Source organism: Mixophyes fleayi, chromosome 3 (assembly GCF_038048845.1).
Source record: "Mixophyes fleayi isolate aMixFle1 chromosome 3, aMixFle1.hap1, whole genome shotgun sequence".
Lineage (NCBI taxonomy): Eukaryota > Metazoa > Chordata > Amphibia > Anura > Limnodynastidae > Mixophyes > Mixophyes fleayi.
The window spans coordinates 33,494,385-33,555,332 of NC_134404.1; the positions used below are offsets into that span (position 1 = coordinate 33,494,385).

Below are 60,948 nucleotides of genomic sequence, written 5' to 3' on the forward strand. Positions count from 1 at the left end.
TTCTGGCTGTCAAAAGTCATATCTGTCAGCAGTATCTACTCAATAAATTTTAGCACTCCTCTGTGTTTTTGGGGTGTCCTCCCTAATTGTGCATTAATATTTCTGGCTGTCAAAAGTCATATCTGTCAGCAGTATCTACTCAATAAATGTTAGCACTCCTCAGTGTTTTTGGGGTGTCCTCTCTAATTGTGCATTAATATTTCTGGCTGTCAAAAGTCATATCTGTCAGCAGTATCTACTCAATAAATGTTAGCACTCCTCAGTGTTTTTGGGGTGTCCTCTCTAATTGTGCATTAATATTTCTGGCTGTCAAAAGTCATATCTGTCAGCAGTATCTACTCAATAATTTTAAGCACTCCTCAGTGTTTTTGGGGTGTCCTCTCTAATTGTGCATTAATATTTCTGGCTGTCAAAAGTCATATCTGTCAGCAGTATCTACTCAATAAATTTTAGCACTCCTCAGTGTTTTTGGGGTGTCCTCCCTAATTGTGCATTAATATTTCTGGCTGTCAAAAGTCATATCTGTCAGCAGTATCTACTCAATAAATGTTAGCACTCCTCAGTGTTTTTGGGGTGTCCTCTCTAATTGTGCATTAATATTTCTGGCTGTCAAAAGTCATATCTGTCAGCAGTATCTACTCAATAAATGTTAGCACTCCTCAGTGTTTTTGGGGTGTCCTCTCTAATTGTGCATTAATATTTCTGGCTGTCAAAAGTCATATCTGTCAGCAGTATCTACTCAATAATTTTAAGCACTCCTCAGTGTTTTTGGGGTGTCCTCTCTAATTGTGCATTAATATTTCTGGCTGTCAAAAGTCATATCTGTCAGCAGTATCTACTCAATAAATTTTAGCACTCCTCAGTGTTTTTGGGGTGTCCTCCCTAATTGTGCATTAATATTTCTGGCTGTCAAAAGTCATATCTGTCAGCAGTATCTACGCAATGGATTCAAAGCAGTCCACATATGATCTAAATGAGCAACCAGGTTCTGTCACCAGTCCTGATGTTAGTGTTCCCAGTACGTCATCTGGCCAAGGCGATGTCAAACAACAGAGTGTTTTCAAATTAGTGCAAAAAACAAAAACCAAAAAAAAATTTACTGTATTGAAGCGAAAAAGAAGTGTAACTGAGCAAAAGTTAAGTGACGATAAAAAAAAAATTGCAAGCATGCCATTCTACACACGCAGTGGCAAAGAGAGAATGAGGCCTTCACCTTTGGCTATTAGTGGCAGATCCCAAAAAGTTACCCAGCCTACAATTGGTGCACAACTACTGTTACGCGTCAAAGCTGAGCTGCAAGATACCAGTGAGGCATTACAGGAGAATATTTGCTCTGATTCACAAATGACAACAATCCCTGTGGAGAGTCCATCCAACAGTGGGATGTCTAATCGTGAGCATTCTGCTGATGTGTGCCTTAATAGCCCGAGTGTAGCCGGTGATACCCAAATTGAGGATGCCACTTTGGAATTAGAAGAGGATGAGGGGGAGATTTGTGTAGGCGACGAGGGCGCTAATGAGGATGTTGATGAGGATGAGGTTGTTTGTGTAAGTCCTGCACCAGTGGCAGCAGTTCTGGCACGTGACAAGAAAAAGGCCATTGTCATGCCTGGGCATAAAACAAAAAAATCCACTTCTTATGTGTGGAATTATTTCTACCCAAATCCAGACAACAATTGTATAGCCATTTGTAGTGTATGTGAAGCCACAGTCAGTCGAGGGAGGGACCTTAACCATCTTGGAACCTCGTCTATGTTACGCCATTTAACGAGAGTTCATGGCAAAGTGTTGGGAAAAGCTGAAAGTTCTTCCCAAAAGAATACAAGCACTCCCTCATCAGCTAAGACCCTCCGCTCACCGACATACCGACGGCCACAAAATACACCCACCACACCATCCTCATCAATATCCTCAGTAGCGCTCGGAGTTAGCCCGGCATCCCACTTAAGGCTGGATGACTCCGGCACTATTATTGATTCCTCTGAAGAAAGCGTTAGTCCTGCTGCTGCTGTTGCTGCTGCTGGGGGTGAATCGTCATCCCAGAGGCAGGTGAATAAAATGAGCAGTCCTACATTTCAGCAATTAACTGTGAAACAATCCTTTGCGAGGGGAAGCAAATATGACAGCAGTCACCCAGTCGCCAAGCGAATCACAGACGCCATGGCTGCAATGTTAGTGTTAGATCTGCGTCCAATCTCCACCATAAACGCAGCTGGTTTTTCACAGTTAATTGAGGTTTTGTGTCCGCGTTACAGAATTCCATCGCGACACCATTTCTCCCGTAAAGCTATTCCACAACTATACCAAAAAGTGTGTAAAAATGTAGAGATTGCGCTGAAAAATGCCATTCTGCCCACTGTTCACTTAACCACAGATATGTGGACAAGTGGAAGTGGCCAAACCAAAGACTATATGACTGTGACAGCCCACTGGGTTGGTCATTCACCTTCACCAGCAGGAACAGCAGCAGCATGTACACCACTACGTAACATTTGTCACAGGCAGGCCACTCTTTGTATCACTGGCTTCACTAACAGGCATACGGCTGACAATTTGTTACGCAAACTGAGAGATGTGATTGATGCATGGCTTATACCACTCGGACTCTCCCCAGGGTATGTCATTTCAGATAACGCCAACAATATAGTGCGAGCATTACAGCTGGGTGATTTCCAACATATTCCCTGTTTTGCTCACACCATCAACTTGGTGGTGCAGAGCTTCCTACGAAATAACCGTGAGGTGCAGGAGATGCTTTCGGTGGCCCGTAAAATTTCAGGCCATTTCAGGCATTCAGCCACAGCATGTAGGAGATTACAGCAGCTCCAAGAGCAGTTTAACTTGCCCTGCCACCAACTTAAGCAAGAGGTGGTAACTCGGTGGAATTCCACCCTGTACATGCTTCAGAGGATGGAGGAACAGCGCAAAGCCATCCAAGCATATTGCACAAGTCATGACATTGGGAAAGGAGGGGGGATGTATTTCACTCTTGCACAGTGGGGAATCCTTTCAGTGCTGTGCAAGGTGCTGAAACCATTTGAAGTTGTGACATGTGAGGTCAGTGCAGACTCTGCTAGTTTGAGCCAAGTCATTCCTTTAATTAGACTATTGGAAAAGCAGCTTGAGAAAATGAAGGAGGAGCTGAAAGCAAGCAATTCAGCAAAGTATGTTGGCCTTGTCGATCAAGTACTTAATTCGCTTCACAATGATCCTCGAGTTATTAAGATCTTGAACTCGGATCAGTACGTTTTGGCCACTGTGCTTGATCCAAGGTTTAAAACCTACATTGAGTCTTTACTTGTAAATGAGCGAGATGTGAACTTTTGCAAGGAGCTATTGCTCAGCAAGTTGGCCGCTGAACTGGGCCTCGGCTTGACGACGTGTCCTCCTTCACTTTCTCAAGCTGTTGCTCGTAAAAAATTAAATTTCCAAAAAAGAAGCAGGGAAGACACAGGGGGCAGACGAGAACAATTTAACATCTGGGCTGGTTTGAAGGATTTTTCAAAAAAAAGTGTCACTTTGCCCATAAGTACATCCAATATGAGTATAAACATGCAAAGGATGGTGGAGGATTACTTTCAAGAGGTAGTTGATATGGAAATGTCAGACAGTCCCTTTCCTTACTGGGAAGAAAAGCAAGCTATTTGGAAACCCATGTACAAACTTGCTTTGCAATACCTAAGCTGCCCACCCTCCAGTGTGTACTCTGAACGAGTGTTCAGCACAGCAGGGAACTTAGTCAGTGATCGCCGTAGAAGGTTACTTCCCAAAAATGTGGAGAAAATGATGTTTATAAAAATGAACTACATCTTCCACGAGGAAGGCCTTCACCATCCAAGACATGCAAGCACTGACTGTTCTCTAATGGCGGATTCAAGCGGCGATGAATTGATAGTCTGTGATGATGACGATAACACTGATGAGGGTGAGGATGAAGCTGAAGATGATGCCGATAACATCTTTTTAAAACTTTCTATGTAAGTGTAGGGTGCAATCTACCCCCAAAGAGGAAAGGGACTTGTGGCATTTCCATATCACATACCATCTTGAAAGGCTGCTGTTAGGGCAATTTATCCTTAAGGGTAGGGTGTCATAGACAGAGTGACCCTAAACTGGCTTTGTCCATTTTTCATAATATTGTACAGTCTATAATGGCTGAATTTTTTAGTATTTTATACAAGTGGAGGGGGGCCTAGAGAGACAGAAACCAAACTGGCTTTCTCCATGTCAATTAATATTGTACAGTCTATAATGGCTGAATTTTTTAGTATTTTATACAAGTGGAGGGGGGCCTAGAGAGACAGAAACCAAACTGGCTTTCTCCATGTCAATTAATATTGTACAGTCTATAATGGCTGAATTTTTTAGTATTTTATACAAGTGGAGGGGGGCCTAGAGAGACAGAAACCAAACTGGCTTTCTCCATGTCAATTAATATTGTACAGTCTATAATGGCTGAATTTTTGGGTATTTTATACAAGTGGAGGGGGGCCTTGAGAGACAGAAACCAAACTGGCTTTTTCCATTTCTTTACATATTTAACTATAAGTGTAGGGTGTAATATACATTCAAAGACGATGGCTGCATTGCCAATATGCATAGATGGAGAGGAAGACAATCTGTTTTGTGTGTAGAATAGGCCTACCAACGAAGAATTAAACTGTTTTTTGGGATGATTTATTACCTCAACAATTAGATTACTTGTCTCTAAAACAGTTGGAGCACTAAATTGGGTTAATTTAGGCCCAAAAACATGGATTTTCCCAAAAAATAGCAAAACAAAACCAAACAAAACCAAAACCAAAACCAAAACACGCATTGGAGGTTTTGCAAAACCAAAACCAAAACCAAAACACGACGGTAATCCAGATCCAAAACCGAATCCAAAACCAAAACACGGGGGTCAGTGACCATCTCTAATTAATTGTGAATACCAATTATATAATATTGGAGTAATTCATGGGGAAATAGGTTTATTAAATGGGTATATTAATTATTTAATATTGGAGCTTGAGTGTGATATGTGTATTTATTAATTGTGAGTTCCATTCATTTAATGTCAATGCATGTTGGAGGTAAGTAAGTTTATCTAATAATTCTGAATGCAATTGATTTAATGTTGGTCCTAATGGGGGGGATAGGTGTATTTATTAAATGTAAATGCTACTTAATGTCAGAGCTGATAGGGGGGCAATAGGTCAATTTATGAGATATGAATGCTATTAATTTAATGTCAACACTGGTTTTAGGTAGGGAGGCTTAATTATTAAACGTAGATGCTATTTATTGTTGGGGATGGTTGGTGGGGAAAGAGGTTTAAATGGTTCACTCACTGCTAGACTTTCCATATTTTATGTACCTTTCCCTTTTTTCCTTTTGTCCCACTGAGTCAGGATGTTGGGAGGTATTTCCAGCTTCCCACTGTACTGCTTGTTATGGGCCAGCTGTCTGTACTATTGTCAGATTCAAGCAGCTCACCCTTACTAATCAATACAGTGTAAAGTGGGACATTCCTCCCAACAAAGTTCTAACTGAGCGGGACAGTCACACAAAATAGGGACTGCCCCACCAGAATCAGGACAGTTGGCTATCATTGCCAATATATTTGAAAGGTATGGGAAGAGTTGGAGAGTAGCCTAGCACTGTCTTAAATAATAGCCATGTCCCTTGCATACACACCGGTAGCATGACATATGAGCCCCCCTCTATAAAGCCTGCATTTGCAGTTGGGAGTGGCTACTGGTTGTTTTAATAGTATATCATAGTATATATAGTATAGACATCTGAACTAATTAATGTAGAAAAAACAGGGTGCTGTATGACTCTGAGCAGCACACCTCAAAAAGCAAATAGATTTCTTGCTTTTAAAATCCCAAGTGCTTCAATCTGCAAGCAATTGTGTGAGGCGCAGAATGAGTGACCTCTGAAGTATTTAGTGGAACAAAACCATGTTATCCTACCCTTTTCTTTTATGCATTACCAGGGTGCTGATCGGATGGTAAGCTGTGCATACTGACCCGCTTACTAACCCTCCCAGAATCTGCCTGACTCTAAAGGTAATAGAAGTGGAGGGGAAACAAGACCCAGAACTTTTACTAATTGACCGGCATTATTATTGCGGTCAATACGGAGTTGAAGGTTTCGCTTACTAAGAAAATAGCTTATGCCCTATTTGTAATCAATCGGGTTGTGGTACACTTATATATCTAATCAGTTTGTTTTTCTGGACTCTGATATTTCTTTGACATGTTAAGAGGAAACACACTGGGCCTGAGTCATTAAGAAGAGCAAGGCAAAAAAAAGAGTACATTTGATCCTGAACAAACCATGCTGCAATGCAAGGGGTGCAAATTAGTTTACTATCTTGCATATAAAGGAAATACTGGCTTTTTTTTGTAATGTAGCACACAAATATATGATAACTTTACTTTTACAATGAAATTTAAAGTTGATCTAGGACAGGCTCTACCCCAACTATAAATCTGTCCCCACATTTTAAATTTACCTCCCCCTCCAATGCAACATGGTTTTGCCAAGGTGCAAAGTTACTCCTTTTTTAGCTTTAGTTTCTTACTTTCCTTAATGACTCAGGCCCACTGTATCAGTTAGAGTTAGATAGATTTTTATCAGACCGCAATTTGTCTCTCTGATTAGTGAGATCAGCCTGTTGTCTTATCATTATTTTATTGGTGTATTTTACATACAATTAACTAAATGTTTTATTCTCGTTATTCTTCCTATATTGGTATGTTGTCTGAATGATTTAAAATATGTTATCATATGTAAGTAAATTTGCGAGTTTGATATATTCAATTGCCCTTTCTTTCCCTGTATTTATATCCCTTATCTTGAGCGCTGGCTTCCTAGTTTATCAGCTGTACTCTGCAAACGGTTTAGACACCCGTATTTTAGGTTTTCTGTCTGCTTTCAAATTTTGTTTCCCTTAGTGTGTTGGCAATAGCGCTGTTTTCCCTACTCTAAGGCTTTTTTTTTTTTTGCTTTATTTTTAATAGGGTGCTCTTTGACTCTGAGCAGCACACACCAAAAATATATATTTATTTTTTTGGGTTTTAAAATGCAAAGTGTTTCAATTTGAAAGCAATTGTATGAGGAGCAGTATCAGTGACATCTGAACTATTTAGTGGACAAAAAACAGGGTGCAATGACAAGGTACTATGTGCAAGGTCTACTATGCTGCAGGGATGAGGAAGATGATGCTTCAGGCACTGCTGCTGCTGAAGGCGATACACCTACCAAATCAGCTGTCACGGGCATGTAGTCTTTTGCTTGACCAGTACCGCTTGTCTACATATTAATAGTTAAGTGGATAGACGATACAATGGCATTTTCTAGGGACTGAATTACTTTTTGCTTAACCCATCAATACAGCTGAGGAATTGCTGTTTGGGAGAATGGAATCGAGATGAAATTTGATTGCGTGGATACATGACCTCCGCTATTCGGCTAAAACCTGATGCATTGATGGCAGACGCACAGCCAATGCTGACACAGCTCTCATGATTTTAGTGATATGTTGTGCAACAGGATGCTGGCTGTCATACTTACAAACACTTGCTTCACAGACAATTGCTAAGTGGTTAGCACTTCTGCCTCACAGCACTGGGGTCATGACTTCAATACCATGGCCTTATCTGTGTGGAGTTTGTATGCTCTCCACGTGTTTGCGTGGGTTTCCTCCGGGTGCTCCGGTTTCCTCCCACACTCCAAAAACATACTTTTAGGTTAATTGGCTGCTAACAAATTGACCCTAGTCTGTGTGTATGTTAGGGAATTTAGACTGTAAGCTCCAATGGGGCAGGGACTGATGTGAATGAGTTCTCTGTACAGCGCTGCAGAATTAGTGGTGCTATATAAATAAATGGTGATGATGATGATGATGATGAATTGTTGTTTAAAACTATGTTTACTCTTCTTGGTCCCCTTCTGTATAGAAATTTTACCCCCAACAGCATTAGGGGAGTCAGTTTCATGCCCATTTCCTAGTGGGCCATTTGCCGTGAATCATGTAATTTTTGCCCTGCAACTGCGCCAAAATCATGCGATTGAGGCAATGCATAATGGGGTGTGTCCTAAATGAGGAGATTTGGAGTTCCACAACCCCAATGCACTGAAACTAGAGATGCTCGGGCCGAGCCCACCCGAACATATGAGATCCGAGTACCGAGCAGAGGCAGCTCAGTAATTTGGCACGTCCTTGGAACTGAAGACGAGACAAAACGTCATTGTTGCATCATTGGATGTCGCGAGTTTTGGATACTATAAATACCACCCTCCACAGAGTTCCGACGCCATTTCAAAAAGAGACACAGAAGGGGTAACAGGGTTCTTGGCAGTCTCCAGTGCAGTTCGGCAGCATCATTAATGAAAGAGAAAGAGGAGGGGTGGCAGTGTTCTTAAAAGTCTCCAGAAACATTGTACTGTACCATATATCACATAGAGGTGACATTATTCAGTGCTGAAACAGAAATAATAGGAGTGGAAGTTTTCTTAAAAGTCTGTAGGCACATTGCTCTGTGCCAGAGCTCACACAGAAACAGGAGAGGTGGCAGTGTTCTTATAAATCTCCAAATGACATTGCTCTGTGCCATTATTCATACAGAAACAGGAGGGGTGGCAGTGTTCTTGACACTCTCCAGTCACATTGTTCTTGTCACTCTCAAGTCTCAGTGCTGTTGGTCACACAGAAAATGAGGTAGCAGTGTTCTTGTCACTCTTCAGTCTCTAGTCACATTGTTCTTGTCACTTTCCAGTCTCCAGTCACATTGCTCCGTGCCATCAATATGGATTCACATCCAAGTCATGATGGCACAAGTCATGATGATACTAATCCCTCTGTGTCATATGCTAAAGCCAATGTTCAAGTGAAAAGTGATTTTAAGTCAGGTAAAACAAAAATGTAAAAAAAAAGCTTTTACCCCAGCACCTGCCATCTACATTGTCATCATTAGCACCCTCATCCTCACCCTCATTAGTGTGTACTACATCCTCACACAATACTAATTCATCCCCGCTGGAATCTACCATTACCAAAGTCTCAGAACTTTGATGTAATTACCGATAATGGAGTTAATATGTAGCTAATTTTACGACAGAGCTGTCATGATTTTTGGACAATTCTTTTAGACCAGACCAAATGTCAAAATGTTGTGCTGACTCATCTGCATCACCACTGGGTGTCTTGGGAAAGCTAAGTTTTTTGATAGCAGCAGTTGCTAAAGAACCTCTGGGAGGAGACATCATTGTGTCATGTATCACTTGAGCTGTCAGCTTACTGACCAGGAGCTCATTGCATCTCTTGTGATCTGGATCAGTTGGAAAGAAAGAGAAGACATAGGTCTTAAACCTAGGATCATGCAGAGTTGCCAAAATGTAGTGATTCAATTTAAGATGTTGATAACTCTTGGATCCTGGCGAAGCAAAAAAAGTACTTGATCTACAAGTCTTACATAGCTAGCGAAATTGCTTAGTTTCATCTACTCCTTCAATTTCACTAGCTGCTTTTCCAAAAGTCTAGTTAGTGTAATCACTTGACTCAAGCTAACAGTGTCTGAATTCACTTCACAGGTGACTACTTAAAGTGGTTTCAGCACCTTGCACAATGCAGAAAGTATTCTCCACTGTGCTGGACAAAACTACATTCCCCCTCAAATTCTATTTTTCATGCAGTTGCTCCAATCTCCAACATGCTGTAGCAGAATGCTGAAAATTACCTAAATTATTTCAGGACACAGACAGCATCTCTTGTATGTCACTGTCATGTTTTTTAAAAAGCTCTGTACCACCAAGTTGATTGTGTGAGCAAAACAGGGATTGTACAAAAAGAATAATACCACTAAGGATGCACAAAAAATAAGTAAATCTGCAAAATACCAAGAAAATACAACACACAGATGCAGTGCTGACAAGGTAATGTGATGAAAAAATAGTCCCAAACAAACACAATCAGGGATGATGACTCATGCAACACCATTGGTAAAAATAGGTATGATTTAATATGACACAAACAGAAACATAAGAATACCAAAAATATAATAAAAAATAAAAAGTAAAAATTATCATGAACAAGAAAAACCTTAAAACAATGTATCCAGCATATGTCCTATCTAAAAGGATAAAATATAATGTAGGACATCAGGAATATACCAATAACCTGAGTGGAAAATGTGTGGGCCCACAAAAATTAAATAACTTGCCAGGGAAATAAACAGTATAGTCCTAGTTTGGACGTTAATAAAGCAATTCTGATTAGTATATCTGATTCATTAGATGCATACTTAGATATAAAAGGACTTCTTTTTTACAAGAATTATTACAAGAATTATGATACACTCCACATTAAAATTGTGCACATTTCGGTATCAAAAATAAGTTAGATCTTTCAATCAACAACTGTGAACTGGAATTGACAAATATAATAGTTCAATAATATTGCCAATGTTCCTAAGCACATATATCCTTCAAGTAACTGATTTATTTTTCCAAAGAATAAACAACTGAGGCCACTTGGGAGAGCCATCCGGAAGCTCTTACCTTCATTTTCTCAGGCTATTGCTGCTAGGAAAAAACTAAGCTTTCCCAAGACACCCAGTGGTGATGCAGATGAGTCAGCACAACATTTTGACATTTGGGGGTAAATGTATCAAGCTTGAGTTTTCTGGCGGGTTTGAAAAACTAATCAGATTCTAGCTATCATTTATTTAGTGCATACTACAAAATGACAGCTAGAATCTGATTGGTTGCTATAGGCAACATCTCCACTTTTCAAACCCGCCGGCAAACTCTCAGATTGATACATTTACCCCTTGGTCTGGTCTAAAAGAATTGCTCAAAAACCGTGGCACATATGCCGTAACTCCACCTGATCCTACTATCAACATTCAAAGGATGATGGAGGATTATTTTAATTACAGCGTACAAATATACATGTCAGACAGTCCCTTTACATACTGGGAGGAAAAAAAGGCAATTTGTAGACCCATGTAAAACCTCACTTTGCAATACCTAAGTTGCCCAACCCCAGTGTGTACTCGGAAAAGTTTTTAGCACAGCCGGGAATCTTATCAGCGATCAGCGTAGGAGGCTACTTCCTAAAAATGAGGAAAAAATTATGTCCAATTGTAAAGCGCTACGGAATTTGCTGGCGCTATATAAATAAATGCTGATGATGTTGATGATGATAATCTTTAAAATGAACTACAAATTCCATGAGGAAGGGCTTTACCGGCAGTTACATCAAAGTACAAAGACTTCTATAATGGTGGATGCCAGCGGGGATGAATTAGTATTGTGTGAGGATGATGTACACACCGATGAGGGTGAGGATGATAACAGTGTAGATTGCAGGTGCTTATTTCTAGCAGAAAGAAGGAAGTTAGCTAATGCTGGAATGCTTCTTAATATTTTGGGCATAATGGCATGTTGGCAACTTTATGTTTTTCTACAGTAAAGTTTCACCTTTATTAAAGAGGTGCTTTTTTCTTTAAAAAGGTAAAAGCATTTTTTTTACATTTATGTTTCAGAGACTTCTGTAATAGTGGATTCCTGCAGGGATAAATTAATATTGTGTTAGGATGATGTACACACTGATGAGGGTTAGGATGAGGTTGAAAATCATGACAAAACATCTTGCCACTGCAGAGTTCATTGACAGCACTGTTAGCTTAGCTGCCTTAAGCCTATTATTAGCTTGTTTTGTGTGGGGCCCAAACAAACCAAGCACTTCAGACACAAAAGTGACACTCCTTGTCGCTGAACTGCTTGGTTTGTTAAACTGTGCATGTCCTTTTTAAGATCCAACATAAGAGTGGGTGGCAGGGCCCAAGGACAATTCCATCTTGCACCCCTTTTTTTTCCTGACACTTCTGTGTGGCACTGGCAATGTTTCCGGGATGTGATATAAACTGCTCTGTGTTTGTGTTATTGCTCTAACCAGCCTCTTGCGATGGTCTTACAGTTCATTGGCAGCACTGTTAGCTTAGCTGTCTTAAGCCCATTGCTTGTTTTGTGGGGCCCAAACAAACCAAGCACTTTAGACACAAAACCTGCACCCCTTTTCGCTGAAGTGCTTGCTTTGTTACACTGTACCTACTATCGTTTCTGTTTCTGTGTGATTTTATTAAAACTTTTTAACATATGGGTGGGTGGGAGGTTCCAAGGACAATTCCATCTTGCACCACTTTTCATTTCTGCCACTGAAATGTGGCAATGTGTCCTAGATGTGCTAGGAACTGCCGTGTGTTTGTGTCGTTGATCCGTCGCTTACCATCCAGCCAGCTTGCTGCAGTCTTTGTCCGAAAGTGTATGAAAATAATATTATGACCTGTGAGGTGGTCAAAATTGACTGGAAATTACTGGAAATTGGTGTTATTCAGGTTAAAAATAATGTAGGAACAAGAAAAGAGCAAAATTATGTGATTTTAGCATATTTTAGCAATTTTTCTAAAAAATACAAATCCAAAACCAAAACATGTGTGGGCAGTTTTGTCAAAACCAAAATCAAAACACAATCTTAATATAGATCCAAAACCAGAACTAAAACACGGGGGTCAGTGAACATCTCTAACATATACCTTTCCTCACGTCCAGGATCTCCCTGAGGGAGCTGAGAAAAAGTTTGCCAAGTATAATTTAATTTATATGTATTGTCATTGTTTCTATCAGATAGAACTGGTAGTTCTCAAGTAAATTGCCCAATATATTATTTACTTTTCATTTTGATTCTTTATTGAATTAATTAATTTATGTGTTATTCTTTACAACAATGCTGAATGCTACTTATCTATACAGACTGTTTGGAAAATTTATAGGTACACGAAATATAGAAAGCAGAGGATTAAGTGACCACAGAAAATATAGAGAATAAGGAGAGCACCCTTGTGACTGTCAAACAATACACAGCACCCTTGTGACCACCACGCAATACAGAGGGAACCCTTGTGTCCACCACGCAATACAGAGGACACCCTTGTGTCCACCACGCAATACAGAGGACACCTGTAACAGATTCTGGATACTATATTACTAATCTTGATTAGCGCTGGCTTACCTGAGGTGCGGAGTCTAACGATCTCCCCGGTGTTCACCAAGAACCGCCGCAAAGCGGGGTGGGCTTCGCTGCCAGGAGTCGCAGGTCGCGGTCCCCAGGTTCGCCTCAAGATGTAGTACAGCGGAGTGAAGCGGTGGTAGCGGAGTCAACGAGCCGGTTCGGTACACAGGAATGGAGTCAGGCAGAATCAGAAGGCAACTCGGAGTCAACAAGCCAGGTTCGGTACACGGGTCACAAGAATAGGAGAATGGTCAGCAAGCCGGGTCGGTACACAGGGAATAGAGAGCCAGGGAAGTCAAACAGGCAGAGATCAGCACACAGGAGACACAGGAACAGGAAGACACTGCAATCCACGAAGAGCAGGAGCCAGGAACAGGTAAGTGTTGCTCTGACACTCAGCGAGTGTCAGAGTGAGGTTTTTATACAGAAGGGGATTCAAAATCCCCGCCTCTAGGTTGTGGTCATGTGACCGCCTCCGGGTGCGGTCACATGGTCCTGAATGCGGAAGTGCGGCTGGACGGAGCGGCGGGGATAAGGTAAGTCCGTAACAGTACCCCCTGCCATAAAGGTGGACTCCGAACACCTAATAGGGTTTCAAAGGAAATTTTTTATGGAAGGATTTAAGTAGACGGGGAGCATGTAGGTCAATGGCTCTTACCCATGAGCGCTCCTCAGGGCCGTAACCCTTCCAATCCACCAAGAACTGTATGGCACCTTGAACTTTACGAGAATCTAGGATAGTTTTAATCTCGTATTCCACTTGATCCCGATCCACAGCAGGAGGAGGAGTTCTGGATGAGGTGGAGAATCTGTTGGTTACCATCGGTTTTAACAAGGAGACATGGAAGACATTGGGTATGCGTAAGGAGGGAGGCAGACTCAATCTAAAGGCTACGGGATTAATAATCTCAGATATAGCAAATGGGCCAATAAACTTGGGAGCAAATTTTTTACTGGGAACCTTTAAACGAATGTTCTGGGTGGATAGCCATACCCTGTCACCAACTGCAAAACTTGGAGTCATTCTTCTCCTTTTATCGTAGAATTTTTTGGAACGAGTAGTTGCTTGTTTTAAGTTTGTCTTGGTTTGTTCCCAAATATCAGAGAAGTTACGAACCAGAGAGTCCACTGCTGGAACTTCAGAAGAAGAGACTTGAGAGAAGGTGGGTAGTCTAGGATGGCAGCCATACAGAACAAAAAAGGGGGAGTTAGAGATGGCCTCATGAAAATGGTTGTTATGGGCGAACTCGGCCCAAGGGAGAAGGTCCACCCAGTTGTCTTGGTTACTAGAGATAAATATTCTGAGAAACTTCTCTAATTCTTGGTTGGTTCTCTCAGTAGCCCCATTGGACTGGGGATGATATGCGGAAGAGAAGTCAAGCTTGATCCCGGATTTATTGCAAAAAGACCGCCAAAATTTTGATATGAATTGTGATCCCCTATCGGAGACAATATGTTGAGGACAGCCATGGAGGCGAAATATTTCTTTAATAAAAATATCGGCTAAGGAGGAGGAAGAAGGAAGGCCTTTGAGAGCAATAAAGTGGGCTGTTTTAGAGAAGCGATCCGTGACCACAAGCACTACAGTACAGGATTTGGAAGGGGGAAGGTCCGTGATAAAATCCATGGAGATCTGTGACCAAGGGTAATCAGGAATGGGTAATGGGAGCAAGCATCCATAAGGCTTCTTCCTAGAGGTCTTGTGTTGAGCACATTTGGAACAAGCAGCAACAAATCTCTTCACATCCTCCAGCAAGGAAGGCCACCAGTAGCTTCGGGACAATAAGTCCCAGGTCTTGCGAATGCCAGCATGCCCAGAGAAGAGTGAGTGATGAGCCCAGTGAAGGAGCCGGGTGCGTAGATGTGGCAAGATGAATGTTTTGCCTGGAGGACAACCCTTTTTCAGGTGTGTAGCTGCCAATACTTGACATGGATTTACAATGAATTTCTTATCTTCCGAGGATTCCATGTCAGCTGGATCAAAAGAGCGAGATAAGGCGTCTGCCTTCGTGTTCTTAGATCCTGAGTGAAAAGTGATGTTGAAATCAAAGCGTGAGAAGAATAAGGACCACCTTGCTTGACGAGGATTTAGACATCGGGCAGTGCGTAAGTAAAGCAAATTCTTATGGTCGGTATATATGGTGATAGGGAATTGCGCTCCTTCTAGTAAATGTCTCCATTCGGAGAGAGCCAATTTGATGGCCAGGAGCTCTTTGTCGCCAATCCCATAATTCCTCTCAGCAGGTAAAAAGCGACGGGAAAAGAATCCGCAGGGATGAAGTTTTCCAGAAGGACCTCGCTGTGATAGTACGGCTCCTGTGCCAACAGAAGAGGCGTCTACCTCCAGGACAAAGGGACGAGAACAATCTGGCTGTTGAAGAATGGGTGCGGATGAAAAGAGAGACTTTAATAATAAAAAGGCTTGGATAGCCTCAGAGGACCAAATACCAGCATCAGCAGATTTGCGGGTCAATGCTGTGATGGGAGCCACGAGAGAGGAGTACCCCTTGATAAATTGACGATAATAGTTGGAGAATCCTAGGAAGCGTTGAGTGGCTTTAAGGCCTGAAGGTTGGGGCCAGTCAAGTATGGCTTTCAATTTTGTGGGATCCATCTGTAGACCGGTGCCCGAAATAATATATCCCAGGAAGGGAATTTGTCTCTGCTCGAAGGTGCATTTCTCCAATTTGCAAAATAACTGATTTCTTCGGATACGAGAGAGGACCTCCAATACATGAGTACGATGAGATGCTAGATCTTGAGAAAAGATGAGAATGTCGTCCAAGTAGATGACTACAGATTGGTACAAGAGGTCTTGAAACAGCTCATTCATAAAGCTCTGAAATATGGCTGGGGCATTGCATAGCCCGAAAGGCATGACCAGATATTCAAAGTGGCCGTCTCGGGTGTTAAACGCCGTCTTCCATTCATCCCCCTCCTTAATGCGTATAAGGTTATACGCTCCTCTGAGGTCAAGTTTAGAAAAGATGGTGGCACCCTTGATCCGGTCGAATAGTTCAGAAATCAGTGGCAGTGGATACCGATTTTTAACGGTAATGGCATTCAGGCCTCTGTAATCAATGCAAGGGCGGAGGCCCCCATCTTTCTTTTTTACGAAGAAGAAGCCAGCCCCAGCTGGGGAGGCAGACTTGCGGATGAAGCCTCTGTTTAGATTTTCTTGGATGTAGCCTAGATTCTGGGAGGGAAAGGGGGTAAACACGGCCCCTGGGAATGGGTTTACCAGGTATCAGATCATTGCCACAGTCCCAGATTCTGTGAGGGGGAAGTCTAGTGGCCTCTTGTTGACAGAAAACATCAGAGAAGGTTTGGTATGGCTCAGGCAGGAGAGTCACAGGAAATTCTTGGGTACGTCTGGGACTATTCGGGGGAACCACTCTCTGTAGGCAGCGAGAGAAGCAGGACTGTCCCCAGGACAATATGTGACCAGATTTCCAGTCCAAGGTGGGAGAGTGGGCACGAAACCAAGGAAGTCCTAGGATGACTGGGTTGGTAGATCTTTGTATTACTAAAAAAGAAATCTTCTCCCGATGAAGTGCTCCTATCTGAAGTAGAAGAGGAATAGTTCGTACCAGGATGGACCCCTCAGGGATTCTTCCCCCATCAATGGCCATCAGAGAGATGGGTTGTTCCAAGGCTTGTGTGGGAATAGCGAATTGTTTAACTACTGTGGCGGAAATGAAATTTCCTGCGGCTCCGGAATCTAGAAGAGCCGACGGAAGGTCTTTTGTCCTAACTGAAGGGAAATGGGGATAGACAGGCAATCATTACTATTGGGAACTGACTGACACTGAGAAAAGAGGCCCAACGACACAGCTCCAGAACTCGTTAGGCCCTGTCGTTTCCCGAGCGTTTGGGACAAGAACTCAGAAGATGGCCACTCTCTCCACAATATAAACACAGCTTGTTCCGAAATCTCCTCTCCCTCTCTTCGGCTGATAAGCGGGTCCTCCCAAGTTGCATGGGCTCTTCAGGGGGAAGAACAGGGGTTTGGAAGTTGGGGGCCAAGCGAATCATGCTACGCCGCGACTGTTCCTTCTCAGAATTACGTTCCTTGAAACGCAAATCAACTTTGACACAGAGGGAGATAATTTCGTCCAAAGACGTAGGGAGTTCCTGGGATACCAACTCGTCTTTGATTCGGTCTGAAAGGCCCTGCCAGAATGTAGCTACTAGAGCCTCATCGTTCCAGCGAAGTTCAGAGGCCATGGTTCTGAAGAGGACCGCATACTGCCCCACAGACTGGTTTCCCTGGCGGAGACGTAGTAAGCCGGAAGTGGCATTGGACACCCTTCCTGGCTCATCAAATATTTTCTTGAAGGTGGACAAGAAGAGGTTGAAGTTATGTAGAATGGGGTCGTCCCTCTCCCACAAGGGGGAAGCCCATGCTAAAGCTTGACCGGACAATAACGAAATCACATAGGCCACTTTCGTTTTTCCGGAGGGGAAGTTCCCAGGTAGAAGCTCGAATTGTATGGAGCATTGATTTAAAAAACCTCTGCAATTTTTAGGGTCTCCATCGAACTTAGGTGGGTTAGGCAACCGTAGCTGCGAGGAAGAAGCTGCTGCTGCGGCCTGAGGTACAGGGGCCACTGCCGGCCCAGGTGATCCACCAGCCACTAGGGTGTTCTGGACAACATCCAAGCGAGTGGATAGACTATTGAGGAATTTTAAAAGTTGCTCTTGGTTAGCTTCTTGTTTATCCATCCTTCCTACTAAATGCTCCAACAGATCTTTAGCTGTGGTATCCATGGTCAGAGCAAACTGTAACAGATTCTGGATACTATATTACTAATCTTGATTAGCGCTGGCTTACCTGAGGTGCGGAGTCTAACGATCTCCCCGGTGTTCACCAAGAACCGCCGCAAAGCGGGGTGGGCTTCGCTGCCAGGAGTCGCAGGTCGCGGTCCCCAGGTTCGCCTCAAGATGTAGTACAGCGGAGTGAAGCGGTGGTAGCGGAGTCAACGAGCCGGTTCGGTACACAGGAATGGAGTCAGGCAGAATCAGAAGGCAACTCGGAGTCAACAAGCCAGGTTCGGTACACGGGTCACAAGAATAGGAGAATGGTCAGCAAGCCGGGTCGGTACACAGGGAATAGAGAGCCAGGGAAGTCAAACAGGCAGAGATCAGCACACAGGAGACACAGGAACAGGAAGACACTGCAATCCACGAAGAGCAGGAGCCAGGAACAGGTAAGTGTTGCTCTGACACTCAGCGAGTGTCAGAGTGAGGTTTTTATACAGAAGGGGATTCAAAATCCCCGCCTCTAGGTTGTGGTCATGTGACCGCCTCCGGGTGCGGTCACATGGTCCTGAATGCGGAAGTGCGGCTGGACGGAGCGGCGGGGATAAGGTAAGTCCGTAACAACACCCTTGTGTCCACCACACAATACATAGACCACCCTTGTGCCTACCACACAATACAGAGGGCACCCTTGTGCCCACCACACAATACAGAGGGCACCCTTGTGTCCACCACACAATACAGGGGGCACCCTTGTAACTACCACACAATGCAGAGGGATCCCTTGTGTCCACCACACAATACAGAGCGCACACAATACATAGGTCAACTTTGTGACCACCACACAATACATAGGGCAACTTTGTGACCATCACACAATACATAGAGCACCCTTGTGACCACCATACAATACACGGCATCCTTGTGACCACGACACAATACATAGAGCATCCTTGTGACCATCACACAATACTTAGGGCAACCTTGTGACCACCACACAATACATAAAGCAATCTTGTGACTGCCACACAATACAGAGGGCAACCATGTGTCCACCACACTATACAGAAGGCAACCTTGTGACCACCAACTCAAATACTCAAAACCAGATCCAGATAAATTTGCTGTAATAGATCAGGAGATCGCATGAAAATAATAATTTGGCATGTTGCAGGTATTTTGTCACGGGATCTCAGAAGAATGAAGCACCGTAAGGTTCTTATTATTAACTAAATAGCCCTATCAATCCGCAGTCAAATGGACAGAATGAGAAAACCTTCAAACTTACAAGCAGAGGAGATCACTTTTTTACCATAGTGGAATACAGAAATAGAGTTGATAGCAGTCTATGCTGCCAATTACAACTCCAATAGATTATATCCTTCACATCCACAATTCCATATACATACATACATAGACAATGCCATAAACACATGCATTATGCCATATACATACATACATACATACAAACACACAATGCAATATACATACACATACATAATGCCATATATACATATATAATGCCTAATACATACACACACACAATGCAATATGCCCACACACAATGCCACATACACACATATAGCCCCATATATCACACACACACACAATGCCATATATACACACAATGCCATATACATACACACATATAGTGCCATATACACACACATATAATGCCATATACGCCCACAATGCCATACACACACACAAACACACACACACACACACACAATGCCATATACATACACACACATATAGTGCCATATACACACACATATAATGCGATATACGCCCACAATGCCTTACACACACACACACACACACACACAAACACACGCACACACACACACATAATGCCATATACATTTACAGAAACACATACACAATACCATATACATATACATATAGACAAACACAATGCCATATACACACACATAATACCATACACACGCACACGCTCACACACACACACAAACACACACAGTGGTTTGGTGATTAGCACTTCTGTTTCACAGCACTGGGGTCATGAGTTTAACTCCCGAACACGGGCTTATCTGTGTGGAGTTTGGATGTTCTCCCCGCATTTGCGTGGGTTTCCTCGGGGTGCTCTGGTTTCCTCCTACAATCAAAAAACATACTGGTAGGTTAATTGGCTGCTATCAAATTATTCCTAGTGTGTGTTTGTGTGTGTGTGTGTGAATATTAGGGAATTTAGACTGTAAGCACCAATGGGGCAGGGGCTGATATGAGTGAGTTCTCTGTACAGCGCTGCATAATTAGTGACGCTATATAAATAGCTGATTATGATACATACTCAATTATATATACATACACAATGCCAGGCATGTAATACACTCACCCCCGTGTACTTACCTGCTGCTGACATCTGTTGGAGAAATTCTGCAGAGAACAGGAAAGTAATCCTCATCTCAAGAGGCTAATAGCTCTACGGTCATGCTCTGCAATGACAGGCAGCCTGGCAGACGTCTTATTTGTTGCCTGGCTGTTTGTCTCCATTAGATCACTGACATGGATGGTCTCAGCCCCGCCCCTGTCCTGCCCTCTCCAGCCTGGTGGAATAAAAGCCACTAAAAAACATCTTCTGACAGCGGAGCAATCTCATTAGGGCACCGGCCTGCCGGGAGAAGTCCTGGTAAAGTGAATGGACAAAAAATAATAATAATAAAGCATTTTTCCTGTGGATACCTCTGGCTTATGCCATCCTGATATGGCATAAATAGGCTTTCCCATGCTTTGTATTGGGAATCATTGCAGGGGCATTTGTAAATAGGAAGAAACCTTAAATCCTGGGAAAAATCCCCTTTTTGCAGGATTCAGGCCTTTAATAAATAGACCCATATGTATTGCTGTGTTCTGCAGAAATACAACATGATAGTTACTGCAGTCCACTAGCCATCAATGATAACTAGACCCCTAAATTCTATAAGCATTGAATGATGACATAGTACACCAAGGTCTGCTGAGACTTCCCTGTGTGCGATGTGCTGATAGCACTGAGTCCCTTGGCAGCTATGACAAGCTCATTAAGTACAGTTATTGCCAATAGAGTCTATTGATTGAATGAGTGTAACCTGTCATTTTACATCCCGAGTGGGTCCAAGAGATTGCATGCAATTGCCCAGAGTATTTTAATCACTTAAGAATTATTAGTCATAAGAATAAAGATCACCCATTAACCAGGTAATGTGTAAATTTTGGACATCAAGCTTCACAGATTGAAGACTGAGGTCATCTAATTAGCATATTATATAGGTGGGAGGGGCAATGCACATTAATATTGAATTAATAGTCATTAGGAGGCACTTGTGCTTTTTCCACAGTGTACAGGTGACAGGTCCATTTTAATCAATCATGCATGGTACAAATGAAGTAACAAATAGATTATTTTTATGCTGTTTCATTGTACTGAAATATTGCTGTGACTGGCGATCTATAGTACATAGTAATAGTAATACACACTAGTAACAATAATTCTTACACTACAAATGCCCTTACAACTAATAAACATATATTATGTGTCAGTTTTAATTATTGAACCATAAGTGTACATTTTATTCATATTGCTATTATTCAGTTAGGAGAGTGGCGTAAAAATACAGCTGTATGAAGAAGAAAATGCACAATTACACTACAGTTTTGCTGCCGTGTCGTGTTCTGGTTTTATTCTTCCAATTCCTGGTAAGTCAAAGAGAAATGAACGTTGAGCTGGTTTCCATGTATTGAGTTCTTTCACGTCTCTTTTTTCTTCTTCCAGATGTTGCCTACGAATCTTGACTCTGAACGGAGCGCTGCGGACATCAGACAGAAGAGAATACGCAGCTTGCAAGTCAGTTACTTTATATTAGGTGGGTAGCTATCTATAGTAGGAGTCCGAGTGACTCTGTCTGAAAGGGCATGCTGGAACTTGTAGCTCCACTGCAGCTGAAAAATCACATGTTGCAAAAGCCTGGTTTGTAATATATGTTTATCCACAAATTTACATGCGAGGGCTGCTGAGAGTAACCTCAGGCCCTGGTGCTGCCTCTTCTAGCCAACCCCCAGGCTGAGTTATCCGGCTGGCTATGTGGGGGCATTTGGTCTTATACACTAGGTGGTGCACACAGCTTTGCCAAAATCTGATTTTGAGCAAGCAGCGTAGGAGCTAGGTGACCGCATAGACCACGTTTAAGTTCTGGTCCGAGTAGTCACTTTGGTCAGTCTTTAATGTGGCTTTGCTGTGGTAGCAACCCAATGGTTGTACCCATACACCTTCCTATTGGCCCCCTTGGCAACAATTAAACAAAGAGTTAGTGGATAGAAGCCTAGGTTGGACTAATTCCAAGAGCTCGTCAATGGAATACTTTGGAACATGTTTATGTGACTAATACATTTTCATACTAGCCTAATCACATTATCTCCTATTAGTGAACTCAATATATTACTTTATCTTTATGAGGTGGTCCTTGTCTTTACAGATGGAGTCTTTTGTTTTGGGTAAATTGTTACGCATTTGGGTGGATGCCTGATTGTCCTTTTTAGAATGAAGAAAGTTCTCCATCTGTGTGTCACCTGACCAGAATATGTCACCTGACCAGAATATGTCACCTGACCTGACCTGTTCATTTCATTTCCTCTCCTCTTAGATACAACACATATCTGGGCCTAAAGTTGTTTCCTACCCTGCACACTGATAAGAAACAAAACTTACCCTTATACTTACCAGGGCTCCATGGGCAATTTTTGAAGAGGAATAAATGTGTCAGCTTTTATCTTATAGGATTCCCTGCAAAATACAAATCATAAAAGTTATCTAATGGGCTAAAAATGTAGCCACAATCATTTTTTTATATCATCCTTATCCTTTTATTTATAAAGCACCGACATATTACGCAACACTGTATGTTGACGATGATACAAATAAATTATATACAATGACATGAATGAAAAAGTAACCATGGTTCTGTCCATTTTAGTTTACAATCTAAGAGGTGTTGGTTACACTTCATACATAAGGTAACGGAATTCATATTATTTTTTAGTTTATAGGATTCATGGACAAATGGGGATATACTGTAAAATGTTTACATTGTATGTGTTGTCACACATGATCTGCTATTCACAATTCTAGAAAAAATAACAGTGAATATTAACTAATATATCACTTTACTCTTTTCTCCCAACTGGGAGGCAGAGTAATAGGCACTGCTGTTTCTTTAAACAGATAGGCTGCAGCTTGTCCTGGATCTGGGGGAGCCAATTCCTCCACCTCTACATCTAGTCCTCTACAGTTGAGGATTATGGTAAATGAATACTTTTTCCAGGAAGCAGGATAGAGTCCAAATAAAGTTTTGCTCATTGCCTTTTACTATATTTTGAATTACACCTATACCATTTCTATCCCAACATTCCAGTATCCGGCCAAGCAGCAAAAGGGGATAAATACATCAGCAGCAGGTTGTCAAAGGTGCAAGAACAGGTAGGAGAGGGCAGCACAGTCTGCCAACTGCACTGGTTGTGGCAGGACAGTCCCTATTCAGGGACAGTTGGGAGATATTTCCCACTAAGAGATAGCACTTCAATGTTATGCATACCAGAGGCAGGTGTGTATGGAATTAAAGGGGATTTTTTTTTTTGGTAAGGAAGGGGATTGGGGGAGCCTCAGTGCTCCCGAAGCACAAGGCATGCCCCCAGGAGAAGCGTCAGACCCCTAATGTGACATGGCCATGGCCCCGTGTAGCGTAACCACGCCACATTCTTGTCCCTCAATCCCAATTCTTCATTCAAAACATTGGGAGGCATGCATATGGGGGAGGGGAGAGGGCAAACATTAATTTTGCATCCTAAACCACCCCTAAGAACACCTGCAATTGTGATCGATTGCTACTGAGCTTCAGGAGAAAGGTAGATCACTCCTCTCCTGCCCTTCCTCTTAGAAGAGGTCTAAAGGTAGGAAGAATAAGGAAAGTTGTGGTTCAAAGAACAAGGGCACTCTGGTTTCCCAGGAATCAGAGTGCCCTTGTTCTTTGAACCACAACTTTCCTTTTTCTTCCTACCTTTAGATTGATTATTTAAGTTGGTGGTGCACCCCTCAACTAACATATATCTCCATATAAAGTGATTAGATATACAACTATTACTATATATTGTCCCTTATGAGGAAGGTTCCATCCCTAGTGCGAGCATTATCTCCTTTTCTTATCTCTTAGAAGAGGTCCAAGCAACATCACTGCCAAATGACCGGGTTCCCAAGACAACTCTCTTGAGTAATGATTCGGTAAAGTTAAACTCAAGCAAGATAGAGTCCAAATAAGTTTTGTTCCATGTTTTTATGATAATTTTACATTTTGTATATAGTTTTGTTGCTAATCACGAACTTTAGCGCTGTAAATTCTGCAGTAGAGCATATTCTGCTGTTATTACTGATTTAATTGTTCTTCCGTCCTCTCGATGCAATGTTGAAAGACGTTTTTTCTGTATGTCTTTGGGTCAGGTGTTACCTCCCACGTTACAGACACATGGTAAGCTGACACATACTGGTAAGATAATTGGCAAATGCCTAAACAGACTCTGGTAGGTGCAAGTTTGTCCCTGTGGTAGGGAAGATATTTACAGGAAAAAAATTGCCTATAAAAATTGTCTGTAGCTTAGACCTCAAATCCAGTGGCATTAATTACATGCATTTTATTAGTGTTTTTATGCCTGTAAACAGGGGTGACACTAGAAACATTTTTTTGTAGTGTCGCCATACCCACCAAGTTGGCACCAAAAGTTATCAAAATAACTAGTAAGAACCACAAAGGCAAACATATACCCTTGCATTTTTGTTAGTGGTAAAAATGCTAACACAACCCCAGTGGGTTCTTGGCCTTATTGCAACAAGTTTATTTTTGCTCTGTTTTGAAATTATTGATTTGGAAACTCCCCCTCTACAAATCCTGCATTCACCCCTGCTTGACTGTGAACAAGTGGTCATAAGGTTCTTTGGGGTCTATTTATGACCAAATCACAAATGGTTCAAGGTAATTTTAATTTCTTATTGTAATGATAAGAAATTAATTAACGTGGCAATTTATTAAAATTGATTAGCTGGGACAGTGGCTCCAATAGGAGCCTGTAGGTCAGTGTTGGCTAACTTGTGACACTCCAAGTGTTTGTAAAACTACAAGTCCCAGCATACCCTTCCAAGCTGCTATATATTGGCAAAGCATGCTGGGACTTGTAGTTTCACAACACCTGGTGTGTCACAGGTTAGCCAACACTGTTGTAGGTGATCGCAGGCTCTCATGGGCTGGCTGAATTTGCAATGGTAAGAGCACAAAGCCTGCTGGGAAGATAAATGAATATACAGTATATCCCTATAGGATATAATGGCTAATGCCATCTTCAGCATTTCGGAACTTGATATAAAGGGAAAAAACGTAGCCCCCATTGACACCTGAGCGATCCTCTGTTTATAAATAAACTCTAAACTTGAAAATGCAGCAGTTTTCAGGGGACTTTAAACCTCTTTGGAGTTTCATAAATATTCCCCTCTATGATGGGAGAAAATATAAAAATAAGTATAAATTTCTTGCATTTCTGACAATTTTGGAACTCAAATACCAGATTTTATAAAAGAAATCTTATGTATATTAGCTGCAATTGGGATTTAATTATTTAACTTAATGTACAAGGAAAATGTATTAGTCATTGCATCATTATGTCAAAGAAAAACTTTTGCACATTTAAATACCTGTCCCTTTGGACACTCGCCCAAATGCTTAAGCAAATAAAACTTCTGCACCGCTAGCACTTCTCTAATAACTCAGCAGCTCTCCTGATATCTGCAGCTGGCCGAGATGTTCCTGGCGACACTAATTTAGTGCTGTTACAGGTGAATAGCTTCTTATTTACATTGTGTGACCGCAGTATGTCGCATAATGTGTGAGCCAGCGAGGATTAGAAAGTTACTGAGGAATTTGGAAAGATTTTTCAACAAATTGTATATATACTTATCTAAGTATACATAAGTGTCCTTACAAGACACTTCGGCTACAGAATGATGCGTTAACACTTTAAATATTTGCAAAGAGCAGGAAAAAAACACAGTGCACTTGCAAACAAACGAGTATGAACCAATAAGGAATGGATGGTTTCCCTCTTCAGCTTATCGATTCTCACATTTTGGTAATATGTTAGCTCAATTGGGAATAACGTTTTTATTACTTAATCCACATAAGTCAGTTTTACACTGCTTTACATGGTAGATAGGGCCCCCTTTTGGTAAATTGAATTTTAATTTTTGGGTATTACACAGGAAAATATAGACAACACCTTTTAATTTTTTTAAAAATATCTTTCTGCTTTTTAGCGGAGAGGAGTTAAGAGAGCTACCGGGAACGGTAAGGAGCTGTAAAGGGAAGAGAAATGGAAGAAGAGAGAACCAGAGGGAGGGAAGTGCAGAAACAGAGGGGGGGGGGGGAATAACCAGAGAGGGTCAGGAGTGAGCGATATAGAGTGTGGGGATATGTAGGATCGTAACTAGGGCTGTGTGATAGGGGGCGACCGCTCAGGGCGCAACTCTGAACGGGGGGGGGCACAATTTATGAAAATTTTAGGTTCATTTGGTTAAAATTGAGGGCTAGGGAGGCGGCATCTTTCTTTCTCGCCCCAGGCGCCAAAATTTTAAGTTATGGTTCTGGGGCAATCACCCTGCACTTACGAAGACCATTGTGCTCTAGGTGTAAATTTACTAAGTTGCGGGTTTTAAAAAGTGGACATGTTGCCTATAGCAACCAATCAGATTCTTGCTGTCATTTTGTAGAATGTACTAAATAAATGACAACTAGAATCTGATTAGTTGCTATAGGCAACATGTCCACCTTTTCAAACCCGCAGCTTGATAAAGTTACCCCCTGGGTTCCACTTGGTAGGGGGCTGGAAGTAATGTACAGAGTAATTCTCACTAACCATGCATAAACATATCCTCACACTCCCACATGCACATAATGACACTTACATTATACTAACTCTAGCCACACATATGGGGCCTGAGTGACTAAGGAGAGCAAGGCAAAAAAAGGAGTAGATTTGATCCTGGACAAAACCATGTTACAATGCAAGGGGTGCAAATTAGTTAATTATTTTGCACATGAAGAAAATACAGGCTTTTTTGTCATGTAGCACACTTTATTTTTACACTAAAATTTAAAGTTGATCTAGGACATGCCCTACCCCAACTATAAGTCTGTCCCCACATTTTAAACTGACCTCCCCCTCCAATACAACATGGTTTTGCCAAGGTGCAAAGTTACTCCTTTTTTTTTTGCTTTGCTCTACTTAATGACTCAGGCCCATAGAGAGCAGCCTCCAAAACTAGTTCCTGCGGAATTAGTAGGCTTCATTCATATAAATATAATGGTTCCGACCACTAGATGGCGCCCTTTACTCGGCGCAGGAGACAAGTACACTTTTATACACACCTAAAATTAACCACCGGTAATGTAGATCCGAATTTGTGAAAACCGGGACTGTATTCCACTGTACGGAAAGGTTTATCACCCAGCTGGGCCGTGGGGATCCCGTTCCTAGGATCACTGACTAGAAGGTAAGCGAGAAATGGGGAAAAAAAAATGTTAACATCTACATTTTAACCAGACGATAGGAGTTAGGTGTGGTCTGTGCAGATACACTGTAAAATCAGGTTTAATGATAGGTAATGCTGTTTAGGTCTATTTAGGTTTTACAGAGAAGCCAGCTATATGAGCAATTATTTCACACACACATACTCATACTTACCTACTTTCTTCAGCTCTCTTTCGGAGCCAGACACTGGAGGTGGGCGTGAGGGGGGCGGGGCGGCCAGAATCACCCCTCTGGGGCCAAACGCTGTGATTCACCGGGAATCGTGGCATTTGGGAGCTAATTCTGCCCACTTCACTAGGAAGTGGGACAGAATTCGGGAGATTGCCACACTCACTCGGGAGTCCGGGAGACTCTCACAAAATGCGGGAGTCTCCCGGACATTCCGGGAGAGTTGGCAAGTATGCACATACTGCAACTTTTCATTCTTTATAGGAACAGCCATGAGGTTTTCCTTTAATGAAATCAGTGCATCACATCAGTACAGTTCATCATAAGGAAGGGTTTGGTTAAAGACATCAGTCTACGGAATATGACATTGACAACACTGGAGCCAATAGACAACTGTCTTAATTTCTAAGCACAAGGCCTCGGAACATGAGCAGCAGTAAGTTTAGATGGGTATGTGCAAGGAAGAGAAACAATTTATCATTGGATATTCACCCTTTGGCTCTCCGGGCATTCTGGGACTTATAGTTATAGAACAACAGAAGTGCTACAGTTGGTCTAAACCTGCAATCAGGCCATAGTATTAAAAGCTCTCTCTACATGTACCATTTTGCCAGATAGTTCATCTTATTCTGCGTAGCTATACCAGGTATAATATAAATATAAACAGACATAGATCCTCTGCACTCACCATGTACAGACTGGGGTGCAAGAGGGGGTTGCCCACATTGTATAGACAAAAAAACAGGGATACTCTGCACTCTCCAAACACATAATTAATGCTGTACTTAATACTGTTCCATATTAAAAACAGGGAATGTTAGTTCCACATATTGCAATATATGTTAAGCTGACCAACTCACGCCAAAGTCTTCCCATTCTGGTCAGTCCTAATATGATCAAATGCTATGCTATTTTATCTGGGCTTAAGGCTTACCTGCATACAGCTTTTAAAGGCAAGTCTTTCCCTACCACTAGCAGCCATAGGAGACCTGGGACTCACCTGACACAAGATGGAATTAATTAATGTAAACAATGGGGTGCAAGAGTGATGGGACTTACATTGTATAAACAAAAACAGACATAGATCCTCTGCACTCACCATGTACAGACGGGTGCAAGAGGGGGTTGCCCACATTGTATAGACAAGAAAACAGGGATACTCTGCACTCTCCAAACACATAATTAATATAATTAATATAAATATGTAAATGCACCTGTTTCAGTTATTTATCCTACAAACTAAAATGAGCCCCGCATTTAATAAAATATTTTCAACTTATTTCCACACATATATATATATATTTGCCTTTCACATGCTAAGTAGGTTTTGTTTAGCTTACACTGATGAACTCAAACATGAGTGAAACAGTCTATTTGTATGTAGTATACTGTCTCAAAAACACGCCAGGATCATGCTCCAAATGCTGAGTGCACTGACTCAGAAGGCTGTCATTTGAATTATACATACAGAAATAAGGGCACCGAAAAATGAGTAGTCTATGTGCATTTTTGTTCCAAGGGAGAAGCTTAATACTGTCACTAGTTTGTTTCATTTGGTCAGACTTCCTTTGTAACACTTCCCATGCTGAGCAGGAACCTTTGTCCTATAGTATTGAGCCCCAATAAGAGTGAAACAGGCTGTCTCTAGGTGTCATCAGTGGTCAAAGTGGAAATTTAGAAGCAATGGTATGGAAATTTAGACATGGCGGTATGAAAGATCTAAGTGGATGGAATGTGATAGTTTTACAATAAAAGCAGTAGTATAAGTGACGGTAAGGTGTACCTCTGTATACCGGGATCCTATAAAACCCCTGGCCTGTGTCAAGCTGTCAATGCCTAATGGGCCAGGCAGCAGTCCAATATGAGTCAGTGCTCTAGAAACGGAGAAGCTTATTGCATATAGAGCCTTCATTCAAAAGTTAGCAATTAGTTGTTATCTGTGTAGTACAAGTTATACAATGAAAGCAAATGTCTGATGGGTTGCTTTATATTAGAGCAATGTTAGTAAATAGCCCTCATTTTGCACAATGCCACAAGAGCCGTTCCCATGACAATCTGGCCACTGGGTGGAGCTGTTCTATTGAAACCTATGCATGATGCATTATTATATAATACATCCAAGCTATCTGCCATGTGCCTGCTTAGGCTTCTATTGATCAATTCAATTATTCAGAGATGTATTACTGAACCATTATTGAAATATAAAAGCAAATGAAAGCAAACTTGCAAATGTTTTGTAATTCTATGTGGCAATTTATAAAGGATGCATTTTTAGACGCAAATCTTCTCCCGTGACTTATTTAAGACACCTCAAATCTCAAATGGGTCCCACAAAAGTTAATACAGCACAGAGTGGGTGTAGGCTTACAGTATTTATGTGCACGGTGGTGTATAAGTGCATCTGTACAAAGCGAAATGCATTGTGTGTCCATATATCGTGGTGGTGGCTATTATTATTATTATTATTATTATTATTATACTTTATTTCTAAAGTGAATGCATATTACGTAGCACTGTACATTTAGGGGATCGTGCTATAAACAAATTGCATATAATAACATGAAAAAGAAAACTGGCCCTGTTTTTATGAGCTTACATTTAAAAATTTGTTGTCAAGGTCTGATTATACAATAGGGTGACCAGGCTTGGGGGAGGGGGGCACAACATTTTTGGGGTGCAAATTTGTAGAAATAGTTAGAGTTTAGAGTAGTCGTTCTCCAAAGTAAAAAGAAAACAAGGAATAAAAGTGTGAGGTTTTAATCTTGGCGTATTCCCATGGTAAGATGAGTCATCCTTGGGCGGGCACTTGAAGATAAGCGAGTAGCAGCACGGTGGCTAAGTGGTTAGCACTTCTGCCTTACAGCACTTGGAGTCATCAGTTCAATTCCCGACCATGGCCTTAGCTATGAGGAGTTTGTATGTTCTCCCCCTGTTTGCGCGGGTTTCCTCCGGGTGCTCCAGTTTCCTCACACACTCCAAAAACATACTGGTAGGTTAATTGGTAGGTTAATTGGCTGCTGACAAATTGACCCTAGTCTGTGTGTGTATATTGTATATTGTTCATTGAGTTGATATAAAAATGTTAAAATTTGTAAAATTTTTGATTGATTTAAAAAAGTTAAACTAAATCCAAGAAAGTTGAACAGGTTTGGAAATGTTTGAGCTGGTTAGACCACGATAAAGCCGGTTTGCCAAGCATCAAGCCAGTCTAGCGCATGGCCGAGCCTGTTCACAAATGTGCGAACACACCCAAACACTTTTGAGTTTAAAATTATACATTTCAACACTTTTCAAATAGGAATGCCGAATGTCAAACCAGAAGGACAAACAGCGAATTTCAAAATTTGAACACAGTAACCAATTAAAAATATGTTATTATTTAAAATCATTATTTAGACAATGTTTAAAAATAAAAGCATGTAAAAATATTAATTTTAATGTGAACTTTGAAAACCGAGCAACTAAAGTGGTCTGTGAATGCAAACTACGAACTGCTAACGGCAAAAACAATCAGCAAATTTTGAACCAAAAATTCTAATTGTGGTCAGTTGGTGATTGTACAGTGAACTTTTTTGTTGCTATCAAACCGGTGTAATTCGAATTTTGAACCAAATACATTTTTTAGCCTCTCTAGCTGATCACCAAAGGAGACCAGCAAAGGAAGATCTTGGCCATCTGTCGATAATTATAGAACCCAGAAAAGGTGGTCTAGTGCTAGTCCTGCTCACATTGGGGCTCTGGCAATTCAATTCTTGGGGATGGATGGGCCATTTACCTGAATTTTAGGCTTTTGTTGGAAGAAGGAAGTTTTGTATTAAAAGGGAAGTAGATTGAAATTAAATTATTATTGATGTAAATTAAATAAATAGCCATTAACAATTGTATATTTAATATAAAGAAATCATAATGTTTCATGGTCCTCTCAAGCTGAGCGATCTGGGAGTGAAGACGTTAAAATTTTGAATTATTGAGATCTTCAGCCTGAAGGCCTTTAAAACTTCACAATGAAAATTGTGATATATAACACTATCATTTCCATTTGGCAGAAAAGCAGCACAGTACTCTGTGTAGTATAGATAGCACATGGAAAATAAACCAGTCAAAGCCAGAAATATATAGGATTGCTGTGTGTTGACTCTTTGTCACAATTCATCTACACTAACAATGGCATCTTTTCATGGAACCCCCGATGTATTTCTATTTGAAGTGCTCATGAAAGATATGGAAAAGTATTTTAGATTTTGCTGACTTGTTGACTTTTGTGTTGTAGGGCAAATCCTCTTCTTTACAACGTTTTGAAGGCTGAGGTGTTAATATATCTACTGCTGTTTTCCTCTATTTCTGCTGGCTCATTACATTTTTCGGTTATAAAAAGAAGCGTGAAATATTCATTACTGGAAGCAGTGCAAAGGACTTTTGCAGAAAGGTTATTGGATTTTCTTGTGAAGCATTCTTAAAACTGTAAAGCACAGGTTCCCCCTGTTGGATGATACCTGGAATTGCAGTTATAGAATGTTTACTTACACCAAAAGACAGTAATTGATAAATCTTTTTTTGTTGTTGTTGTTGAGTTACGAATAAGACTTAAATATATTTAATTGTTAAAAGTAGACATTGTGAATATACAGATTAGCTTTTTCACATTTTTTTTTTACAAGTTGCAATGTAATTAACATTATGGGTAATTCAGAAATCATCACTGAAAATGTCAAGTTAAAGTAAGAATTAGCCATAAACATAAGTTCTTAGGATATGTTGAAAAGTCATGCAACTCCTTAGCCTTTTGTTGCTGAATTGTGCTAGCTGCTTAGAGGATACATGGTTGCAGCTTTTTCATTGCCTTATAAGTTTGTTGCAAAATCTTATGTCATTGTATCCAAGTCTTTATATATTTTATATATCTAACATCAGGTTTAGGTAATAATATAAATAACAATAATAATCATAATTGTGCATTTAAATAATAATAATTATATCAATAGCAGCAGTTATAATAATTTAATATTCACTCCAGGGCTGATAATGTTACACACAATTTTCAGTTTGTCTATGCTCAACAGAATTTGAAATCCACTTTCAGTTATTTTGCAGACAAAGGGGGTTATTCAATAAAAATGACAGACTAAAAGTACAATTTCCATAATTCCCCCTCTTATAATACTTACCTACTACCTGGATTCAATAACTATTAAGACTATTTTTGATATTACCTATCCCTCAATACCTCAAAAGTCCATTTGATATTACACTTGTTCTCATGAAGACCCCTCCTCTCCCTCCCCTACCCTTCCTACAGTCATGGCCAAAAGTTTTGAGAATGACACAAGTATTGCTTTTCACAAAGCTGCTGCTTCAGTGTTTTTAGATCTTTTTGTCAGATGTTACTATGGTATACTGAAGTAAAAGTACAAGCATTTCATAAGTGTCAAAGGCTTTTATTGGCAATTACATTACGTTTATGTAAAGAGTCAATATTTGCAGTGTTGATCCTTCTTTTTGAAGACCTCTGCAATTCACCCTGGCATGCTGTCAATCAACTTCTGGGCCACATACTGACTGACGGATGTCCATTTTTGCCTAATCAAATGAGGATTGACCACAAGTTCTCAATGGGATTAAAGTCTGGTGAGTTTCCTGCCATGGGCCCAAAATTTTGATATTTTGTTCCCCGAGCCACTTAGTTATCACTTTTGCCTTATGGCAAGGTGCTCCATGATGCAGGAAAAGGTATTGTTCATCACCAAACTGTTCTTGGATGGTTGGTAGAAGTTGCTCTTGGAGGATGTTTTGGTACCATTCTTTATTCATGGCTGTGTTCTTAGGCAAAATTGTGAGTGAGCCCACTCCCTTTGCTGAGAAACAACCCAACATATGAATGGTCTCAGGATGCTTTACTATTGGCAGGACCAATGGTAGCTCTCACCTTTCCTTTTCCGGACAAGCAATTTTCCAGATGCTCCAAACAATCTGAAAGGGGATTCATCAGAGAAAATGACATTACCCAAGTCCTCAGCAGTCCAATCCCTGTACCTTTTGCAGAATATCAGTCTGTCCCTGATGTTTTTCCTGGACAGAAGTGGTTTCTTTGCTGGCTTTCATGACACCAGGCCATACTCCAAAAGTCTTCGCCTCACTGTGCATGCAGATGCACTCACCCCTGCCCGCTGCTATTCCTGAGCAAGCTCTGCACTGGTGGTGTCCCGATTTTACAGCTGAATCAACTTTAGGAGACAGTCCTGGTGCTTGCTGGATGTTCTTGGGCGCCCTGTAACCTTCTTCACAACAATTGAACCTCTCTCCCTGAAGTTTGTGATGATCTGATGAATTGTTGATTTAGGTGTAATCTTACTAGCAGCAATATCTTTCCCTGTGAAGCCCTTTTTGTGCAAAGCAACGATGACTGCACGTTTCCTTGCAGATAACCATCGTTTAAGACACAAATACCATACATAAAACGGCGCTTGAAAACAATACTGACTCTAAGTCAATGATCACACGTATTACAAGTATATAATACCCTTACTAAAATAAACATGGAAGTCCAAATGTCTCTCCGAAATAGAGCAGCAAATATAGACTCCACAATAAAAGTCACTTCAAAATATATGTGGATAAATTCTTCACAACATCTCGGCGTCCCCTTAGGGAAATGCACTTACTAGATTATCGTAATTAAACAGCGAGGAATCTTTCCACGATGACAGCTTCACTCCGGAGCTCACTCCCCGATAATGGCACTGTTCTCCGAGCTTCACCGCTGTCTCCAGAACACAGTCTAAACGGACACGCTCACCAAATGGAGATAGGTCTCCCTCAATTAGTAATCAGCCAACACCACAACAGCTTCCGATATGTGTCAAGGAGCCTTGAGAAAGATTCAGTTGAATTGAAACGCGTTTGCTGGGGAGTTTTATGGATCTGTACCTCTTACCGTGAATGCTGAGTCCAATGAATTGCAGGCGATTCTGTGGATAATTTATTCTTGCATATTTAACATCTTATGCGGGTAAGGGTGCAACCGAGAAAGAATCATATAAGTGATACTCTTTTATGTATGTGTCTGAAGTTTTCTGTTTTGAATAAATACATGCTTTTTAAAAAGATAATGCACTATTAGTGCTTTCCGTTTCTTCCACATATCATTTCTGCTCCATATCCTACCGCTGTGAGTGACAACATAATTAATGAAGATTGCGGTACTTATATATATATATATTTGAGGAAATACAGATGAAAGAAGCGATTATAAGAAGGATCATACGGTCGGATACCAGCACTCACATATCGGAAGCTGTTGTGGTGTTGGCTGATTACTAATTGAGGGAGACCTATCTCCATTTGGTGAGCGTGTCCGTTTAGACTGTGTTCTGGAGACAGCGGTGAAGCTCGGAGAACAGTGCCATTATCGGGGAGTGAGCTCCGGAGTGAAGCTGTCATCGTGGAAAGATTCCTCGCTGTTTAATTACGATAATCTAGTAAGTGCATTTCCCTAAGGGGACGCCGAGATGTTTTGAAGAATTTATCCACATATATTTTGAAGTGACTTTTATTGTGGAGTCTATATTTGCTGCTCTATTTCGGAGTGACATTTGGACTTCCATGTTTATTTTAGTAAGGGTATTATATACTTGTAATACGTGTGATCATTGACTTAGAGTCAGTATTGTTTTCAAGCGCCGTTTTATGTATGGTATTTGTGTCTTAAACTATTGTATTTTCTACTATACTCCGTTGTGGATAGGAGTTTCCATACATAGGCAGCTTTGAAACCTAGAGTCAGCGCTGTTAATTCTATCTATATTTGCTTTGATTAGATAACCATCGTTAACAGAGGAAGAACAATGATTTCAATTACCACCCTCCTTTTAAAGCTTCCAATTTGTTATTCTAACTCAAACAGCATGACAGAGTGATCTCCAGCCTTGTCCTCGTCAACACTCTCACCTGTGTTAATGAGAGAATCACTGATCTGATGTTAGCTGGTCCTTTTGTGGCAGGGCTGAAATGCAGTGGAAATGTTGTTTTGGGGAAAAAGTTCAATGTCATGGCAAGGCGGGACAATAAATGAACAATTGCACACACCTTATTAGTAGCAGACATAAAGGATCATGTTTTGTTGTATAAAAATTTAAATTAAGAAAGTCTATGATAATGCATATCAGATTAATTCGCATTCAGAAATAGACAGAAATATGTTTTAATCAGTATAAAAGTAAACAACAGATTCTCTTAACTAGCGTTGCAGAGACCTAGCATCAGATCTCGTCATCTGATACCTCAGTGGCCCTATACACCTGCATATACTTGTCTCATTACAATCCACTATAAAAGACTGATTCATGCACACTTGAAGTTGGTTAGGACTCTGTAGTGTGCTTTTCTGCTTAATTGCAATTCATCTGATCACTCTTCATGACATTCTGGAGTATATGCAAATTGCCATCATAAAAACTGAGGCAGCAGACTTTGTGAAAAAAAATATTTGTGTCATTCTCAAAACTTTTGGCCATAACTGTACATCCTAATGAAACAATATTACTTTACATTAAGACACATTTTCTTTTAAAGCCTGTAAATGATCAACTGATTTGTAATATATTTATTGTAGTATTAGAAAAACAATATATGTTTGAGTATTTACCTTAAAATTAAAATGCAATGTTATTATTAAAATTCCTGTTAGTTAAAAAAATTAAAAGAAGAATTATGTCATATTCTATAACAGATAGTTTTATATTGATTCTTTTTAAGGTGTTAAGAAAGAAGTAAAAAATAAATACAATCTGTCAAATGTAATAAAAATAAGATTACGATGACTTAAAAAAATACTTGTTATTTTTTTTCTGTTCAGGAATGAACAGAAAAAGTAGTTTAATACAATCAATATTGTGTGTAAAATTGCAAACAATGATTTTGCAGGACTTCCAAATCTGAATTTAAGTTTAATAACAGAGTATGACTTTGTGAAATGTTTCTATTTAATTGTTTTTACTTAACCAGTTGTCTGCCGTATTAAAATAGCCAGACAGTGACCTGTTAAGTCTGCACTGCTGTTTTTAATGATCAGGCAGCAAAAGAAAAGTCAGCTTTCATCTGAGAGGTCTGACACTGCTCCTCCCAGCTGTCAGTGACTGTCTGGGGATCAGGGTCGGACTGGCCCGCCGGGGGACCGGGCTATCCACCGGTAGGCCCCGACCTTGAATCGCTTCCCTGTTCGTTGGTGGGGGGAGCGAGAAACTTTAATTAAAAAAAAAAAAACTCACGTAATCGCAGCGCCGGCTCCATTCGCACTGAATGTCGGGCGTGATGTCATCACGCCCGACGTTCAGTGAGGAGCGCCGGCAAGACAGAAGAGAAGAAAAGGAAGAAGCAGATAGAAAAGGTAAGTGATAGGGGAGCATGGCAGAGAAGGGGGAGCATGGCAGAGAAGGGGGTGCATTGCACAGTAGCTGGAGCATGGAACAGAAGGGGGAGCATGGAACAGAAGTAGGAGCATGGAACAGAGAAGGGGGAGCATGGAACAGATGTAGGAGCATGGCAGAGAAGGGGGAGCATGGAACAGAGAAGGGGGAGCATGGAACAGAGAAGGGGGAGCATGGAACAGAAGCTGGAGCATGGAATAGAAGGGGGAGCATGGAACAGATGTAGGAGCATGGAACAGAGAAGGGGGAGCATGGAACAGAAGCTGGAGCATGGAATAGAAGTAGGAGCATGGCAGAGAAGGGGGAGCATAGAACAGAAAGGTGAGCATGGAACAGATGTAGGAGCATGGCAGAGAAGGGGGAGCATGGAACAGATGTAGGAGCATGGAACAGAGAAGGGGGAGCATGGAACAGAGAAGGGGGAGCATGGAACAGAGAAGGGGGAGCATGTAACAGAGAAGGGGGAGCATGTAACAGAGAAGGGGGAGCATGGAACAGAGAAGGGGGAGCATGGAACAGAGAAGGGGGAGCATGGAACAGAAGTAGGAGCATGGCAGAGAAGGGGGAGCATGGAACAGATGTAGGAGCATGTAACAGAGAAGGGGGAGCATGGAACAGAGAAGGGGGAGCATGGAACAGAAGCTGGAGCATGGAATAGAAGTAGGAGCATGGCAGAGAAGGGGGAGCATGGAACAGAAGGGTGAGCATGGAACAGATGTAGGAGCATGGAACAGAGAAGGGGGAGCATGGAACAGAAGCTGGAGCATGGAATAGAAGTAGGAGCATGGCAGAGAAGGGGGAGCATGGAACAGAAGGGTGAGCATGGAACAGATGTAGGAGCATGGAACAGAGAAGGGGGAGCATGGAACAGAGAAGGGGAAGCATGGAACAGAAGGGAGAGCATGGAACAGAAGGGGAGCATGGCACAGAAGCTGGAGCATGGAACAGAAGTAGGAGCATGGCAGAGAAGGGTGAGCATGGAACAGATGTAGGAGCATGGCAGACAAGGGGGAGCATGGAACAGATGTAGGAGCATGGAACAGAAAAGGGGGAGCAGGGAACAGAGAAGGGGGAGCATGAAACAGAGAAGGGGGAGCATGGAACAGAAGTAGGAGCATGGCAGAGAAGGGGGAGCATGGAACAGAAGGGGGAGCATGGAACAGAAGTAGGAGCATGGAACAGAGAAGGGGGAGAATGGAACAGAGAAGGGGGAGCATGGAACAGAAGGGGAGCATGGCAGAGTGAAGGAGAAGCATGGCAGAGTGAAGGGAGAGCACAGACAGCATGGCAGTGTGTGGAGGGGGGCCAGGAGAAAGGGGGAGCAAAAGCAGCATGGCACAGGGTGATGAAGGGGGGAGCAAAAGCAACATGGAGGGCGCAGTGTGATCATAAGGAGGCACATCATGGTGATGAAGGGGCGCAGTAATGTGTGTGATGGCACAACGGGCTTGTGGCAATGTAATGTGTGTGTTTGGTAGGTGGTGGCTAAATAATGGGTACTATTTTCTTTGTAGGGTGAAGATGGGGCAATTTAATTTTATAGTGGGGACTATGAATTTAAGATGGGGTGGTTTGGGCGCTATTAATTGAATGTGGGGCTGAGTTTGAGGAGCATGAGGTCTATTAAATGTGAATATGAATTATTTAATGGCAGTGACGGTTGCAGGAAATAGGTTTATTTATTATACGTAAATGTGATTAATTTATTGCAGGGGCTGTCTGTTGGGAGGGAAATAGGTTTATTAAATGGGAATACTATTACTTTTATGTTAGGGCTGGAGGAAGTCCTAAGTATTAAATGTGGGTCCTATTGATTTAACGCCGGGGCTGGTTGGAATTTTCTAAATGTACCCATTATTTTTTTCCAAATAGGGCCCCTCAACATTCCAGGATCCAGACAAGCCGCAGCTAAATAAACCAGCAGCCACAGGTGGTGACAAGAACAGGTAGGACAGTCTGTCAAATGTTCTGAGTCTAGTGCAGGTTTGGCTAACCTGTGGCACTCCAGATTTTGTGAAACTACAAGTCCCAGCATACCCTTCCAGCAATAGGCTGCTATATATTGGCAAAGCATGCTGAGGCTTGTATCTTCACAACACCTGGAGTGCCACAGGTTAGCCAAGCCTGGTCTAGTGGGATAATCACGATTTTTGGTGACTGTTCTGCCCAATCTAAGGTGCAGGTCAAGACTGTGTACTCTTTATACACACACTGCATTCTTTATATACTACACTATGGTGCTAGCTGTCCTTTGTGGGCTGACCACTCCCCCTCTAGTGTCTGGTCTCGCCTCTTTGATGGTTGGCCACACCCCCTCTGGTGGGCCCCTAGCGTTGCAGTGCCCTGGTGGGCCCTTCATGCCCCAGTCCAACAGTGCTGAGGATCCAAAACTTATGTCAACATCCAAGTGAAACCCCATCTGCAGCACACACCTTTCTAATTGTACACCATGGGGTAAGTTTTGTAAGGCTTCTTGAAAGGAATTAAGCTTAAAAGGTATTTTTTATGGACAACCATGGACTTGGGTATTCTATTTCATAGTTACCTACTCTCCGGGAGACTCCCGGATTTTTGGGAGTTCTCCCGGACTCCCGGGAGAGCAGGACAACATCCAGGGTCCAGCTCACCTCGTTTGTGAAGCGGATGGGGCAGGGCTAAACGCGTCGTCCTGGCCCACCCCCAGCCACCGATAGGCTGAAATGGGCAAATATTGACAGGGGGCGTGACCTAAGGGCATAATTCACATGGCCACGCCCTCCAGATGAAGCCCCCTCCCGGACAGCTGGCTGCAAAAGTTGGTAAGTATGTTCTATTTATTTACAATAAAATTATTTTTACAACAAGAGTTGTGTTTTATTTGATTTTTGTCTTGATGCACCACAGGTCCCAATGGGCCCTGGGCACCAGGGTATGCTGGCACTTGTGGTTCCCCAAGTGCCAGCATGCCCTTGAAGCCATGGGTAGGTTGGTGCTTGTAGTACTACAAGCGCCAGCATGCCCAAACTGCTAAGGGCAGCCTGGGCTTGCTGGGATCTGTAGTGCACCAAGGCAAAATGTTGTCTTTCATATAAAATAATTTTTAATGCCCACACAGCCACCCCCTTAGGGGTTTGGGAAGAGCTCAGTGCTTTCTAATGCTAACCAACCCGTGGCTGGTTCTCATTATGACAGGGGGACCTCACATTGCGGGCTTCCCTGCTATAGTGCCACCAAAGGCTGGCAAAGCCTAGTGCTGATTCTAGTATAATGGAGTTAGACCCCACACTTTTTTCCCCCAATATTGCTAGTACCAGTCTAGGTTGGCAGCACTAGGATTAGTCAGTTTGGAGGGAGAGGGAGGCCATGCTGTTTTTTACATTTATTTGTTTACTGTATTGTGCCGGCGGAGCTACAGATGGTAATGTTTGTGTTTTTTTTCCTATTAATATTAACTATTTTGTCCTGGTCCCACCGGCTGTATTGCCCATCGGGTCAGCCGGCGGACCCGCTGGCATTGTCCTTTAATTGCCGACATTGTGACTGTCAACAATACTACTGTCACCATTTTAAACATCGACAGAATGATGAATATGCCGACATTTATACTGTCACCATTTTGATGTCGAAAGTATAAGTGTCGACATATTCAATGTCACCACATAGTACCCAAATCGATCCGAAAGTATCTACAACATGCCAAACCAGTGTAAAAAAGGCCTCAAAACACATATTTGGTACATGTTTTTTAACCCCTGGCGGATTACATCCTCAGATAAGTTAACGTGCTGTACTTTAAACAATAATACATTGCTTAATTTCCTACATTCCCTAAAATATTCAAGAAGTAGTTTACCTTTTTTTTTCCGCATTAAGCCTAGTGGTAATGTCCGTACAGGTGTGGACGACTGGCTTTTTCGGTGAATTCCATCAATAATGCAGCGTTTTCCAATGTGGTAAGTGAAGGGAAATCCAAAGTTGGGATAAAAACTCCATTCAGCTCCAACATCTAGATGGCTTCCTGAAAAATATAAATAAATTGGATATAACTTTTGGGAGATCATACTACCATTTATTGTCTATTTGTTAGGAAAGGTGTCCATGAGGATCTAGCCTAAACACTACAGTTTTAATACCAACTGTATACTGGATTTCGTGCAGTAGAAAACCTGTGGAGTGACCTAAAGAGGTCTGTGCACTGGAGATTCCTTCATAATTTGATGGTCCTTGAAAGTTTTTTGCAGGGAAGAGTGGAATAGAATTGCAAAGTCCAGGGGGTATATTTATCAAGTTGCGGGTTTGAAATGTGGAGATGTTTCCTATAGCAACCAATCAGATTCTAAAATTTAATATGGCAATGTGTGTAATGACATTAGCAGCAGATCCTTTAAGTCCTGTAAATTGTGAGGTGGAGCCAAGGCCGCCATTAGGCAATTTTAGGCAGCTCTCTTGAGCACCGGGCTCTGGGGGGCAGCACTGTGGCCAGATACACACACATGTCTCTGAATCAGACATTGTTAGTTAGGCAGCCAGAGCGGTGTGATCACTGAGTTTGCCCGCTTGCTATTTCCCCATCCTGCTGTCCTTACCTGTAAAGAGAGGCCTTGTGACAGCGCTGCCTCTCCGCATCTCTCTAGCGCTGGGATCCTGGCAACGCTGTGATATTACAATGCTGCTAGTGGAGAGGAGCCGAGAGGCTCACAAGAAGGAAGAGAAAAAGGAAAAGAAGAAGAAGCAAGAAGTGGAGAAGATGCAAAACGGTAAGGTAATTTCTGTAATTCAAAGTAAACGGCGGGAGAGAGGACTGGAAAAAATGTGGAGAGAGGGGGCACCAGAAAATGTGGAGAGAGGGGGCACCAGAAAATGTGAAGAGAGGGGGCACCAGAAAATGTGAAGAGAGGGGGCACCAGAAAATGTGGAGATACGGGACTAGGGATAAAGGGGGGAGAGGGGGCTACTGAGAATGTGGAGAGAGGGGGCTACAGAGAATGTGAAGAGAGGGGGCTACAGAGAATGTGGAGAGAGGGGGCTACAGAAAATGTGGAGAGAGGGAGCTGGAGAAAATTGGGGGGGAGGGGAGGGTTACATTCAGATATCTCCACAAGTAATATACTGTTAATTTAATGGAATAGTATTTGCACACTATTTGACTCTCCCCTATTGCTATATATTGGTATAATTAATTTAAATGTGCAGAATACATTAACACATACACAAAGGTAATCCAAATGACATACATACAGCATTAAGCTTTTTATTTATTAGCATTTTGTGGGCAAGAGGGTATGTGACGTAAAAACTATTTGGCAGGTGGTATGTTTGAGTAAAGCTGGTGGGTAGGGGGACATGGGTGAAATAAGCTGGCTAATGTGCCTGGGGAAGGAGTGCATATGAAAGAAAAGCAAGTGGGTAGGGGCAATGTGAGAAAAGCTGGTGGAACGGAGGTGGCATGTGTGACAAGAGCTGGTGGGTATGGTTGGCATGTGGGAGAAAAGATGGTGGGTATGGGTGGCATGAGTGAGAAAAGCTGGTGGGCTTAAGAGTTACTATTTTTATTTTACAAATGTCCAGTAGACTTGGGGGGAGCAAGGGCGGTAGCTGAAGCTTTGTCTAAGGCGCTGAAAAACCTTGCACCAGCCCTGGGTAGGGACTCCATGGCTCAGGCTTGTTTTTCCAGCACATCCCACAGATGCTAGATCAGATCGATATCTGTAGAATTTTGAGTGCAAGTCAACACCTTAAAGTCTTTGCTATGTTCCTCAAACCATCCCTGAACAATTTTTGCAGGTTGCCAGGGCGCATTATCCTGCTGAAAGAGGCCACTGCCATCAAGGAATACTGTTGCTAAGGTGTTGTTGGTCTGCAACAATGTTTAGGTAGATAGAATGTATCAAACTAACATACACATCAATGCAAGGTTTCCCAGCCCTGAGCATCACACTGCCTCTGCTGGTTTGCCTTCATCTCATAGTGAATACTGGTGGCATCTCTTACCCAGGTAAATGATGCGCATGCACCCAGCCGTCCACATGAAAGAAAATGTCATTTATCACACCAGGTCATCTTCTTCCATTGCTCCATGGTCCAGTTCTGGCACTCACGTGCCCATTGTAGGCGTGTTCGGTGGTGGTGGTGGCCTTTGCTCCCCACGTGCATCAATAAACCTTGGGGACCCATGACAATGCCGCTGGTACATCGGTTGTCTTTCCGTGGACCATTTTTGGTAGGTACTAACCATTGCATATTGGGAACACCCCACAAGACCTCCCATTTTGGAGATGCTCTGACCTAGCCGTCTAGTCATCACAACTTGGCCCTTCTCAAAGTCGCTCAGATCCTTACGTGCTCCCTAATATATCCCACCCCTTGGCAAGTACCATTGCAGCAAGATAATCAATGTTATTCACTTCACTTGTCTGTGGTTTTAATGTGGTGGCTAATCGGAGTACCTATCTATCTATCTATTAGTGAATTGTTTATAATCATTTGTGGACAAATGAGGAAGTGATTCACTTTGAGCTGTGTTTTTATTATTTTACAATCTAAATTATAAATTCAATATTATTTACTAATATTGAACTTATTGCTAAGCTAGTATTTCTATTTTTATTCTTATATTAATATAATTAATTTTATCGTTATTTATGGTTATTTCCTGAGGTTGGTATTTATATTTGATTATATATTCATGTTCTCAAAATTGGGGCCTCAAAATTCTTTGTATTGATACCCATGTCTCACTGCTGTCATGAGTTAAAACATAAAGGGAGGTCTAACAAAGCAATAGTTCAGTTGAAATCAATTAAGGATGTCGTCCAAATGTTATAGCCAGCAGTAGTTTAAGCTACTTTAGTAGACATGAGCATTTATGTTCTCTTTAACCAAACATATCTAAAATATTGTTAAGACGCATCTGTGCAGAGTAGCATAAAATACATAGTGGTGTGTTTCAATCTATTTGCAAAGTAGAAAAATAGGTACATTAGCACAAAATCAAGTGCTCTGAGCTTCCATATTTTTCCTGAGTTGCAAATGACCCCAATATTATCTGGTTCTGATTGCAAAGTGCCTTGAAATGAAGTACAATTTAATTGCACTCACTTGGAAATGATCGTTGCAGTTGTAATCCATCCAGGAACTTTATGTCTTTGATATGGGGGAGAGGAGCATCGGAGTATCGAGGAGAGGGCAGGCACCGTACACAAGGTTTCCAATCAAGATCACAGCTGTGGGGACAAGTAATGTTATGTTAGCTGACGTCATTTACAGGGAATTTATCAGAGGAGTATTATTCACTCTAAACTGGCGTCAAACAATGTGTGACTGTAACCAGGACTCATCATACATTATAGTGTGCAGGGATATAAAGATAGTACAAATCTGTGGGTCTTTTATTTACAAAATACTGGTGTAACATTTTGAATTCGTCTGTGTTTTTCTATTTTTTTTATTTATTGGTTGATATAGTATATGTATGTGGGGTGCAGGGGGATGTTGATAATCTTCTTTAATTAATATCACCTCTACCGGGATCTGAAAGCATACCCACCACATCTGCACACAGTGGAAGATGCCACTTTTGACAATATTCAGTTTGTCAATGTACTTGTCAGGTTAGCTCACGAATAATTGAGTGAGATCCTGCTGTCTCAATGAGTGCGGAGTCTAACAAAATGGGAGATGTTCCCCAGGGATTCCCGCAAGGGAATATGGGCTTCTGCGACTCCCACCATACAGGTTGTGGTCTTCCAGGAAAGCTCCCAATAAGACAGCTAGAGAACAAGTTACATAGCAGAAGAATAATCCAATTCGGACATCAAATGGTGGTAACGAAGATTACTATTTTATTATAAAACATTAATACAAGATTTCAATGAAGACTGGAGTAATTTGCAGATGATGATCACGAAGACATGCAAGAATAGTAACTGTCAGCAACATTCATTAATACAGGCTGCACATGCAATAATCAAAGTCTCCACTAGTAATAGAATTGAGGCACAGGAATCAACAAAGTCCAGACATACTCAGCCATGATAGACACAGCTTGTCACGGATTGTGGAACTTGTAACAGTAGTCAGCAATGCAGGCCAAGTAGGTAACAGGTGTAAATCATAGCGTTTACCACGAGCAGTGGAACAGGCATACAGAGGTCAATGAAGTCCAGACATGCAGCAGCAATAAAACACAGTTTCCACAGGTATACATCCCAACAGAGACAATAGAGTACAACAGGTATGACTTGAAGAACCAGCAATGCGAGAATGAAAGGAGCCACCTTATAAAAGGAGACTGACCAATGGTAACACTGACCAGCACACAGGTGAAGTAATCACAGGTGCAGACCATGGCTAATAATCTGCACTAGAAACACAAATTAAAGTGACAGTCAGTGTTTAGAGGCTCGGGTGGAGGTACCCGGGGAGCGGAGTGTGACAGTACTGGATACTGCAGACATCACTGAGGCATGAGGCATAAAGTGACAGATCCACTTTAATAACCAGAGATTGATATTATCTGGTGCCACCTATGTATTTTTCTGACTCAATGTTGCTATGGTCATCCCCTTTACCAGAAAAAATAATGGTCTTCCCATGTAAAATACCTCCATAAAGACTCAGAGGACTTTATGTCAGTGATGCCCGATATGCAGAGAGTCTTCTCTCTCAGCTCTGTTCCTTTGCCCTGACTCATTCTCTGCTTTGTTACAAAGCAGAGAATAAGACTGAATGGGAGCAGCTGGCTTCCGCATCTTGTGACCTTCTATGCCGACTGCAGGGAGGTCAGGCAGCACAACTAATTAGGGGAGGATGAAGAAAGTTGGCAGTGTATTACACCACAATCCCTCCATCCTCTCTGGACTGGACTTGACTGTGCATGTAATATTTTTAAGTAAGGGAGTTGTGAGCGGCATTAAGGAGAGTTGGAGTGACATGTGAGGGACATGTGGGGAGGTTGAGGGGCATGTGATGAGGTCTGAGTGGTGTGTGAGGGGTATGTGGTGACATGTGAGGTGGTTTTAGTGGCTTGTGCGCGGCATGTAGGGTAATCTGAGTGTTATGTGGGAGCAAGTGTGACGGTCTGAGAGGCATGAAGTACATGAGGGCTTTTGTAGTAGGTATCTAACCTATTTTTGGCACTGTATTGCTACTATTTGCTATGTAAGACACCGATACATAGTAGAAAACTACAATGTTATATGTATCCCAATTGTGAAGCGCTACGGAATTTGCTGGAGCTATACAAATAAATGTTGATGATGATGATGATGATATCCCAATAATTTAGCATGATGCTTTGGCCAGTTCTAACCTAAATGGCAGTGAGAAATCTCATTTAGGCATCACAAAATGTCATGAAGGGACTATCATCATCATCATCATCACATAGGACAATGACATATGGACCACTGCCATTCAGAGTGCCGCAACCAATTGACATTACTCCGTGTCTATTGATGGGTACAGAAGGAGGGCCAAACAAAGTCATCAGCTGTGGCCTATCCATAGTCAGACCCTTCAGTGTTTGAGCAACAATTTCTTCATAAACCCCACAGTAGAGGATAGAGGTCCTAGAGGATGGACCATCAAAACTCAAATAAGGAGAAGCAAGGCAGTTGGGTGGTCACTTTTTCAAAGTTTCCACCCAAAAGGTAAATTATCCTCCAATATTCATGAACAGTTTTGTTCTTCTCATAAATTACTTTGCCTATAAAGTTGTTCAGTGATAACCAGCTGTACCCTATGGTGTTTATCCACCACAATATCACTGATTTTATATTAATGTTTGTCACATGTTTAACCAACTTTCTTGTGTTATGTTATAAAGATGATGTTTTATTCTTTTTCTGACATAATAGCAGAAGTGTGTATTCATCTGGACCCTTTCATCTCTACACATCTTTGATTTCACCCCTTCCAAAACCATAACAAGGTCGTTAGTGACCAATTCCAACTGATTGTAATGCAGGAGCCTTGTAAACTAGTAGCGTTCAGTGTCCCCCATTGCAGTATTGTGGCCCTCCAAATGTTACACCTAAGGCAAAGTTCATACCTGGCTTCACTGAAGGTATGAACCTGGTCAAGGAGAAGAAAAGACATACAATACATAGGGGTGGACAACCGTGATCATATTATCCACTGGTGCAATAGTTTAAGTAACGAGTCACTTACTTAGGATAGGTGGGTACTTTGTAGTGAATAAGTGGTAAGTAGACTCCTTTACCATTTACTTCTTCAAATTGGTTGTAATTGCCACCACGATGAAGTAACGCATAACAATCTTCTATGTCATCTGCAAAACATTTAGAATACATTTCTGTACTTTTACAACTGGTTACATCAAACAAATCAGATTAATGAATATGGTATCATATAAAGGAGCACTTGCCACCACAATCCACAATCATCAGTTTGACAGGAACCTGGCATCACTACTCTGTGTTGCTGTTAACATATAGATGCTAACATTGGCTGCATGTTGATAAGTCAGCCCCTCCGCGCACACTTTAAACTTGAGCGCATGAACAAAAGGAGTTGGCTGAGCTGAAATAGTCCATGCTGCTAACATTCTATTATTATTATTATTATTATTAATTTTTATTTATAGGGCGCCACAAAGTATCCGTAGCGCAGTACAAGGACAAACAATGGCACAGTACAAGGTGAAACAGCACAGTACAAGTAACAGTAATCACTATAACTCTGGGGGCTCAGGCACAGCATGAAAGAGAGGGAGGGAGGGGAAAAGTGAGTATAAGCAGGTAACTATGGCCCAAGAGGGTGGGCACGGATGACAGGTTGAGAGTCACTGAGGGGAGCGGAGAGAAGCGAGAGGAGACAGAGGTCAGAGGGACTGAGAGGAGGTGAGCTGAGTAGCTGGAGAGCGCAGTTAAAAGTGATGGAAACTGAAGGTAGGAGAGCCCTGCTCAAAGGAGCGAACAATCTAAAGGGAGGGGAGGACAGACAGACACATGGATGAGACGGAGAGACTGGAGAAACGGAGACGGAGTCGAGGAAGGGGGAGAAGGGAAGAAGGGATGAGAAAGAGAGGTAGCCGACCGGTGGGAGTTTAGGCATGAGACTGGAAGGCTTTAAGGAAAAGGTGGGTTTTTAATGTTCGTTTGAAAGAGGACAGATTAGGGGAAGTTCTGATGGAGCGGGGGAGCTTGTTCCAATGGAGGGGAGCGGCGCAGGAGAAGTCTTGGATACGTGCGTGAGAGGAGGTAATCAGAGGGGAAGAGAGGCGACGATCGTTGGACGATCGCAGTGAGCGGGAGGGAGTGTGAATAGAGATAAGGTTAGAGATGTAGGGAGCAGTGGAGTTGGCGAGGGCCTTGTAAGTCAGAGTGAGGAGCTTGAAAAGGATTCTGTAGGGGAAGGGGAGCCAGTGAAGGGCTTGGTAGAGTGAGGATAAAGAATTGGAACGGTGAGAGAGGAAAATAAGCCTAGCAGCGGCGTTAAGTACAGATCTAAGGGGAGCGAGATGAGAGAGGGGGAGGCCGATAAGGAGAAGGTTGCAGTAGTCCAAGCGGGAGATAATCAGAGAGTGGACGAGAGATTTGGTGGCATCCTGGGAGAGGAAGGGCCGAATGCGGGCAATGTTGCGAAGCTGGAAACGGCAGGATTTGGCGAGAGAGTGAATGTGAGGGGCAAAGGAGAGAGAGGAGTCGACGATGACACCTAGGCAGCGGAGTTGGGGAACAGGGGAGATAGATGAGTTGTGAACAGTGATGGAGAGGTCAGAGGGGAAGGAGGTACGAGAGGGAGGAAAGACAATGAGTTCAGTTTTAGCAAGATTGAGTTTGAGAAATCTAGAGGACATCCAGGAGGAGATGGCAGAGAGGCATGCGGATACCCTGGAAAGAAGGGAGGGAGAGAGATCAGGAGAGGAAAGGTAGAGTTGAGTGTCATCAGCATAAAGGTGGTACTTGAGGCCGAAGGAGCTGATGAGTGCACCCAGAGAAGAGGTGTATAGTGAGAATAGTAAGGGTCCAAGGACAGAGCCCTGAGGGACCCCGACTGGAAGGGAGGAAGAAGGGGAGAGAGAATCAGAGGTGGAAACAGAGAAGGAACGGTCGGCAAGGTAAGAGGTGAACCAGGAGAGGACAGTACCGGAGAGGCCAATGGACTGAAGGGTGTGAAGCAGGAGGGGGTGGTCAACGGTGTCAAAGGCCGCTGAGAGGTCGAGGAGAATCAGGAGGGAGTAGTGGCCCATGGCTTTAGCCGATGGCTTTAGCCGATCCTAATGCTCTGACTACAGGTTCTTCTAACCACACCCACTTTACCCTTTTGTCATCTAAGTGTTCCTAGTTTTGAAGACTGAATACAATAGGTGCTATAATCCCTAGTCAAACATATCCAATGATAATTATCAGGGGACAGCTGGGAAGAGGGATATTCCTAAATATTCTTTACAGGTGAGGGCAGGCACTGAGTGGGTATTCATTCAGTTTTGCACTTGGACAACTCAGCAGTGTATGGTCACTACAAACAGTATCTATGTGATAGTTAACTGGATGTCACTAGTCTATATGGAAATAATATGGTATATTTCCAAATTAAGCTTCAAAGAAATCATGATTGTCCGGGAGGAAAGAACACAACTGCTAAGTCATTGCACCTTGCTACTTATGTATTTCTATAAAAGTTAATAATATAAATATGTAGCTGGTTCTGCATTACCATAAGCCTCTAACTTGTATTACCACAGTCCACCAGGTGCCAATTCCCCCATATCATAAGTTAATATAAACATGTATCTGGTTCTGCATTACCATGAGCCACTAACTTCTCTTTCCCCAGGCCACCAAGAGCCAATCCCCCATATCATTAATCATAAATTAATATAAACATGTAGCTGGTTCTGCATTACCATGAGCCACTAACTTCTCTTTCCCCAGGTCACCAGGAGCCAATCCCCCTATATCATAAATGCAATAAATGCTTTAGATGATTACTTCTTGCAGATGTTCCGAGAATTGAAGAAGAATTCCAGGGTAAAGCTAAAATGCAAATGAAGTATTGACAACTGAATGTGGGCTAGGGGAACTCGTGTACATTTATTATTGCCTAGAGGCTAAACTGAAATTTCATTTTTCAGAAACAGTTATTTATAATTAGGTTCAAGATACAGAGAGTTTGCATTTGCAGCGTATTCTCTGGCTTATATGTGGATGCAGAGCATTTTGTCTCTGTCAAGGAACTTATTTTGTACCTATTCTTGGAGTGGTGAAAACCAGGCTTTTGGATATGCTTTCAATGTGCTGCATTTTGTACCCTCCAGAGACACTATAGAGGGAAGTGCAACACTTCTATTTCTACAAAAGAAATGTAAACATTCAAATATATATAACAGGGACACGTGTGACAAACACTGTCCCCTCACTATCATGAGGTAGACAATTAGATGCATTTACAAAAAAAATTAAACGCTCTGCACACGCACTTATTTTGCTTTAGGTAAATGTCATAAATTACTTTTAATAGTTTTTGGACAAAGCACATGTTATATATTTAAGTCATCTTGTTTTATTCAATACAGTTATTCAAACTATGCAATATATTTATTAAGGTGCGATCAGCCATAAAAATAGAGAAAAGTGCAAAACATAAATTATGACGGACCCTAACCCATTTAACGTTTCCTAATGCACACCCCATATATCAATAAGGGGACTTGTGAAGTTCTCCAATTTATTAAGCTGTGAAAAGCAACCTTTCCTCTGCTACACAAAGGCACTGCTAGGCTGAATGTAAACTACTTGTTTGAAAACATTCTTTTTTATCATTTTGGGCTTGATGGGAATTTTCCTTCATCTCACACTGACTTTTTACTTTGAATTTGTATCTTCATGTAGGAAAGATATAACCACTCTTAGCAGCAGACAGCAGCAGACAAAGTGTTGCAAATTCTTATTGTTCTTCATTTTAGGGAGCCAGCATGAATCAGAGTTTTATTACTCATTTTGGACAAAATGAACATCCTCTGTAAACTTCCAGATGCTGTAGTTTGCATAAATTTTAATTTGCCGATTCAGCTCCTAGAAATCTCCAAAATTGCTGGATTGCAAAAAGTACTGTCAGGCAAAATAAATTTGTTAAGAATCTACCAAAAGTTCTTCCTATGCAAAAAAAAAAGTATTAGACGTAGGTCTGTTGGCCTTTTTATTTGGAAAGATCATCAGTCACAAAGATCATTATCTTGGGATGAGAGGAAATTGTCTGACCCCTGAGTTTAAAACATGAAAAAATATCCAATTTTATATGAATTTCTGTTCTATGCATGTATTCATATTAACGCTTAAGAGGACTGGTTTACATAACAAAACTCACGCCAAAAGGCATATCAAATCCATAGGAAAGAAAATGCTCACAGGTTTGTCTGAGTTGCAGTAAGCCAGGTGCCTGTCTCTGCCTAGGCTACCTGCTTCTTTCCCCAGGTAGTGAGATCAACATAGAAAACTGTTGCACCCTTTTATTCAGGCCTTGCATGCGCAACTATTAGTCAGACTGCTGTCTGGCTGGTAGTCCAGATGACCTGAATTGGCCCTCTCTCCTCCATTCACTCCAGGGAACCCTTAAACAACTCTTGCATGACCTGAATAATTTGAATTGTTGTATTTTCAATACACTAGAAAATTTATCTTGAGTTCAAGAAGCATAAGATAGAAAACTGGGATTTAAATATCTATATATATATATATATATATATATATATATATATACATACACCTGTCTGGTGCACCCCAAAATAAAAAGTAAGGCAGGTTGAGTAAAACAATTGAAGTCAACTGAAGGTGCAAATTTCTTTCAACAAGTACAGCTTGGAGGATAAGGGGGACACATTTGAAATGATAAAAATATAAAAGACTATAAATTGTAAGAACAGCATATTAAAACACAGGAATATTTCTAGAACAAGAAAAAATAAGAAATTAAAGGGAGTTGGTGGTGAATTCTACAGTTAAAAAATCAAAAATGCATTATACAAAAATGTTATGATTTTTTTTGTTTGTATTATTCATGTATTTTATTTGCCTTCAATTTTCCAATATTGAACTGTTATATCACAGCTAAATGTACAACAAAGAGTAGAAAGTGGCTGTAGTAACATCACATCGTCTTTACCATCACCATTTTTTACAGACAGCACGTTAAATTCAGCTCCCTCAGCCAGCTGACTAGTAATGACAACCAGTGTTCTGCAACCAATCAGTGACCAGGGACGTCTCCTCATTCCCAGATGGTTGCCTAGCAGCAGCAACCAGAGCCCCTACGCGTTTGCGCTATATGTTATTAACAAAAGTGTAGGGTAATTTAGTATTATGAGAGTGCCTAATTCCTATTGTTTCCCTCAGTCTTTACTAATCCCTCTTTCCCTACCACCTGTGCTGGTGATAGTTTAGTCAGAACTCTGTGCTTACTACTGCGACCTGGATTGGTTATCGGACCTTGCCTTGTCTGCCATATGCCTTTTGACCTTAACCTGTATCTGAATTCTGTCTTTAACTGCCACCTTCCCTAGACCTCTGGCTGCTTTACTATTCTATTCAGGCCACTGCCAGCCCGTGACCAGTAGCTGACTGACCTTGCTCCTGGAAATTACCTGTCAGTAAACCTGGAACTTACCTGTCAGTAGACTTGTCCTTTGCCGGATAACTCAGTCTTACTATATTATCATTGCCACCATACTGTGCATGTGGTTTCCTACTGTGTCCTGTCCATTACCTCAAATACCCTGAAGTTAATACACCCCTACTACTACTGGATAAGTACTGTGGGCAACTAAGTATTTGCAAACATATAGCAATCTACAAGACAGGGGGTTACTATGGGTGGTAACTCCAGGGAACAGCATAAAAAATATCAGATCTTTTATTTGTTCTCTGTGTTTTTTGCCACAACTAGACCTAGTGCCTGGATCTCTGCTCTCTCTATCCATGTTGCAACCTAATGCCCTGCTTAACATGATCACTGTGAAGGTCATTTAAAAAGTGCAAAGCAGCCACTCTAGCTCAAATGCAAATTTGGACCCACCCTCCAACTCAATTTGCACAAGTATGTCAATATTTTCTCGAAGAACAAGATTGCCACATTTGTGAAAGAGGTGAGAAGTTCGAGTGATACTAGTTTTGAGTTTCTTTTTTTTGCTTTACTGTTCCGTGCATTACCATTCCACACTGTGTTTGTAAATTTGCAGTTTGAAGAATTTATAATCTACATTGTGTGAGGCTTGCTCTGTTCTGTTGCATTTTGTACAGCTGCAGCCCAGCTGTTTAAGTGTAAGAAGCTTAAATTCGTACAATTTATCTTAATCTTGATTTAGTATAAAACAATTAATATTATTATATCCCTACTGTACTGATAATTAATATTATTAGAACACTGGCAGGCAGTGGCTATCAAACATATTGATTACAGTGTAAGAATTGCTATATTCTGTATTATGATAATTTTATTATGATAATTTTCTTCCACAAACTTATTTTTTTACAAACAAGCTTATATATTACATTTAAATTACATTTATTTAATGTTTGGGCTATTTCTGGAGAAATTAGACCATTTACTAAATGTGAATGCCATTAACTTAATATCAGGGCTGTTCAGGGAGAAACAATTATTGAATGTGAATGCATTTCTTTTAATGCAGGTGTTTGTTGGAAGGGTATGGGCCTATTTTTTGGGCCTGATTCATTAAGGGAAGTTAAGCAAAAGTAAGAAAGTAAGGCAAAACCATGTTGCATTGGAGGGGAGGTAAATTTAAAATGTGATGACAGATTTATATTTGTGGTAGGGTATTTCCTAGATCAACTTTACATTTAAGTGTACAAATAAGCTATCAAGTATTTGTGTTACAGGAAAAAAACACCCAGTATTTCCTTAATGTGCAAAATAATAAACTAATTTGCACCCCTTGCATTGCAACATGGTTTTGTCCAGAAAACTTGAGTAAGAAAACTTACTCAATGTTTTACTTAATTTTCCTTAATGAATCAGGCCCACTGAGCACAGCATGTGTTTGCTTTAAGAAGCATGATAATGAGCTCTGCATGCACCTGAATTCAAGATGGAATGGATCTGAAGATAAGTGCGATGATGAATTCTGGTGTAGGTCTGCTCTGCTCTACTACCCAACACACTACACGATGTGATCAATATCTATGTGGATTATAAATTTGCAAAAGAATGTGCAGGAGAAAAAATAATTAATTAATGTCACTTGTTAATAGTATAGACCAGGGTTTTCCAACCCGCGGCCCGCAGGTGGCATGCGTCCCAGCGCGACTGTAAATGTGGCCCAGTGGTTGTGGCACGGGGGCAGCGCTGTTAAGGAAAAAAATATCCTGCAAAAAAAAAAAAGAAAATACTTACCTTGCGGTCACGTCAGCTGGCGCTCCGGCTCCCTCCCTGGTCTCCTCCTCCGTGTGGTGCTTGCAATGAATGTCGGGGGTGACGTCATCACACCCGACATCCATTGCGTAGCGCAGCACAGAGGAGTCACTCGCGCGAACTATCAGCAGCAGTGAAAGATTATCCAGTATCTTATCGTTGTTACTCTGAATTTTGACTTTCTGCACCATGCAATTATGAACTAGCTGTGTTCTCTGTATGTATCTAATATAAATATTAAGAGATAATTGTATTTTTAATATTTTAAACTATTTTAAATGTGCAGTGCTGAGTAGGGTGAAATTATCACCCACTGTTACCCTGCTCCATGAGCCATTTTTCCCGCCACCGTATCTTTAAATCTCTGTAGATTTCTATTAGTCCTCCTGATGCTACCTATATCGGTGACCATTTCAAAATTATCAATAAAAAAAATGATTCATGGGTGCAGAAAGAGAGGAAAAAAAAGTTTTTGCCATTTAATTCCCCGAACCCCACTAAGGGGCAGATGCAGGTAAGTTAAATTGCAGCTGATAATGGGACTACTGCTTTAATCATGATTCTGCAACAGGTTTCCTAACTCTTACTAACTTCATTTCCAAGTAAGTTTAATATGTTAACTATGTTTTCTCTGTTTTTTTTGGATGATCAGCTATCGTTAGTGTTAGTGTATTTTATGTGCGGTGCAAACCAACTCGTCGTCTTCCAATGTGGCCCAAGGAAGCTAAAAGGTTGGACACCCCTGGTATAGACATTAACGATAAAACAGGAAAAATAAATTAAATGTGTTTTGTAATATCTTTTTCCCCGTGAAACTTTTATTAGGATATTCCTAATGTCTACTGAATAGAAGATACATTTTTACAGTTGCTCCTGATTGCAAACACATGTTATAGCATGTATACAAGAATGTCATCACTACTGATCAGGACTTAGACTAACCCTGTAGCTGGGGCAAGAGATACGGCAAAAAAACAAGTAACTTTGAAATGCTCAGAGCTTGATTTGAATGTGGTTCGCACACCTTACTGTAAATTGACTATAGGCAAATGCCCCTTCCCTGCCCCGTTCACTCCCCAGAATCAGAGTCTGTAATAAGTGTCCTTTGCGTACATGGCTGCTTTTACTGGCGTATGGTCCAATTCTGGTCATGCGCAGAGTGATTTTGTGAACAATACGCTCAAAATCGGCAGATATGTGCCTTGATGAATCAGACCCATTAAATGTAAATTCTAATTTTATTGTCAATGCTGCTTGGGGGAAAGGGAGGTCTAGAGTGTTAAATTTATGCTTGGCTTTCCATATTTCATCTACCTATCTCTTTCCAATCAAGGGCCCAACATTCTAGAATCCAGGCAAGCAGCAACTAACCTTGACATCAGCAGCAGGTAGTGAAACCTGTAAGAAGAGGTAGGCGTGTACATCTCAGTTTGCCAACTGTCCTGATTCTGGTGGGTTCTATTGATTTTGGGGTCTGTGCCACACAGTCAGGACTTTGTCAAAAGGTTCCTATTCACACTGCTTTACTCATGAAGGGTGGAGCTATGTAAAACTAGCATTGGTGCGTATAGAATTAACATTGAGATTGAAGGGGAAGGGGTTGGAGGGCAGCCTAACACTGTCTTATTCAATATCCACAGCTACTCCTGCAGCATGACGGCACCCACACCAGCAGCACAATTCATTGCCCCGCTTAGTGATAGTCTGGTACCACCTACTACATGATGCCACATTTTCATGATTTACGGGGCCACTTTAAATTACTGATCCTCTTCAGTGCATATAGCAGATACAATTTGTGCAATTTATTTTGATATTTATTCAGTGTACCACAATTAATATTATATTACTGCTTTTTTTTAGCACACTAGCTAGCATTGGCTTACTTATTCTCTTTCACAAACCTATAAAGGAATATCTGTGGTCTGTTGTAGTTTCTGGTCTAAACATCATCACTCAGACTGTGCGTGCATACAGCATGCTGCAATTTACTTGTACTGCCAGTTCAGGGCAACTGTATAGGAGATGAAATTCACACAATTTACTTATATTTTTATTTTGTGTATAACAGTTATCATTATATTCATGCAATTTGAACTTGATTTGGTGCACCAGAGATATACTAAACTTGCTATTAATATTTGTCCACTGGCTAGAGGTTAAAACACTGATGAATTAATTGCTCTGTCCTGGTTCTACGACATTTATTAATTATCTCTGTTTTGTAAATTCTTTTTTACTGTTTCAGCACCCTCTTCTGATTACCATTTTGCTTGCTCATTTAATAATTAATAAAACTAATTAAGCATGAACAGAAAAGAGAATGTGGTGAAAGCGCATAACAAATAAATGGCTCCTAAGAGATGTCCTAAAGTAAAATTTAAGCAATCAAACTCAAAGCCTGGATGCAGCTGCTGAAATCCATCTAGATTGGATAAGGAGGAAAATAGTTATGCTGAAATGAGCCACGCATGTTGTGTGGAATAAGCTACTGTGCAATGATTTAAAAAATGGCAACAGCATTGGCAACCTTACATGGACAATAATCCAATTATACATAGCTAAAACAAGGTCCTCATTCTGAAGATAATTATGTTGATGAGGTTGAGGGGTAGTCAGGGTAAGAGGGGGCAGATAGAGTTTACATACATTTTGCTAAAGATAAAAAAAGCAGATATTGAAAGTAGATGTGGTGGTGATGATAATTGATCAATTAGCTTAAAATGTTGTCCTAGGTCACTATACCAATGGCTGACATCTTCCCCCATTCTCCCAGCAAGCAGTGCTTCTGCACCCAGTTCTGCTTAGCGATGATAAGGATGGACCTGATTCATTAAGGATCTTAACTTAAGAAACTTCTTATTTCAGTCTCCTGGACAAAACCATGTTACAATGCAAGGGGTGCAAATTAGTATTCTGCTTTGCACATAAGTTAAATACTGACTGTTTTTTCATGTAGCACACAAATACTTGATAGCTTATTTGTACACTGAAATTTAAAGTTGACATTTGTGTGCTACATGAAAAAACAGTCAGTATTTAACTTATGTGCAAAACAGAATACTAATTTGCACCCCTTGCATTGTAACATTGTTTTGTCCAGGAGACTGAAATAAGAAGTTTCTTAAGTTAAGATCCTTAATGCATCAGACCCGATATTATGACTGTTGCACTGCTTGACAGAGCTACTAGTGATGACAATGATGAATCAGCTAGCCGTACATTGGTCATTGCAATTTTGATGAAAATTCAGACTCACTCAAGTCAACTAATAGTGTTGATTGATGACATCTTCATTTACAGGGATCGGTAGGATCGGATGCGATAAAAGTTCTGCTGTAACTGCAATTTCTTGAAAAAGGAAACTATCTATGCAATGTTTTAAAGAAGAAAGTAAAAAGAACACTGTATTTCACAAAGTAAGACAGGTACTCCCAAATTCAATTTAATAGCAGAAGTATTTGGCTTAATTGAGTTCAAACTTCAACTGGTAGAAATCTAATATATATTTTATATTATGCATATACGTATACTGTATATGTGTGTACCAGAGTAATTACTTTATTTTCTATTATCTTTTGTCCCCAGGTTAGTGGTTACCACACTATTGATTACTTTGAGAATTGCTCTGTCCTTGTTCTACTACATTTCAATGTGAAGCAATTGTCTCTTCACCCAAAATCCCTGTGGCTGACTGAGTTCCCCCAGCATACAGCGGTTCAGATCTGTAAGCATTTATGTTGGTGACATGCAAAATCAGCTATTATTTTGTTACATGTTACATACAAATCACACAAGATGGGATAGCACTTTCAATATGTTTGGCTATGTGGCTTCATGAAAAAACAAGCTATCAACAGCCGTATCATGGATAGGGGGGTGGGGGGATTTACTGATATTAATTCCTGGAAAATGGCAGATTTCTATTTGAATTGAGTATGCATTTGCAAAGCTATAATGTTGGAACTATAATATGGTTAAACAGGTAATCGGTGAAAGAAAACATCGGTTAACGCCTCATAATAGCAAATAGACCTGTAGCTCCTTTTCAAAATCTCCTTTTGACAATTTGTCTGATCTTTCTCCTTCCTTCTCACCTTTCCACTCTACTTTACTCTCTCTCTTTCTTTCTTTCTCTCTCTCTCTCCGCAGCTTTATACAGCTTTTTTTTGTTTTTCACACTAACAAAACGTCATACATCATGACCTGGAACTGATATAACAAAAACCAATAAAGGAGAAATTAGGTCAGAACAAAAGTGGTAGAGGAAATTCCATTGCAAACATTTAAGGTCACAATTCACTTAAGAAAAAAAGCACAATTCCACAGCTGAAAGCAGAATAAGGTCCGTGCTCTGTGAAACAGTTTTCAATATTTCACTCATTACTACTAGAGCAGAATTACACAGCTCATAGTTAGTCAACCTGTGGATCTCACACTGTTGTGGAACTACAGGTCCCAGTGTGCTGGTATTTGAAGATACACAACTGCTAGTGAGCTGCAGGTTGTCAAAACAGCATCGTATAAATCAGAGGCAATCTGTGGCTGTGCAGGTTTTGTGGAACACAGGTTACAGTTAAACAACCTGTGGATATTTCATTTGCATTAGATGTTACAACAGGTTAAAAATACTAATTCAATATTTTGCAGAAAGATGCAAGTTGATGTTTCCTACAATTGTAATTTGCTATGAGAAGTGAACAAGTTACCTGTGTGAGATAGGGGGTCTCGTACCTCTGACGTCATCTCTTCCACAAACATGTTTTTCAGGGGTTGATGTGCAGTAGATGACATTCTATCTCTCCTCCATACTTCTGCACATATTCCTGGCACAGTCAGCTGCATGTTGTTGTAAACAGACGTTCCATTCATTGCTGACAACAATTCCTTCAGTGTGGACAATAGAATCTCCTAGGAAACAGGCGGAACAAAACTCCAGGAGGCAACAATGTCAGTCTGTGCTTTGAGCCTCCTGGGTCAATATGACAGTTTGTAAATATTATAATCGTTAAAAGCATTGAGATATTTTACTGCTAATGCAGATATTTTGCAATGGTAGTTTTTTCTAATGCCAGTACTCATAAATATACTTTAAAAAAAAACAACAACAGCAAGAACAACAATGTTTTAAACAAAATACACAGGTATTGAAAGATATACAAAAACATTTTTATTGTACACGACAATTATGTTTTTATAGCAAATTCTATACATCTCCAAACATACACACACAAGAAAAACAATAAATACCCCCCCAAAAATAAATTATGTTGACAAATTCAGTGTTTATTTCTATTTAAGTCTCAATTTTCATGTGTTAATATTTAACGCTTGAGAAAAGCAATCAATATTAATCTTGACTAAATTCAGTTCTCCATCTGTTTTTGGCACTAACAATATTAAAACAGGTACATTTCCGCTGCTATTTCCCCATGGAAAGAATAGGGCATATAGAAAAAAAGTCCTATTTAATTAATTTTGCTCAATACTTTACTCATCCGATCCACATTGAGGAGTGAAAAGATTCAAGGACAGTGGGATTAAAGCACAAATGTAATCCATAAAAAATATGTATATGACATACAGAAAAAACCCTAAAACTACTATTATTAAATAATAGACTACATCTAAACAGCTCGGGTTGACTTCCTCTGCAGGCCAAGCAGTTTGGAAGGAAACTACCAAAGGGACATGCTGGCACTTGTAGTTCAACATCAAACACTTCCATTGAATTACCTTTTTAAACCATTCCTTAGGTTTTTGCATACTTGCCAACTTTGGCAAGGAGTGCTCTGGGAAATCTAGGGGAGGTCGGTGTGTGGGGGAGGGGTCCAGCGGATGGCATCATTTGGCCCCACACCCTAAACAAGCATCACATTCTCTGACCTTTTACAGAAAGGGGCGGGGCCATGAAGATGCATGATTCATGTCCTAAGCTCCGCCTCCCCACTTCCCTAGTGGGGAGGCGGGTTGCCCTGACTCCCAGAAATTCGAGATTCCTCCGGACATTCCCGGAGAGCAGGCAACAATGGGTTCCTGCCGGACACAAATAGTCCCCCCTGCACTTGCCTGCAGGTAGTTAAGTAGCCACTTTAATAGATACAACAACTCTTCCAATGTAATGGTCTTCTTAGTCAGAGTGGTGCGTTTTCATGACACATGTTGGCTCCCTTGATAAGAATAGAGCAATACAGTTGCATAGTGGTTGTTCTCACAGTATTGGGGACTGTACTCTATTCCAACTTACCCTTGGTGTGGAGTCTGTATGTTCCTTCTGTGTTTGTGTGGGTTTACTCCAGGCATCCCACAGTTGAAAATCATACTTGTAGATTAATGTTACAGTATGTTTGTATGATAGAGAATTTAGGGCCTGAGTTATTAAGGAGAGCAAAGCAAAAAAAAAAGGAATAAGTTTGCTCCTGGACAAACCATGTTACAATGTAAGGGGTGCAAATTATTTTATTATTTTGCATGTAAGTTAAATACTGGCTCTTTTTTCATGTAGCACACAAATACTTCATAGCTTTATTTTTTTCA

At 41.2% G+C, this 60,948-nt stretch overlaps 1 protein-coding gene across 1 annotated transcript; it reads right to left on the reverse strand.

The window, feature by feature from the left end:
* Window positions 1-21,074: 21,074 nt before the first annotated feature.
* On the reverse strand, window positions 21,075-59,272 carry SPATS1 (spermatogenesis associated serine rich 1). Its single transcript, XM_075200490.1, has 7 exons — window positions 59,121-59,272; window positions 47,191-47,311; window positions 44,119-44,243; window positions 40,874-41,038; window positions 27,289-27,406; window positions 22,548-22,610; window positions 21,075-21,636 (listed from the first exon to the last, which is right to left on the reverse strand). The coding sequence occupies exons 1-7, from the start codon at window positions 59,254-59,256 to the stop codon at window positions 21,477-21,479; spliced, it is 888 nt and encodes a 295-aa protein (XP_075056591.1). The 5' UTR covers window positions 59,257-59,272; the 3' UTR covers window positions 21,075-21,476.
* Window positions 59,273-60,948: the final 1,676 nt, after the last annotated feature.

Excerpts from the sequence above, each read along its gene's own strand:
- SPATS1 (XM_075200490.1), bottom strand. The coding sequence starts at position 59,256 with ATGCAGCTGACTGTGCCAGGAATATGTGCAGAAGTATGGAGGAGAGAT. Across the intron at positions 41,039-44,118 it reads ACTGCAACGATCATTTCCAA|GAAGCCATCTAGATGTTGGA; the intron begins GTGAGTGCAATT and ends TATATTTTTCAG. Across the intron at positions 22,611-27,288 it reads TTACCGGTGGTTAATTTTAG|GGAATCCTATAAGATAAAAG; the intron begins GTGTGTATAAAA and ends TGTATTTTGCAG.